Raw genomic sequence first — 72,089 nt, forward strand, 5'->3', positions numbered from 1 at the left:
TAGTGAACCAGATGGGCTTTTATGACAATCGACAATGATTTCAGGGTCATCATTAGACCTTTAATTCTGGCTTTTTATTGAATTCAAATTTCTCCATTGACCCTGATGGGATTTGAGCCCGGGTCACCCAGAGCATTATCCCTGGGTCTCTGGATTACTAGTCCAGTGACAATACTACTATGCATCTGCTGCCCTTCTGGTGGTAGAGGTTGTGGGTTTGGAAGGTTCTGTCAAAGCCTTGGGGAGTTGCTGCAGTAGGTCTTGTAGATGATATGTATTGCTACCACTATGTCGTGGTGGAGGGAATGAATGTTTAAGATGGTGGAATGGAGTGCCAATCAAACAGGCTGCTTTGTCCTGGACGGTATCAAGCTTCTTAAGTGTTGTTGGAGCTGCACTCAGCCGGAATTCCACTTGCCTGGATAATAAAAATACAGGAGGTTTATCACGCATGGAGTAAGTAGTATGGAGGCCAGCTCAATGGAGTACTGCTCGACAGATTACTGGACTTGGGAATTTGGTGGCTGAAGGAATTCAGCACAGTGAGGGAAGAGACATTGGTTTAGTCTTTTACAGAAGAGAGAGAGCGAGAGACACCACAACATGAGACCTCAAGCAGGAGGCATTAACTACATGAGCAGGTAAATGTTTCATTGATAGGTTTTATGATTCGTTTTTCCTCTAAACAGGGGCAGTAGTTTAAAGTGGTGCCGAAGAGACATTAGTACTGTACTAAACTTATAGCTTAACCAGTTAAACTTCTTTAACTATTATTGTTAAGTGGTATTTCTAAACTTGAAACACCAATCAGTGTTAGGTTAGTAAGTCAGATTTAGTCTGTGGTTAGGGAAGGGGAGGCTGTGACTACGAGTGAGGCAGGTACGGGGATCCAGAAGGTAGCACCCAAGGAACCTTAGCTCTTCCGCTTGTCCAACAGGTTTCACGTTCTTGCAGCCTGTGTGGACGAGAACAGTGACTGCAGGGAGAATGAGCACACAGCACTGTGGTATAGGAGGCCATTCAAATGGGGAGAGCATATATGAATATAGTAGTAGGGGACAGTATAGTTAGAGGGATAGGTGCTGTTCTCTGCAACTGAGAGAGAATCCTGAAGACTGTGCTGCCTGCCCAGTACCAGAATTAAGGACCTCTCCTCAGGACTGGAAAGGAATTCCCTCTCCAATGACTACTTTGGTGGTGGGAAGGACATTTAATCAGGCAAGAAGGTGGCAGGTGGTAGCCCTGCTAACTTCTCAATTCCACCCTGATTAAGTTCATGCTGGGAAAGTTTATGGACAGCTTTCCCTGCCCACCATCCTCCCCCCTTCCCATTAAGAGGACATACAATTTGACTAGGGTCCTGACAAATTGTATACCTAAGGATGTAGAGAGGGCTTTAAACTAAACTAAATAAAGGGAAAGATTTAGAAAGTTAATGAGAAAGAATGAGTGCAGCGTTGCAAAATGGGGAATGATAACCAGAGTGTAACAAGAAGGAACAAAGCATACAAACATAAGAGTATACCAGCAAACTGGATCAGAGTAGGGAAAAATGGTAAAAAGGACAAATAAAAGTTCTTTACCTGAATGCATGTAGCATTCATAGAAACTAGGAGCAGGAGTAGGTCATTTGGCTCTTCGAGCCTGCTCCGCCATTCAATAAGATCGTGGTTGATTCTCTATCTCAATGCCATATTCCCGCTTTCTCTTCATACCCCTTGATGCCCCTACTATCCAAAAAAAATATCAATTTCTTTCTTGAATATACTCAGTGACCTGGCCTCTGCAGCCTTCTGTGGTAGAGAATTCCACAGGTTGACCCCCCTCTGAGTGAAGAAATCTTTCCTCATCTCAGTCCTAAATGACCTGCCCCGTATCCTGAGACTGTGGCCCCTGGTTCCAGAGTCCCCAGCCAGGGGAAACATCCTCCCTGCATCCAGTCTGTCTAGCCCTGTTAGAATTTTATACGTTTCCATCAGATCTCCTCACGTTCTTCTAAACTCTAGCGAATACAGGCCCAGTCGAACCAATCTCTCACCATACAACAGTCCTACCATCCCCAGTATTAGCCTAGTGAACTTTCGCTGCAATCCCTCTATGGCAAATATATCCTTTCTTAGGTAGGAAGATGAAAACTGCACGCAATACTCCAGGTGTGGTCTCACCAAGGCCCTGTATAACTGCAGTAAGATACCCTACGTCTGAACTCAAATCCTCTTGCAATGAAGGCCAACATACCATTTGCCTTCCTAATTACTTGCTGCACCTGCCTATTTACTTTCATTGACTGGTGTGCAAGGACACCCAAATCCTTTTGTACATCCACATTTCCCAGTATAGCACCATTTACATAATACTCTGCCTTTCTGTTTTTCACACCGAAGCATATAACTTCACATTTATCCATGTTACACTGTATCTGCCATGTGTTTGCCCACACACATAACTTGTCTAAATCGCCCTGAAGCCACCTTGCATCCTCCTCACAACCACATCCAGTTTTGTGTCATCAGCAAACTTGGAAATATTGCATTTGGTTCCCTCATCCAAGTCATTTATATATATATATATATCGTGAATAGCTGAGGCCCAAGCACTGATCCCTGCGGGACACCACTAGTCACTGCCTGCCACTCAAGAAAAGATCCATTTATTCTGTTTCTGGTCTATTAACCAATTCTCAATCCCATGTGCTTTAATTTTACTCACTAGCCTCTTATGTGGGACCTTATCAAAAGCCTTCTTGAAATCCAAATACACCCCATACACTGGTTCTCCCTTTTCTATTCTACTAGTTACTGCCTCAAAAAAACTCCAATAGGTTAGTTAAACATGATTTCCCTTTCATGAAGCCCATGTTGACTTTGTATAATTTCGATAATGCTTTCCAAGTGTTCTGTAACCATGTCTTTTATAATAGACTCTAGTATTTTCCCCACTGCTAATGTTAGGCTAACTAGTCTGTAATTCTCTGTTTTTATTCTCTCCCTCCTTTTTTAAATAGTGGGGTTACATTTGCCACTCTCCAATCTGTAGGAACAGCTCCAGAGTCTGTAGAATTTTGGAAGATAACCACCAATGCATCCAATATTCCCAGGGCCACTTCCTTTTAGTACTCTGGGGCGTAGAATATCAGGCCCTGGGGATTTTTCAGCCTTTAACCCCATTAATTTCTCTAGCACCATTTTTTTACTATTACTGATTTTCTTCAATTCCTCCCTCTCACTAGCCCTTGGTTCCCTAATATTTCTGGTAAATTATTTGTGTCCTCTTTTGTGAAGACAGAACCAAAATATGTGTTCGATTCTTCTGCCATCTCTACTCCCCATTATAATTTCCCCCGTTTCTGACTGTAAGGGACCTACATTTGTCTTTGCTAATCTTTTTCTCTTCACATATTTACAGAAGCTTTTACGGTCAGATTTTTATGTTCCTTGTCATTTTACTCTCATACTCCATTTTGATCAATCTTTTTGTCCACTTTTGCTGAATTCTAAACTGTTCCCAATTCTCAAGCTTGCTGCTTTTTCTGGCAATTTTATATGTGTTCTCTTTGGATCTAATACTATCCCTAATTTATTTTGTAAGCTATGGTTGAGCCACCTTTCCTGTTTTATTTTTGCCCCAGACAGAAATGAATAATTGTTGTAATTCATGCATGCATTCCTTAAATATTAGCCATTGCCTATCCACTGTCAACCCTTTTAATAAGGTTCCCCAATCCATCATTGCCAACTCGCACTTCATAACCTTGTATTTCCCTTTATTTAGCTTCAGGACCCTGATTTTGGATTCAACTTCTTCACTCTCCATCCTAATGAACAATTCTATCATTTTATAGTCACTCTTCCCCAAGGGACCCCGCACAACAAGATTGTTAATTACTCCTTTCTCATTGCACAACACCCAGTCTGGGATAGCCTGCTCTCTAGTTGGTTCCTCCAGGAGTACACACTCCAGGAAATCCTCCTTCACAGTATTATTGCTAGTTTGGTTTGTCCAATTTATATGTAGATTAAAGTCACGCATGATTACAGTTGTACCCTCATTGCATGTGCCTCTAATTTCCTGCTTAATGCCTTCCCCTAATCTCCATGACTGTTTGGGGGCCTATAGACAACCCCCGCCAATGTTTTCTGCCCCTTGGTGTTTCTTATCTCCAGCCAAATAGATTCCACATCATGATTTTCCGAGCCAATATCCTTCCTCGCTATTGCATTGATTTCTCCTTTACTAACAATGCTACCCCACCTCCTTTCCCTATTTGTCTGTGCTTCTTAAATATTGAATACCCCTGGATGTTCAGTTCCCATCCTTGGTCACCCTGCAGCCATGTCTCCGTAATTACAACTATATCATAACCATTTATATCTATTTGTGCTGTTAATTCATCTAGCTTATTGTGAATGCTCCGCACATTAAGAGACGATGCCTTTAGATTTGTCTTTTTAACCTTGTTAGTCACCTTAGCTTTATTTTGTACTATGACCCCATTTGTTTTTCGCCCTTGTTTTTTCTGCCTTCCATTTTTGCTTCTTACTTTTCTCTCTTTTGTTTTTATCCTTGTTTCCCCCTCCACTGTCTCCTTGCTCAGGTTCCCATCCCCCTGCCATTCTAGTTTAAACCCTCCCTGACCGCATTAGTAAACACCCCCACCCCGATGACATTGGCCCCGACCTACCCAGATGCAACTCGTCCTGTTTGTACTGGTTCCACCTTCCCCAGAACCAGTCCCAATGTCCCATTTCTTCAGCGAAGTATTCATCTGATATATCCTGTTATTTCTATTCTCGCTAACATGTGGCACTGGTAGTAATCCTGAGGTAACTACCTTTGAGGTTCTGCTTTTTAATTTATGTCCTAACTCCCTATATTCAGCTTGTAGGACCTCATCCCTTTTTTTACCTATGTCAATAAGTACCACAACCACTGGTTGTTCACCCTACCCCTTCAGAATGCCCTGTAGCCTCTCTGAGACATCCTTGACCCTAGCACCAGAGAGGCAACATACCATCCTGGAGTCTCTTTTGTGGCCACAGAAATGCCTGTCTGTTCCCCTTACTATTGAATCCCCTATCACTATAGCCCTGCCACTCTTCTTCCTCCACTCTTGTGCAGCAGAGCCACCCATGGTGCCATGGACTAAGTTCCTGCTGCTTTCCCCTGAAAAGTCATCTCCCCCAACAGTATCCAAAATAATATATCTGTTAGAGAGGAGGACAGCCACAGGAGGCTCCTGTACCACCTGCTTTCCTCTACTCTGCCTGGTGGTCACCCACCCTTTCTGCCTGTACAGTCTTTACCTGCGATGTGACCACCTCACTGAACATGCTGTCCATGATAATCTCAGCATTGCGGATGCTTCTCAATTAATCCACCTGCAGCTCCAGCTCTGAAATGCAGTTAGCCAGTAGCTGTAGCTGGATACACTTCCTGCACACATGGTCGCCAGGGACACTGGAAGTGTCCATGACTTCCCACATAGCGCAGGAGGAGCATATCATGGGTGCGAGCTCTGCTGCCATGACTTCCCTTTAGATTAAGCTCGTTAGTTACTCCCTTTAAAGAATACTAATTATGCTAAGGGCCTTATTCCACTCCAAACACTCCCACTACACTCCAAAGTCCACACCTTATTTTGTTTAAACTAATGGACTGCAGCAATTTAATTAGTAGAAAAAGTAGATTTAGAAGTACTCACCTGACCCTATTTACCAATCATCTGCCTCCCCTGCATCACGTCACTTATTGAATCGTGACATCCTCGCACCACTTTCAGCCCCGTGTCTCCCCGGAACTCTCACTCTGTCCTCACGCCGCTTTCAGCCCTGAGTCTCCCTGGAACTCTCGCTCTGCCCTCACATCACTTTCAGCTCTGAGTCCAGCTCCCACTTTTTAAAAAATCTCTGCTTCTGCTCTTTTTAAATCTCCGCTCTGACTCTCAGCTCCCACTCTTTTTGATGGATGAATTCCTAGCACAAATAGAAATAAATGAGTATGGCATGATTGCCAATACAGAGATGTGGTTGCAAAGTATCTCAGGCTTGGAACTGAATATTTAAGAGTCTTTGACATTTCGGAAGGATAGGAAGAAAGAACAAGTTGCTGTGTTAGCTCTGTTAGTAAAGGATAGGATCAACATAGTAATGAGAAATGATCTTTGCTTGGAAAATCAAGATATAGAATCAGTTTTGGTGTAGATAAAAAAAGTAGCAGTGGAAAGAAGTCACTGTTGAAAGTAGTTTATACGCCCTCTAACAGTAGCTACACCATCGGATGGAGTACATATCAAAAATGATGGGGCTTGGCAAATCAAATTGGGAAAGGTAGCTTTGAGGGTATTTGGGACAATTCTAAGGAACAATATATTCTGAACCTTCCAGGGAATTGGCTATTTTAGACATGGTAGTGTCTAATGAGCTGGGATTATTTAATGATCTCATAGTACAGGATCTTCGAGACAAGAGTGATCAATATATCATAGAATTGCACATTCAGTTTGAGGGTGATAAACATTGGTCCAAAATTTGTGTCTTAAACTTCAAAAGGCAATTACAAAGGTGTGAAAACAGAGTTGGCTACAGTGGACTAGGAAATAGGTTAAAAGGTAAGACAGTAGATAAGCAGTGATAGACATTTAAGGAGATACTTTAAAACTCTCCACAAAGACATATTCCATTGACTCTGGGAAGTTTGCACTATTTGTGATGAAGGAAATTTTCAAATTGAAAGAAAGGAGGTGCAGTGCTGAGAGCTGCTAAGCCTGGTGAGTGAGGGAGTTTTAAGGGTTGATTTCTATCTAAAGTCTATTTTTTCCCTTTAATTTAGCGATCAACTAAAATTACTCCTTAAGTTAAGGGAAGCTATGTTTATTCCAGCCTTAAACAGGGATATAGCAGCTCTGAGAGCAGCTGCAGCTAACTAATTAAGTAGCTATCTTAAACTGGTTTTCAGAAGTATAAAAACACAGGTTCCTCAGTGCTGCTTTATTGTACAGAGGGTCAATTGGGGGTTGGGTGGGTGAGTGAGTGAAGTTTCAGCCTCCTACTTTGGTACAGGGAAGAAGCTGATTGGTGAGTAACTGGTAAGTTCTTCTACTTATTCTAATTGCAATACATAGTTTTTAAAGTTACAGTATGGCAGGTCACCTCAGCTGAGTGGAATGTACATCCTGAGGTATGTAGAAAGTCGTGGATGCACCATGTGTCCTAGATGAACACATTTGCAGGAAGTATCACTGGCTACAGAAGCTTGAACTCCCAGTTTCGGAACTCAAGCAGCAGCTGGAGTCACTGTGGTGCATCTGTGAGGCGGAGCACTAAGTGGACAGAATATTTAGGGAGGTGGTCACACTGCAGCTTAGGAGCGTGCAGGCAGAGAGGGATGGCAGTCTAAGAGAACCAGGCAGGTAGTGCAGGACTCTCCTGAATCTATCTTGTTTGCTAATTAGTTTTCCATTTTGGTGAGGGCAACAGCTCCTAAGGGGACTGTAGCCAGAGCCAAGTCTGTGGCACCATGGGTGGCTCAGCTGCACAGGAGTGGAGGAAGAAAAGTGGAAGAGTAATAGTGATGGAGGATTCGATAGTCAGGGGATCAGACAGGCATACCTGCGGCTGTAAGCGTGACTCCAGAATGGTATGTTGCCTCCCTAGTGCCAGGGTCAAGGATGTCACGGAGTGGCTGCAGGACATCCTTCTGGGGGGATGGTGAACAGCCAAAGGTTGTGGTCCACGTTGGTACCAATTACATAGATAGGAAGAGGGATGAGGTCCTGAAAGCAGATTTTAGGGAGCTAGGAAGGAAATTAAAAAGCAGGACCTCAAAAGCAGTAATCTCAGGATTACTCTCAGTCCCACATGACAATGAACATAGAAATAGGAAGATTGAGCGATTGAACATACAGCTGGAGAATTGGTGTAGGAGAGAGGATATCAGATTTCTGATGCACTGGGGCTGGTTCTGGGACAGGTGGTACCTGTACAAGATGGACGGGTTACACCTTAACAGGACCAGGACTAATATCCTTACAGTGAGATTTGCTAGTGCTATTGGGGAGGATTTAAGATAGCTTGTCAGGGGTGTGGGAATCTGAGGGATAGGTCAAATTTGAAGGAATTGAAGCTGGTAACAGGAAGTAGAAAAGTAGCAAGCAAAATTAGAAGGTGGGAAATGAAAACAGGCATTAACTAGGCTTAGAAATTAAAAAGACAAAGTTAAGGGCACTCTACCTGATTGCACACAGCATTCACAACAAAGTAGATGATTTAAAGGCACAAGTAGAGGTAAATGGGTATGATCTAATTGACCTTACGGAAACATGGCTACAGGGTGATCAAGACTTGGAATGGAATATTCAAGGATATTTGACATTTAGGAAGGACAGGCAAAAGGAAAAGGAGGTAATGTTGCGCTGATAATAAGGGATGGGATCAATAGGTTAGTAAGGGAGGATCTCAGATTGGAAGAACAAAATGTGGAATCTGGGTGGAGCTAAGAAATAGCAAGGGGCAGAAAACATTGGTAGGAGTTGTTTATAGGCCACCAAACAATAGTGGTAGTGTGGGGCATGGTATTAATCAAGAGATTAGAGAAGCATGTAGCATGGGTAATACAGTAATTATGGGTGATTTCAATAGAGTCATAGAGGTCTATAGCACAGAAAAAGGCCCTTTGGCCCATCGAGTCTGCGTCAGTCAAACAAGTACCTAACTATTCTAATCCCATGTTCCAGCACTAGGCCCATATCCTTGTATGCCATGGCATCACAAGTGCACATCCAAATACTTCTTAAATGTTATAAGGGTTTCTGACCCTGCCACCCTTTCAGGCAGTGAGTTCCAGATTCCCACCATCCTCTGGGTGAAAAAATTCTTCCTCACATCCCCTCTAAACCTCCTGCCCCTTACCTTAAATCTATGCCCCTTGGTTATTGATCCTTCCACCAAGGGGAAAAGTTTCTTCCTGTCTACCCTATCTATGCCCCTCATAATTTTATACACCTCAATCATGTCCCCCTTCAATCTCCTCTGCTCCAGGGAAAATAACCCCAGTCTATCCAATCTCTCCTCATAACTAAAACTCTCTAGCTTAGGCAACATTCTGGTAAATCTCCTCTGCACTTTCTCTAGTGCAATCACATCCTTCCTATAATGCGGATTCCAGAACTGCATGTAATACTCTAGCTGTGGCCTAACCAGTGTTTTATACAGTTCCAGCATAACCTCCCTGCTCTTATATTTTATGCCTCAGCTAATAAAGACAAGTATCCCATATGTCTTCTTAACCACCTTATCTACCTGTCCCGCTACCTTAAGGGACTGGTGGACGTGCACACCAAGGTCCCTCTGATCCTTGGTACTTCCCAGGGTCCTACCATTCATCGTGTATTCCCATGCCTTGTTTGTCCTGCCCAAGTGCATCAACTCACATTTATCTGAATTAAATTCCATTTGTCACTGATCAGCCCATGTGACCAGCCTGTATATAGCACCCTGTAATCTAAGGCTATCCTCCTCACTATTTACCACCCCACCAATTTTTGTGTCATCCGCAAACTTACTGATCAACCCTCCAACATTCAAGTCTAAATCGTTTATATATACCACAAACAGCAAGGGACCCAACACCAATCCCTGTGGAACCCCACTGGACACAGGCATCCAGTCTCAAAAACACCCCTTGACCATCACCCTCCTGCCACTCAGCCAATTCTGGATCCAATTTGCCAAATTCCCTTGGATCCCATGGCCTCTTACCTTTGTTATCAGTCTCCCATGCGGGACCTTGTCAAAAGCCTTGCTGAAATCCAAGTAGATTACATCAAATGCATTGCCCTCGTCTACACACTTGGTCACCTCTTCAAAACATCCAATCAAATTGGTCAGACATGACCTCCCCTTAACAAAACCATGCTGACTGTCCTTGATTAATCCCTGCCTCTCCAAGAGTCGATTAATTCTGTCCCACAGAATTGCTTCCAATAGTTTCCCCACCATTGAGTTAGACTGACTAGCCTGTAGTTCCCTGGTTTATCCCCCCTGCCCTCCAATGGTACCACATTGGCTGTCCTCCAGACCTCTGGCACCTCTCCTGTGGCCAGAGAGGTATTGAAAATTATTGCCAGCACCCCTGCTATCACCCCTTGCCTCACTCAATAGTCTGGGATACATTTCATTTGGGCCTGGAGATTTATCTACATTTAAGCCTGCTCTACCGCTTAGAACCTCCACCCTTTCTATGCTAATTTCTTTAATTATATCACAGTCCTTCTGCCTGATTTCCATACCCACGCCGTCCCTCTCACTTGTGAACACCCACACAAAGTATTCATTTAGAACCCTACCTATGTCTTCTGGCTCCACACACAAATTACCACTATGGTCCTTAAAGGGCCCTACTCTTTCCCTAGTTATTTTCTTACTCTTCATGTACTTGTAAAATAACTACAAGTACAATCTGCATATAGACTGGGTAAATGTAATGAGAATTAATGCTGTGTAGGATGAGTTTCTGCAGTGTGTTAGGAATGGTTTTCTAGAGCAGTATGTTGAGGAACCAACTAGAGACCTAGTATTATGCAATGAGAAGGGGCCAATTAATCTTGTTTTAAAAGAGACTTTAGGGATGAGTGACCATAATGTGAGAGAATTTCATTGTATGTTTGAAAGTGAGGTAGTTCAATCTGAAGCCAGGGTGTTAAATTTGAACAAAGGAGATTATGAAGGTATGAGGGGAAAATTGGCTGAGGTGGTTTGGGAAAATACATTAGAAGTTATGATGGTACACAGGCAATGGATAGTCTTTAAAGCATGCTTACATAGTTTACAGCATTAATACATTCCTTCAGGGCACAAAAACTCAAGAAGAAAGTCAGTCAACTGTGACTAACAAAGGAATTAAGATTAAAAGAAAAGGCCAAAAGGCTGCCAGAAATAGGAGTAAACCGGCAGATTGGGGGCATTTTAGAATACAGCAAAGGGCAACCAAGAAACTGATAAAGGGAGAATAGAATATGAATGTAAACCAGCAAAAAAACATTAAAAATGGACTGTAAAAGCTTCTTTAGGTATGTGAAAAGAAAACATTTGGCTAAGACAAATGTATGTCCATTACAGGAAGAGTCAGGAGAATTTATAATGGAGAATGGCGAAATGACAGAGAAGCTAAATGATTATTTTGTATCTGTCTTCACTGAGGAAGATGCAAGAAATCTCCCAGAATTAGAGATCCAAGAGACTAGGGAGAATGAGGAATTGAAGGAAATTAGTATTAGTAGGAAGGTTGTACTGGAGAAATTAATGGGACCGAAGGTTGATAAGTCCCCAGGTATTATCCCACATCCTAGAGTGTTGAAAGAGGTAGCTGTTAGTCTTATATCAGCAGTATGGAAAATGCTGGAATCCTGGAAAGGACATGATAAATGGACACTTAGATAATAATGATCTAATTGGGCATTGTCAACATGAATTTATGAATGGGGAATCATGGTTGATGAACCTGTTGGAGTTTTTTGAAGATATTACTAACAGAATTGATAAAGGGAAGTCAGCGGATGTAGTGTACTTGGATTTTCAGAAGGCTTTTGATAAAATCCCCCACAGGAGTTTTGTTAGCAAAATTAAAGCACATAGGATAAGAGGTAATATACTGGCATGGATTAAGGATTGGTTGACTGGCAGAAAACATAGTAGGTCATTCTCGCGTTGGCAGATTGTGGGTTGTGACTAGTGGGGTAACGCAAGAATCAGTACTTGTGCCCCAGTTGTTCACGATATAAATCAATAATTTGGCTGTGGGGACCAAATGTTTTCCAAGTTCATGGATGACACAAAGCTGGGTGGAAATGTGTGTTGTGAGGAAGGTGCAAAGAAGCTTCAAGGGGATTTGGACAGACTTAGTGAGTAGGCAAGAACATGGCTGGTGAAATATAATGCGGAAAAATGTAAAGTTATCCATTTTGGTAGGAGGAACATATGTGCAGAGTATTTCTTAGATGGTAAGAGATTAGAAAGTTTAGATGTATAACGGCCTGGGTGTCCTCATCAATAAGCCAACATTCAGGTGCAGCAAACAATTAGTCTTTATCACAGAACGATTTGAGCACAGGAGTAGCAAAGTCTCATTTCAAATGTGTAGAACCTTGGTTAGACAACACCTGGAGTACTGTGTGCAGTTTTGGTCCCCTTAACTTAGAAATTATATTACTGCCATAGAGGGAGTGAAACAAAGGTTCACCAGACTTGTTCCTCGGATGGCGGGACAGTCCTATGAAGAGAGACTGGAGAAACTGGGTCTGCATTCTCCAGAGTTTCGAAGAATGAGAGGTGATTTCATTGAAACCTACAAAAATACTTATAAGGATAGACAGGGTAGATGCAGGTCAGGTGCTTCCCATGGTTGGGGAATCTAGAACCAGGGGACAGAATTTCAGGGGGAAGCCACTTAGCGAGATGGGGAGAAACTTTTTTTCTCCAAGGGTTGTGAATCTTTGGAATTTTCTACCCCAGAGCGCTGTGGAAGCTCAGTCATTGAGTATGTTCAAAGTAGAGTCATTTCTAAATACCAATGACATAAAGGGGTATGGGAATAGTTTAGGAAAAAGGCATTGAAGTTGATGATCAGCCGTGATCGTATTGAATGGCGGAGCAGGCTCAATGGGCTGAATGTACTACACCTGCTCCTATGTTCCTAAGGCTGCAAAGATCAGTGGTAAGCCAGAAGATTGGGAAAATTTTAGAAACCAGCAAAGTATAACTCAAAAAAAAAATAAAGAGGAAGAAATTAGAGTATGAGAGTAAATGAGCAAGAAATATATAAACAGACAGTGAGATCTTCTACAAGTATATAATAAGGAAGAGTAGCTAAAGTAAGCATTCATCTCTTAGAGGATGAGACTGGAGAATTAATAATGGGAAACAAGAAAATGGCAGAGAATATTTTGTATCTGTCATCACACAAAAAGCATCCTAAGAATAGTTGAAAATCAAGGGGAAAACGAAGGAGGGGACATTAAAACAATCACTATCGCTGGAGACAAAGGACGAGGTAAACGAATGAGACTAAGAGATGACAAGTCCCCTCATGGCCTGTATACTAGGGTCTTAAAAGAAGTGGCTACAGAGGTAGTGGATGCATTGGCTGTAACATTCCAAAATTCCCTAGATTCTGGAAAGGTCCCAGTGGTTTGGAAAACCACAAATGTAACACATCAATTTAGAAAGGAGTGATACAGATAGCAGGAAACTATAGACCAGTTAGTCTAATGTCTGTCAATGGGAAAATGCTGGAATCCATTATTAAGGAAGTACTGGTAGGACATTTAGAAAATCATAATACAATCAAACAGAATCAACATGGTTTACAATTGTGAGCTTTATCAGATTATTATGTTTTCGAACTGTATCTTTTGGTTTGTATGATTACTATAGTTTGGAATTGGAGCTTTAAATGTACGGAAAATTAAAGGGGATGTCTGAACTGTGCTGGAAGTTTGCCCAACGATAAGCCTGGATGGTTTAATAGTTAGTGATCAAAAGGACTCAGACGGTGCAAGGTATTTAAGCTTGGAGACAGTGATAACAGTTTCTAACACTACAATGAGCAGACTCTGAGTCTTCCAATATCCAGAATGGTGTTATGGATATCAATTGCACACAGTTGTGCTGTAAATTATCCCTTTATTCCTCAGATAAAAGGAAGTTGGGATCAAAGTTAACTGATTAGCTTTGTATCTAAGTAGAAATGCTCATTTTTCCTATTGCCATGGAGCAGAAGATAGGGGAAGCCATTGTGAGATCAGGTTACAAGCTTTTCTATAAATCTTGAAATATCACAGACAGATAGTGCTTGTAGTTTTGTCTTGTGTGGTCTGCAACTAAATAAGGGATGAGAATAAGAGATAGTAAGAGCCAGGTGTACATATGAAGTAAAGAAAATGCTGACTATCATTCACCAAGCAGAACGTGGGTGGGAGCTCATACACAGATTGAAGATCACATTTGTGAGGAGTTAAAAGAGGCTGGGAGATTTGCCTAGATTGGAGCTAGAAAAAGAAATTTACAATGTAACCCTCACTGTGAGAAAGAATTCTGTAATTAGAAGTCACCCAGTTGGAAAGTAAAAAAAGAAGCAACCCATGGGACCCTAGGAGCAACTGTGAACAGTTTTCAGAGTGTAATGTACAACAAGTAATAAGGTATCGTTATATCTTTAGTTTAAAGTATAAGTTGCCTACAAAAGAAAATAGTTTTTAGGCAATACAGATTCTTTTTTTTAGTCATTCAATACAGTAAAATTTTTAAAACATGAAATCTTGACATGTCATTCTTTCAGCTCATAACTAGGAGTTATCAGTTTCTAAGAGATCATACCAATGGTGTTAGAGGGAAATCGTGTTTGACAAATTAGTGATCTTTGAGGATGTAACAAGCAGGATGAATAAAGGGGAACAAATAGATGTAGCGTACTTGGATTTCCTAAAGGCATTCGATATGGTGCCATATTAAAGGTTACTATACAAATAAGAGCTCATGGTGTTGTGGGTGATATATTAGCATGCATAGAAGATTGGCTAACTAACAGGAAACAGAATCTGGATAAATGGGTAATTTTCAGGTTGGCAAACTGTAACTAGTAGGGTGCCACAGGGATCAGTGCTGGGCAATTATTTACAATCTATTTGATGCTTTGGATGAAGGGGCTGAGTGTATTGTAGCCAAATTTGTAAGCAATACAAAGGCAGATAGGAAAGCAAGTTATGACAAGGAGACAGTTTGCAAAAAGATATAGATAGCTTAAGTCAGTGGGAAAAATGGAGTGTAATGTGGGAAAATGTGAAGGTATCTACTTTGTAAGGAAGAATAAAAAAGCAGAATATTATTTAATTGGAGATAGACTACAGCATGCTGCAGTACAGAGGGATCTGGGTGTCCTTGTACATGAACCACAAAAAACAAGCCTGTAGGTACAGCAAGTAATTAGGAAGGCAAATGGTATGTTGACCTTTATTGGAAGGGGGATAAAATATAAAAGTAGGAAGCCTTGCTACAACTGTACAAGTGATTGGTGAGACCACACCTGGAATACTGTAAACAGTTTTGATCTCCTTATTTAAGGAGGTATATACTTGCAGTTGGAGCCAGTTCAAAGAAGGTTCATTAGGTTGATTCCTAGAATGAAGGGGGTGAAGGAAAAGCTGAGCAGTTTGGGCCAATACTCATTGAAGTTTGGAAGATGAGAGGTAATATTATTGAAAAAAATAAGCAGGGCTTGACAGATGCTAGATGCTGAGAGGGTTCTTTCCCCTTGTGGGCGAATCTAGAATTAGGGGGCACAGTTTAAAAATAATGGGTCTCCCATGTAAGATGGAGGTGAAGAGGAATTTCTTCTCTTGAGGGTCGTTAATTTGTGGAATTAAATACCCTGGAGATCAATGGCGGTTATTCAATATATTCAAGGCTGAGTTAGTCAGGTTTTTGATCTACAAGGAAATCAAAGGTTATGGGGGAGGAAGAAATGTTGAATTAAAGACACAATTGGATCAGCCATGATCTATTAAATAGCAGAGCAGCTCTGAAGTGCCAAAAGGCCTACTTCTCCTATTTCTTATGTTCTCTTATCATAGGACAATCCTTTCATCCCAGGCACCAATCTGGTAGACCTTCGCTGTACCACCTCCAATGCAAGTATATCCTTCCTTAAATATGGAGACCAAAAACTGCATTGTGGGTGGAATCTTCTGTTCTCTCTACTGGTGAACTGAGAGTTGGAAAGGGCATTCATTTAAGTGTACTGGAACCCCTCTGCCTGTGCTAGAATTACGTTCTGGGCACGAACGCCCATGGTCAAAAATTGAGTTCCCCAAATGAGGCCCTTAAGTGGCCAATTAATGACCAGTTAAGGACCTAATTTGGCCGCTGCTGGTATTAACCCAGCTGCAGGTGACCTATCACCATGTGGCATGCACAGCGGCTAAAACTGCGCAGCCAGCTTGTCCCTCAATCCAAGACACTCAATGCCTGACTGGACAACGGGAAGGGGGTCTGCTGAAAACCAACCCCCTGCCCTTGTTGCTGACCCCCCTGCACCCCTCTCCCCATGACCCCCCACCCTGTGAAATCCAACCCCCCCCCCCCCGCATTACTTACCTGTGGCCTGGGTCGCTGCACGATCCTGGGACTCCAGTGCCTGCCTTTCCAACAGCAGCCATGGCCTCCCCAGTGGTGCTGCTGATCACTAGAGCTACAGACCTCTGATTGGCCGGCAGCTCTCAGTAGGTGAGACTTCCGTTCCTGGCGTCTTGATTCCAGGGGAAGGCCCGCCACTGCCTGATTGGCTTGTGGTTTGGCAGGTCTTCCCGAAAAGAGGCAGCACAGATCTCTCGCCGGCTCTCCAGTCAGCAGGCAAGACCCCCAATGCCTCAACAAGATTCCGCCCAGTAGTCCAGATGTGCTCTCATCAAAGCATTGTACAGTTGTAGTGAGATTTCCTTATTCTTGTATTCCAATTGCCTTGCAATAAAGGCCAACATGCCATTTGCATTCCTATTCTATGGAGAGAGAGAGATACAGAGATAACGTTTCGAGTCCGTATGACTCTTCTTCAGATTTAAAGGGAGATAGAGATGCGGTGAAATATATACTGATTAAGTGGGGTGGAATTGGTGAAGCTGGATAGAAGCCCAGCGATAGGTGGAGGCAAAGGAGAGATGGCAAAAGATGTCAAAAACAAAAGTTCAAAGAGTTGTTAATGGTGGTGGTACTGGCTAAGTGAGGTGCTAATGGTGACATTATGAAAGCAAAATGTGATAATGGCCGGACCAGGGTAAGCACGCTGGAAAGTGACAGATGACCCTGGTGGGGGTGGGATGGGAGGAGGGGACGGTGGTGGGAAGAAAGATCGAAAATAGGCTAAAAGCTGGGGATAAAACAATGTATGAAAATGGAAATATATTTTAAAAATAATAATGAAAATAAGTGAAAAACAAATTAATAAAAATGAATATGGGAAAAAAGAGGATGTAAAAGGAGGATGGGGATGGAGGAGAGAGTTCATGATCTGAATTTGTTGAATTCAATGTTAAGTCTGGAAGGCTGTAAAGTGCCTAATCGGAAGCTGAGGTGCTGTTCCTCCTGTTTGCATTGAGCTTCACTGGAACATTGCAGCAGGCCAAGGACGGACATGTGGGCATGAGAGCAGGGTGGAGTGTTGAAATGGCAAGCGACAGGAAGGTCTGGGTCATGCTTGCGGACAGACCAAAGGTGTTCCGCAAAGCGGTCACCCAGTCTGCGTTTGGTCTCTCCAATCTAGAGGAGACCGCATTGGAAGCAGTGAATGAAGTAGATCAAATTGAGGGAAGTGCACTTGAAAGGAGTGTTTGGGCCCTTGCACAGTGAGGAGGGGGAACGTAAAGGGGCAGCTGTTGCACCTTCTGCGATTGCATGGGATGGTGCCATGGCAGGGGGTTGAGGTGTTGGGGGCAATGGAGGAGTGGACCAGGGTGTCCCAGAGGATGTTATTTGTATTCCCTGATCGAGTACACCCAAGTCCCTCTGAACATCAACATTTACACATTTCATGCCTTTTAAAAAATATTCTGCTTTCCCATTCTTACTACCATAGAAACATAGAAAATAAGAGCAGGAGTAGGCCATTCGGCCCTTTGAGCCTGCTCCGCCATTCATTATGATCATGGCTGATCATCCAACTCAATAGCCTGTTCCCGCTTTCTCCTCATATCCTTTGATCCCTTTCACCGCAAGAGCTATATCTAACTCCTTCTTGAAAACATACAATGTTTTAGCCTCAACTACTTTGTGGTAGTGAATTCCATAGGCTCACCACTCTCTGGGTAAAGAAATTTCTCCTCATCTCAGTCCTAAATGGTCTACCCCATATCCTCAGACTGTGACCCCTGGTTCTGGATTCGAGAACATCCTTCCTGCATCTACCTTGTCTGGTCCTGTTAGAATTTTATAGGTTTTTCTGGGATCCCCTCTCATTCTTCTGAACTCCAGTGAATATAATCCTAAACGACTCAATCTCTCCTCATATGTCAGTCCCACCATCCCAGGAATCAGTCTGATAAACCTTCGCTGCGCTCCCTCTATAGCAAGAACATCTTTCGTCAGATAAGGAGACCAAAACTGCACACAATATTCCAGATGTGGTCTCACCAAGGCCCTGTATAATTTCAGCAAGACATCCCTGCTCCTGTACTTGAATCCTCTCGCTATGAAGGCCAACATACCATTTGCCTTTACCACCTGAGGGTTTACCAGGTGGTAAAGAAGGACTTGCATGCTTACCTTCAGCGACTGGTGTACGAGGACACCCAAGTCTCGTTGCACATTCCCCTCTCTCAATTTATAGCCATTCAGTTAATAATCTGCCTTCCTGTTTTTGCTACCAAAGTGGATAACCTCACATTTATCCACATTATACTGCATCTGCCATGCATTTGCCCACTCACTCAGCTTGTCCAAATCACATTGAAGCATCTCTGTATCCTTCTCATAGCTCACGCTCCCACCCAGCTTTGTGTCATCTACAAATCTGGAGATATAACATTTAGTTCCCTCATCTAAATCATTAATATATATTGTGAATAGCTGGGGTCCCAGCACTGATCCCTGCGGTACCCCACTAGTCACTACCTGCCATTCGGAAGAAGACCCGTTTATTCCTACTCTTTGTTTCCTGTCTGCCAACCAGTTTTCTATCCATCTCAGAACACTACACCCAGTCCCATGTGTTTTAATTTTACACACTAATCTCTTGTGTGGGACTTTGTCGAAAGCCTTCTGAAAGTCCGAATAAACCACATCTACTGGCTCCCCCTTATCAACTCTACTAGTTACATCTTCTCAAAATCCCAGTAGATTTGTCAAGCATGATTTCCCTTTCGTAAATCAATGCTGACTCTGTCCGATTCTGCCACTGTTTTCCACGTGCTCAGCTATTAAATCTTTTATAATGGGCTCTAGAGTTTTCCCCGCTACCCATGTCAGGCTGACTGGTCTATAATTCCCTGTTTTCTCTCTACCTCCCTTTTTAAATAATAGGGTTACATTAGCTACCTTCCAATCTGTAGGAACTGTTACAGAGTCTATAGAGTCTCGGAGGATGACCACCAATGCATCCACTATTTTTAGGGCCATTTCCTTAAGTACTCTGGGATGTAGATTATCAAGCCCTGGGGATTTATCGGCCTTCAATCCCATCAATTTCCCCAACACCATTTCTCTGCTAATACTGATTTCTTTCAGTTCCTCCCTCTCACTAACTCCTGTGTTCCCCAACATTTCTGGTATATTATTTGTGTCCTCCTTTGTGAAGACAGAACCAAAGTATGTATTTAGTTGGTCAGCCATTTCTTTGTTCCCCATTATAAATTCCTCTGTTTCTGACTGTAAGGGACCTACATTTGTCTTCACCAATCTTTTTCTCTTCACATACCTATGGAAACTTTTACAGTCGGTTTTTATGTTCCCCGGAAGCTTACTCTCGTACTCTATTTTCCCCTTCTTAATCAATCCCTTGGTCCTCCTTTGCTGAATTCCAAACTGCTCCCAATCCTCAAGTCTGCATTTTTTCTGGCCATTTTGTATGCCTCTTCCTTGGATCTAATACTATCTCTAATTTCCCTTGTAAGCCATGGTTTGGCCGCCTCTCCTGTTTTACTTTTACACTAGACAGGAATAAACAATTGTTGCAGTTCATCGATGTGCTCTTTGAATGTTTGCCATTGCCTTTCCACCTTCATTCCTTTAAGTAATGTTTCCCAATCCATCATAGCCAACTCGTGCCTGATACCATCGTAGTTTCCTTTATTAAGATTCAGGACCTTAGTCTCAGAATCAATTACATCACTCTCCATCTTGATGAAGAATTCTATTATATTATGGTTGCTCATCCCCAAGGGGCCTCACACAGCTAGATTGCCAATTATTCCTTTCTCATTATGCAATAACCAGTCTAGGATGGCCTGTTCTCTAGTTGGCTCCTCAACATATTGGTCCAGAAAACCATCCCGTATACACTCCAGGAACTCCTCCTCTACAGTATTGTTACTAATTTGATTTGCCCAATCTATATGCAGATTAAAGTCACCCATAATAACAGATGTTCCTTTATTGCATGTGTCTCTAATTTCCTGTTTAATACCATCCTCAACATCACCACTACAGTTTAGGGGTCTATATACAATCCCCACTAACGTTTTTTGCCCCTTAGTGTTTCTCAGCTCTACCCATACAGATTCCACATCGTCGGAGCTAATATCTTTCCTCACTATTGCGTTAATTTCCTCTTTAACCAGCAATGCAACTCCACCGCCTTTTCCTTTCTGTCTGTCCTTTCTAAATACTGAATACCCATGGATGTTCAGTTCCCATCCCTGGTCACCCTGCAGCCATGTCTCCATAATCCCGACTATATCATACCTGTTTACATCTATTTATGCAGTTAATTCATCCACTTTATTGCGACTGCTCCTCATGTTAAGGCACAAAGCCTTAAGGCTTGTCTTTTTAACATTACTTGTCCTATTCCCATTATTTTTCACTGAGACCCTGTTTGATTCTTGCCTTTGATTTCTCTGCCTATCACTTATCTTATTCCCTTTCTGTCTTTTGTTCTTTCTTTGATTCCCCTTCCTCTGACTCCTTGCATAGGTTCCCATCCCCCTGCCATTTTAGTTTAAACCCTCCCCAACCACTCTAGCAAATATTCCCCTTAAGACATCAGTCCTGGTCCTGCCCAGGTGTAACCTGTCCAGTTTGTACTGGTCCCACCTCCCCCAGAACCAGTCCCAATATCACCACAGTGCATAACCTCACAAATGTAACATCTTATTAATGCCTTTTGAGAATTCATGCATACAACATGTACAGCAGGTCCTAAGTAATATAAACTGACCTTTTCTATATCATATCAACCTTCACTAAAGCTGAAGGAAATAAAGAGCAAACTGTTTCCTTCTAAACTACTTATTAATTTTCCTTTAAAATGACAAAGCTATGAGATCAGATAAATCAAATATTTATGTCAAATAAATATCATAATTTATATAATTAATATAAATATTTATATGAATCAATTATTTAGCACACCTGTGCTTGTTTTTATGTACTTCCTCCAGTATCACCATCTGCATTGATTTTTTTTTCAGGGAAGCATCTTTGGTTCCTCTGGCCTCTCGAAATTGGACAAGCGACAGGCAGCGCCCTCCAGCGGGAGAGGCGGCAGCCTGCAAGCCGAGGGTGCGCGCGCAGCCCCGCCCGCCCGCCCGCACGCACCCCGGCGAAAGTGAAACTTGCGCGGAGCCGAGGCTGTTTCTGCTTCCTGCTGACAGCGAGAGAAATTCGGAGCCGACCGAGAGAGAAAGAGAGGGGCCATGGGCTGGGCCGAGAACTCGTTGCCGTTCCTGGTACCGGTTCTGGTCGCGCTGGTGACTCTGGCACCGCTTTCAGGTAAAGGACAGGACAGGACGGGACGGGCGGGGGCGGCGGCGGCAGGAAATGGGCGGAGCGCTAACCGGGCTGGGGTTCGGGAGCCGCAATCTCCCCCCAGGTGGGGCAGGGCGTTGAACTTGAACTCAGGTAGACTCCTGGGGGCTGGAGATGAACGACAGCAGCAGCCGTGTCGAAGCCGAGAGCAGCAGCTGATCAGCTCACTCAGGTGGTCAGGCGCCTGTCCCCTGGGTATCTTCCCACAGGGAGAGCCATTCGGCCCCTCGAGTCCTGGGAGTCCCGCTCTCCACCCATTCGCCCCATTTCCCACTTCAACTATTGAGCTCCACTTTCCCTTGCCGAAAGTTATTATTGAGCCGGCTTTAATGCAGTTTACAGTTTCAAAATAAGAAGTTTCCCGGAGGCAAAGAGGAGGATTTTTTTTTCTCTCTCTCTGAGGGTTGTTAATTTGGATTTCCCAAGAGTGCAGTTGGAGGCTGGGTCATTGAATACAAGACACATTTTTGATCTACAAGGGAGTCAAAGGCTATTTGGGGCGGGGAGCGGTGGGTGTGGTGCAGGCAGAAAATTGGAATTAAGTCAACAATCAGATCAGCCAAGATCTTTTTGGATGGTGGGTCTGGCTCGAGGGGATCAAATGGCCTACTCCTGCTCCTGTCCCATGTTCTTATCATGAAAACTGGAGGCATAATTTTTTTTTTTTATTAATTCATGAGATCTGAGTGTCAAGAGCAAGGTCAGCATTTATTGCGAGGTTGGAAATTAGGCTGCTCCATCTGTGTCAGAGTTTGAGGAGGCAAACAGCCAGAGTTCTTCAAAATAATTAGATCAGCTATGAAAAAAAATTGATATATGTAAATAAATTATCTCATTACATTTCAGATTTTGCACCTCAGTCAAAAAAATCCTGAATGGTTTTGAGTTGGGAAAGGGGGGCTTGAGCTGCCTTAATGTACCTTCAGTTATGTTATATCGCTGGTTCAGAAGGTTTCATCAATGATTGAGTGAGCCACACAGAACTGGAGGGTCCTAGGGTAGGTCCTCTGCATCATTAATTTATGTCAAGAGGAGTGCCAATAAGATGGTACTTCTAGCTTTAGCACTGGGAGTTAGAGAAGTTGAAGCCTTTTTTTATTCATTCATGGGATGTGGGTATCACTGGCTAGGCCAGCATTAATTGCCTGTCCCTAATTGCCCTTGAGAAGATGGTGGTGACCTGCCTTCTTGAAACACTGTAGTCCATGTGGTGTAGAATCACCCATATTGCTGTTATGGAGGGAGTTCCAGGATTTTAATCCATTGACAGTGAACAAACGGTGATATATTTCCCAGTCAGGATGGTGAGTGGCTTGGAGGGGAATTTCCAGTGGTGTGCCCATGTTTCTGCTGCCCTTGTTCTTGATGGTAGCAGTCGTGGGTTTGGAAGGTGCTCTCTAAAGAAGCTTGGTGAGTTTCTGCAGTGGATCTTGTAGATGGAACACACTGCTGCTACTGTGCATTGATGGTGGAGGGAGTGAACGTTTGTGCCAATCAAGCGGGCTGCTTTGTCCTGGATGGTGTCAAGCTTCTTGAGTGTTGTTGGAATTGCGCTCATCCAGGCGAGTGGAGAGTATTCCATTACACTCCTAACTTGTGCCTTGTAGATGGTGGACAGGCTTTGGGGAGTCAAGAGGTTATTGCCACAGGATTCTTAACGATTGCAGTCACAGTTTTTATATGGCTGGTCCATTTCAGTTTCTGGTCAATGGTAACCCCCAGGATGTTGATAGTGGGGGATTCAGTGATGGTAATATCATTGAATGTCAAGGGGTGATGGTTTGATTCTTGTTCAAGTTGGTCATTGCGTGGCACTTGTGTGGCGTGAACGTTACTTGCCACTTGTCAGCCCAAGCCTGGATATTGTCCAGGTCTTGCTGCATTTGGACATGGACTGCTTCAGTATCTGAGGAGTCACAAATGGTGCTGACCATTGTGCAATCATCAGCGAACATCCCCATTTCTGACCTTATGATGGAAGGAAGGTCGTTGATGAAGCAGCTGAAGGTGTTTGGGCCTCGGACACTACCCTGAGGAGCTCCTGCAGTGGTGTTCTGGAACTGAGCTGATTGACCTCCAACAACCACCTTCCCTCATGCTAGTAGGACTCCAACCAGTGAAGAGTTTTCCCCCTGATTCCTATTGACTCCAGTTTTGCTAGGGTTGCTTGATGCCGCAGTTGGTCAAATGCTGCTTTGATGTCAAGGGAAGTCACTCTCGTCTCACCTCTGGAGTTCAGCTCTTTTGGCCATGTTTGAACCAAATCTATAATGAAGTCAGGAGCTGAGTGACCCTGACAAAACCCAAACTGAGCGTCAGTGAGCAGTTTATTGCTAAGCAAGTTTTGCTTGATAGCACTGTTGACGACTCCTTCCATCACTTTATTGATGATCGAGAGTAAACTGTTGGGGTGGGTCATTGGCCAGGTTCTATTTGTCTGGTGCTTTGTGTACAGGACATACCTGGGCAATTTTCCACAATGGGTAGATGCCAGTGTTGTAGCTGTACTGAAACAGCTTGGTCAGGGGTGCAGCAAGTTCTGGAGCACAAGTTTTCAGCACTATTGCTGGAATATTGTCAGGGCCCATAGCCTTTGCTGTATCCAGTGTCTTCAGCCATTTCTTGATAGCACGTGGAGTGAATCGAATTGCCTGAAGGCTAGCATCTGTGATGCTCGGGACCTCCGGAGGAGGCCGAAATGGATCATGCACTTGGCACTCCTGGCTGGAGATTGTGGCAAATGCATCAGCCTTATCTTTTGCACTGATGTGCTGGAGTCCCCCATATTCGAGGATGGGGATATTTGTGGAGCCTGCTCCTCCATTGAATTGTTTAATTGTTCACTACCATTCATGACTGGATGTGGCAGGACTGCAGAGCTTAGATCTGATCCATTCGTTGTGGAATTGCTTAGCTCTATTGCTCTGCTGTTTCTGCTGTTTGGCACTCAAGGAGTCCTGAGTTGTAGTTTCACCAGGTTGATGCCTCATTTTTAGGTATGCCTGGTGCTGCTCTTGGCATGCCCTCCACTCTATTGAACCAGGGTTGATCCCCTAGCTTGGTGGTAATGGTAGAGTGGGGGATATGCTGGGCCATGCGGTTACAGATTGTGGTTGATTACCATTCTGCTGCTGTTGATGGCCCACAGTGCCTCTTGAATGCCCAATTTTAGCTGCTAGATCTGATCAAAGGTTATCCCATTTAGCACGGTGGTAGTGCCACACAACATGATGGAGGGTATCCTCAATGTGAAGATGGGGCTTTATCTCCACAAAGACTATATGGTGGCCACTCCTATATTAGTTGTCTAATGTTCTCAGCGCTGACTGGTGTTGCTGATGAATTACATGTGTGAATGTTGGGTAAAGAGAGGATCATGTTTAGTTTTGATGTCTGTGCTGGTGTTCACTGTAAAGACTTGCAGTTAAATAGTGATTATTCAATAGGTGAGTACCATAAAGCAGCTCATTCCTCTGGAAATGCAACCAAGCAAGGATTCACTTTTATGAGAAAAGAAAGGAGGGGAAAAACTTAGTGAGAAGATACCCAAAAGTTGCTCAACTAATTTTCAGCATATATGTCATCAATTTCGCTCAAAGTCCTTCAAAGCTCTGTCTCCCTCACAAAGAATTTTAACTCCTCTTCTGGGATTTAGCCTGACCCCCAGCTGGCAGCAACACATAACCAACCCAAGTTCCACAAGCTCACAATAAATGACATACATGTGCTGAACCACCTCAAATCTGCTTAGGATGGTCTGGGCGGTTAGGATCCACCAATGTTATCTTCAAGTAACAGAATCATCTGCAGTACTGTACATTTCCCTGGTCTGAGCTTCTGGATCTAGGCTCTGTTGTTTTCAGCCTGCGTGTATTGCACCAATTGGATCATCATCTGAGCTCAAATGGATCCTGTGTCCTTTTATATGTTTTCAACCAGTTTCAGTCACCCAGAAGTTTTGGTTTCCAATCTTAGTTTCCTTAGCACCCGGAAGGGTTAGTTTCCTTTTCATTTTCCCTTTTCAACTAGGGTCTGTCTCAAAAAATACAAGCTTTGGAACCATGGATTCCATCACATTTCACAGGAACGTTATCAAACTGAGCCACAGAGGAATGTTAGGACATTGCCTCTCTTTTCATCAATGTTGTGCACGAATTACAGTGCCACTGTGACGCCAGATACGTAGGCCAGACGTCCCAATGATTGGCTGATCAAATCAACGAACATGTTCCTGCAGTTGTTTATAATAGGCAGCGTACAGATCGTGCTCAACCAGCCAGTGCTTGCAGAACCCAAAACAAAATGTCGGCTGTTAGTTATGATTCTGTGATTGTTCAGCAAGTTCTGCCCAATCTGGAGTGTGTTAATAGCTATATAAACAACCAATTTAAGGTGATCAGTCAAGCTGACATGGCTCAATTACTCTTGCTAGAAGTGACATAAATTCATATGCAGGGACCTGTTCTCTGCAAATGAGGAACATGTTCAAGCCTTGTGCCTTTTTTGAATTACCCGGAAGCTTGGGAAGCCGATAGTTTCTTGTTGCTTTCTCCATGGCGGACTCGACTTGCCAACCAATCAGCATCCTTTTCTCCTGTGGTATAAATTGTTGTGATTATTTGAAATTTGACACTCTTGGGTTTGTTCTGATGAGTGCAAGATGAAAAGCTTTAGCAACATGTCTCTCTTTTTAGTAATATTTAAATTCTGTACTGCCAAGCAGCTGGTTGATAGTAGGACAGTTGACCAAAAGCTTGGTTAAAGAGGTATGTTTTAAGGACTGTCTAAAGGAGGAACCAGAAGTGGAGAGGTTTAGGGAGGAAAATTCAGAGCTTAAAACTTAGCCAGCTGAAGGCATGGCTGCTGATGGTGGAGTGATTAAAATTGGGGATGAGCAAGAGGTCAGAACTGGAGGAGTGGAGACATCTCAGAGGGTTTTAGGGCTGGAGAAGATTACAGACATAGGAAGACCCTGGTGGGATTTGAAAATAATGAGAACCCCTCGTCTTGTTGGACCAGTGTAGGAGGTCGGCAAGCACTGGGGTCAAGTTGGATAAAAGGTGAATGGGACTTGATGTCAGTAGGACATGGGCAGCAAAATTTAAAATGAGCTAAAGTTTATGGAGATTGGAAGGTGGGAGACTGACCAGGACAGCATTGGAATAGCTAGATGAGCAAATGAGGGAGAAAGGAATTGAAGGTTATGCTAATGGGGTTAGATGAAGAAGCATAGGAGGGGGCCAATGTAGAGCTGTTAAGCTGAAAGGTCTTTTTATGTTTTTTACATTCTGTATATTTTTTGTAAATTGAAATAAATGTAGACAGTCCTGTTTGGTGGACACTAACAAATAGCCTTATGTTCTTCTTAAATCTGCAGAAAGCAAGTTGGAGTTGAGCGTCAGTCAAAGTCCTGTGGAAGTAATTTATAATGAAAATGGACTTCTGCAATGTGCAATTGCTGAACTCACTGGGTCTACATTGAACTCAAAGAACTTGGGTGTTTTATGGTCTTTCACTAGTGGCACTAAAAAATCAAAGGCCTTTGTCTACACTTCTGGAGTAATAAGTGAAGCATGGAAAGAAGCTGAGCTTTTGGAAAGCTCCATTCTAAACGGAAACATGTCACTGTTGCTAAAACATGTCACGTTTAAACACACTGGACTGTATCAATGTGAGGTTTTCATTCCTCCAAATGATAAAGCCTCTAAGACGATAAAGCTTGAGGTTTTAGGTAAGCTGATTTATGTGCAATTACTGTAAATGATTTATACTTTGCAGTGTCACACAATATCATCAGTTTCATATTATAACAGTTTGTCTTTATATCTTTTAAAAACATAACCTTGCAGAGGGAATGCCCTTAAATATAAAAGCAAGCTACTGCAGATGCTGGAAATCTGAAATGACAATGCTGTAAACGCTCAGCTGGTCAGGCAGAATCTGTGGAGGGAGAAGCAGAGTTAAAGTTTCAGTTCAATGACCTTTCATCACAATGATTAAAAAAGAAATAGTTTGCACCTGATGTTTAATGCTTTCTGACCTAATTTGTGTACTTATATTAATGACCAATAGTATATGTGTTTAGAAGTTGCCATCTGAACGATCGATCCTCAGATGTTGAAACTGTTCATCTGCGTGATGCGCAGTAAAATCTTAACAGTTGACCACCGAAAAGACAAATCAAAGGTAGCTGATTCAGTAAGGTACTTCAGTTAGTGGGAAATAAAATACTTGGGTGAAGCTGACTATTAATTCTATGATCATGGGTGGAATTTTACGTCAGCGAGATTTTACAGTCCTGCCGAAGTCAGCGGACATTTGAACAGCTCGCCGCATTTCGGGTCCATAAAATTCCATCCAAAGAATGTAGCATTAAAATTAAAGTTTGGAAAACATTCTAACAGCTTTCCCCCTAAAAGATGTGAGAAGGAGGCTTTATGAGCAATTTTCCTTAACTTTCACTTGCACACCATGAAAATCTGTTCCTTCTGGCACACTATGGCTGATGCAATAATAAAAGTTAATAAATCCTGCCCATTTTTCAGACAGCCGTGCAGAGCTTACTATCTATCGCTTGTAGGAAATATTCCAGATTTACAGATTTCTATGTGCTTGATGTTTTCCAAATTCTAATAGTGGAATGAAGGAAACGTAAAACTAAATCACTTCAAGCTTTTACACAATATATTTATACAAATGCAGGAGTTTCACTTTTACAATTCAAACTCCTTGCGTATAGGGCATGCAATTAACTGTAGCTAACAGAACAAAGTAAGATCAATGTAAACATCAGAGCTTGGCCAGATTTATCCTCAGCCATGTTCCTTTATATATTTAACAGTAAAAAATACAAGATAATACTGATTGGTATCACACTATGCACTTTTTAAAGTACATTGTAAACCATTAATTAGTTGAATCAATAACAAGAATAAAAGTTAAAATTGAAAGTGTCCGCTCTGTCAGGCAGCTGTTCGAGAAAGAAATAAAACACAAGTGTACGCTTGTTTGAGGAAGTGACACTTGCCTCAAATAAGTACATTGTTGCCCAGGGATAAGCATGCTATATTACACTTAATTACAGTTAAATATGATTAATTATCTGCAAAAGCCATTTAATGGTTTTCACATGTGCAACTGAAATAGATTAAAAGCTTCCACATCAGTAGTCAGGCTTCTCTGAAATTTAAATGTAACTCTGTACCAATAAAGAAAAAACTTGCATTTTGTAGACCTTTTTTACTTCCTGAAGATGTCACATCCACCGAGTTACATTGAGCCTGCAGCATAGAAACACCTTTTGGTCTAACTGGTCATGAAACCTTTTTTGTTATGTTGAAGACATCTATCAGGTCACCCTCAGCTTCTCACTTCTAGAAAAAAGACCCCCAGCCTATTAAGTTTCTCCTGATAGTTATAACCTTACAGCTCTGGTATCATCCTTGTGAATCATTCTCTGATGCCTCTATATCCATTTTAAATATAGAAATCAGAACTGTGCACAGTACAGTGGGATATAATCAGGTTTCTATGCAAATTTAACTCTTTTTCAATTCTATCCTTCTAGACATGATGGGTTTGCCTTTTTTAATGGACTTATTAACTAGTGTTACTTCTAGTGATTAGTACATCTGAACCCCTAGATTCTCTTTCTCCTCTACCCTATTTCCACCTATTATCCAACCAGTTTGTGGCCTCCTTATTCTTCTTATTAAAATGCACTGCCTCACACTTATTGAAATTCTTTTGCCTGCACACTCATTCTGCAAGTTTAATTAATGTCATGTATTTTTGTCACTCCTTTGTGTTGATTACAACCTTTGGTTTGCTGCCTTCTCCAAATTTTGGAATTGTACTTCCAGTTCCAGAGTCCAATTTGTTAATATAAACGGTGAACAATAGCGGTCCCAGCACTGATCCCTGACGAACACCACTACCCACCTTTTGTCAATCTGATTAGCACCCCTAACTCTTACACTATGCTTTCTGTTTGGCTATCTACTCAGCCATGTGTTCAACTCTCTTTTTAAACATAGGAATCATTGGAGGATGCCCTCCAATTCTGTAGCACTATTCCATTTATGAATGATTTTTAATGTATATAATATATAGTAATCCAATGCATTACTTTTGAAGTATAGCCATAGTTATTAGTGACGCTAACATACCTGTTTATTTTGGCAGCACGTCCCACAGTAACTGTGGTTTCAGAAAAAATTGTGGAAGTTGGCACAGGTGGAGAGATGGTCTTGGGTTGTCAGTTAAGTGGATATTATCCTTGCGAGAGCAATGCTGAATGGTTTCAGTCAACCCCATCACTAGCAGAAACAAAACAATTAACTGACGTTTGCATCACTCCGCCAGTCAAAAACCCTGATGGAACATGTAATGTAACCACTGAAGTTAGATTGGAACCTCGTATAGAAGACATTGGCAGCACTTTCAAATGCTTTGTCTCACACAAGACGTTTACAGAGCCTTTCTTTGTTGAAGCTTTGGTGACTTTGAAAGGTCAGTTGTAGTGATTTTAGTTTTTTTTCAAATGCAAAGTATAAAACGTTTTGGTTAAGTTTATATTGAAAAACACTTCAGTGTTAACCAATGGACTGCAGTTTTAACTTCTTGGAGAAGCAATTAAATGTGAAATTTTTAGATGGATCAGATTGATACTGACAGCTAGTGAATTTTGAACTTTTTTGTGTTTATTAAAATGTATTTTTACGAAACATTTTAAATTGGTGTCAATATGAAAATCAATCAACAACTTTCTGTTGATGTGAACAAATTAGATTACATGTATATTATATCTTATTTTGCTATGGTTTTGAGCATGTTGTGGGAGGTTTATCAAATCCATAGGTTTGTATTATTAAGTATGAGATTTGTGTTCCACTTTTTCCATACCGAACATCTATTTCTGACTGCATGATTCTTGAGAAAGTTTAACTGTGGTTTGTTTAATTGATTTTAATTTTCCACTTCATTGCTTTAACAAATCTTTTGAGTGTAAAATTAGCCTATGGCCATTGTTCCCCATTATTACGATCCCAGCTGGTGTAACCACTAGACGAGCCAGATCTCAGGGTGGAACCCGGCTTGATAGATCCTAACCTCTATTTTTTGTTCAGATACATGGAGAATGGCTACTGAACAGAGTCACAGGAGTCAGCTGATAGCTTTTAACAAAAGAATAACATATTTATTGAACAAGTAAAAATGAACTATATTACAATACTCCTTCACCCAAAACTATACCTTCACAAATATATACAGATTTGTAAGGATAGCACAAGTTAACAAAAGTTATCTTATACTTTAATGTTCACGGTAAGTACACAGTGCGTGTAAACCAATAGGCAACCTGTGGTCAGACACACCACATTCTGAAACCAAGTGACAGATGCCACCCCAAACAGATGTTATGGATCTCTCCTCAACTCCCCCCCCCCCCCCCCCAAGACGCTTGTCACACCGTGAGCCAACTGGTCTCACTGAAACTCCACCTTTCACACAAGGGTTTCCAATTTCCACTCTGGAAGAACTCGCTCTGGAATCTTCTCCCAAACAACACCTCCTCTCAAACGCCTTCCACAAGGGTCCACCTCCAGGATTTAGAACTCTCCTTCCGATGTTCCTCTCCCCAGGATCGCCACGTGCATTCAAGTTTCCTTCCATGCACTCTCTTCTCATTGACTTAGCCATGTCAACAGAATACCACTGCTTCACATGCCCATAGTAAAGAGTTACAGACTTTCACCTGTCTCTTTGGATCTTCTGGCTTCTCACAAGCCGTTTTTGCTTTAAGTTTGCTTTCTGCAGCTTTTCTCCTCTTGAAGCTTGGAGCTTTCCTCTCTGCTCCTTACTTTCACTTCCAAGTAACAGGACCTTTCCCAGATTCCTGTCCTTGTCCTTTGACTAGACTGTCCTCTTGGCACCTTCCCACTCCTCTGGATTTGGGGACTTCCCTCTCTAGTTCCTGGATCCTGCTGCCTGTGTCCTGCTTCTCCTGGCAGCTGGTTTCAACTTTAGTTTGGGACTTGCTATCTCTCCCTTGCTATCTCTCCCTCTGCTGTCTGGAATCCTGGCTTCAACTGAACTGAAACTGCTTTGTTTTAGTTTTCTGTGTGCATGGGGCCTCCCTCTCTGAGCTCCGGTTACTAGGCAAAGGCACAGTTTTTTTTTCTACTCTTGTTTGTTTCAACTTCCTTTCAAGAGCCGTAAAACTCATTAGAATGCAAGCACGCAAACCAAGCCTTAGACCTGCTGTCTCCACTCGAAAATTAAACTAGATCCCTAGTTTCACCTTCTTAACCCACACATAGAAAAAAAAATTAAACTTAAAGATATACCTTATTCTTAACACAACCAAATACACATATAACTTTCTTAAACTACTTCTATTTCCTAACTCCATAGACTTGTTCCAATTGTAACTAAGATTTTTTACATAACATTATAAAGGATATACAGCACTGAAAGAGGCTATTCAGCCCAGCTCTTCTGCTGAAGTTTATAGCCATACTTTAGTTTCCTCTGCCTCACCTCAGCCTTTTAGCATATCTTTCTGTACCTTTTTCTCTCGTCTACTTGTCTAGTTTCCTTTTAAAAGCATCTAAGCTGTCTCAGTCACTTCCGCTGGCAGCGAATTTCTCATTCTAATCGCTCTCTTGAGTAAAGAAATTTCTCCTTATTCCCTCATTGGATTTATTAGTAACTATCTTGTATTTATGTCCTTAGATTTGAATTCTCCTGCAAGTGGAAATATTGTCTCCATTTCTACCTTGTCCAACCCATTTGTGATTTTAGAGACGTCTATTAGGTCACTCGTAAGTCTTTTTTCCAAAGATGAAGGCCCCAACCTATTCAATCTTTTCTCGATAGCTGTAATCTCTTAGTTCTAGTACCATCCTGGTAAACCTTTTTTTTTAAAACTTTCTCCCGCGTTTCTATGCCCTTTTTCTAGCAGGTGACCAGAACTTTGTACAGTACTCTTTATGTGCAACCTGACCAGGTTCCTATACAAGTTTAACAAATTTTGTACCTCTAGAAATAACTCCGAGTTTCCCTGGCATTTTTAATGGCTTTGAGTGATTTGTTCACCATTTCCCTAGATTCCTTTGCACGTTTACTCCATTCAGTTTTTATAACTTTAAAGTGTAGGTGATATTTCTGTTTTTCCCCTCAATTGTACCACACGTGTATTGATGCTGAAGTTTAAAAGCCACTTAACCAACTGGCCTGCAATTTTCTAAAGTCTTCTCTCATTATGTTGCATTCTTTTTCAGTGTTAGCTGTACCCACCCATTGGTTTGGTATCATTTGCAGATTTTGATCTTGAATTCCTTGTCCTGAGCCCAAAGCATGAATGTGAATTATGAATAGCAGTGGTCCCAGCACTTGTGGAACATTGCATTTGCGTTACATACAGCCAGTTTTCCAAGTAACACAACTGGCTTGCAAACAAGATGAGACATTCGGGTGTGAAAATAAATGCCTATTATTTGTGAGCACTGGCTGGCCCAGAGCTGTGCTACATATTTATCTGCTATATTTCACTCAATTATACAATATTTGCACTAATGAGGGACAATTAAAAACAGTCAAGTCTGAGAAATGTGCAACTTTTATTTTACAGAAGCAGAAATTCGTCAGTCGACTGGATCAGTAGTTGCAAGTGTGATTGTGAGCATCATTTTTTCAGTTGCCGTATTAGCACTAGGAATTTTCCTCTATATGCGGTTCCATTATAAAGGTAAAGCTGCTTTCTGGGTTGTTTGCTACTTCGGACAGTTTAGTGAATAAACTTTGTGTAAAATTACTCAAAGGAAACTTGGGTTATGGACTGGGGAGGGAGGCTGTGCATTGAAAACTCTTAGAGCTGCATAGTTGCTGTGATTGCAGCAAATTCTTGTACCTTCTGGTTAACTGATGATATGTCAAATTTACTACAATGTCGATTTTTTTTTTTGCTTCAGCTTGTAGCAGTTCCAATTAAATTGCTATTAAACAAAAATTATTAGTCTGTCAACAAGAGCATTTAATTGAATTGCAAACTGCGTATGAAAAGTTTAACCATGAAGTGTTCTGGATACTTTTCATAAATTTTCTGCCTGGCATCTTTGTTTTACTTCAAATATACTTGCAGGCACTTTGGCGCCTTGAAACCATTCCATAGGCTTGGAATGCAAATAGGTAATTATTTTTGCATTGCTGTAAAAAGAGACAAGCTGTCGAAGGTTTTCGCCTTGCACTCAGCAGGATAGAATTTCAAGAATACCAAATTTCAAAGGGAACAACAATTTATACTACATGCAGAGAGAGTGCTGATTGGTTGGCAAGTGCATGCTGATTGGTGAAAGTGTTGCCATGAAGAATGAAACAGGCAACAGTTATTCCCAAGCTTTCGTTTAAATTCAAACCAGTCAAGTGGACTCTGGTCATAGTATTTCCATGGGCAAGGCCCCAGGGAAATGTTGCTCCCCCCCACCGTTCACCCCTTCCAGGCTTTTCTTTAGTTGAAAAAGTTGCAATGTCTGGACATATTCTTTTTGTTTACAGAGGACAGGGCCCTGCGTGTGGATAGATGTAGCTTCTAGCAAGTGTAAGTGAGCCCCATTATAAGCCTTACTGATGATCTTGAACTGGTTGTTAGTGTAATTCTTAGCATGCTCGGGATTGTTAAATAAGTGCTGCCCAATTGCAGAATCGCATCTAATGTTGGACCCTATGTTCTGAGTTCTGCAAAAACTGACTGAGCGCAGTTAGTACTCTGCTTGTTGTGAACAGCCAAAAGGACATGCTATTTGATATGATCCATCAGCTATTGGGACCTAAGGCCTACATACATGGCATCACATCGGCATGGAAATTCATATGCCACATTACTCATTAATGTGGTAGGCAGAACATCTTTTTGGCATAATGGCAGCATTCTGTTAGTGGCAAGCACCACTCGTGTTGCTTCTGCATAGTAGCAGTGTGAAATGGCTAGCTTCACCTGTTGCTCAAATATTTGAGATACCTTACCCTTCCAGGATAATCCGGGGTAGACTGAGCACTTTTCAGGACTGAAAGTGCAGCCTTAGGCCCGTTCATGAGTTTGTGTGATTTAGAGCAAGCAACGATCTGATTAGGGTAGCCAATTTCCTGCAAGATGGCTTTGATGCGCCTTATTCCAGCATCAGGCTTTCATGAGCAAATGGCTTGGGGCCTTATTTATGAGGTTGCCGATAAGGCAAATCTTATGGCATGTAGAGCTGTAGGAGTCCCAAAGCGTTTATTGACCAATGAAGGTAGGCCTGTGGTAGACAGTAGTAGAGAATCCATTAGCATATTTGTCAACTAGCACATCGAGGAAAGGAAGCTCATTAGACTGCTCCACTTCAAAGGTGAAATTGAGTCCGGGATGGAACCCATTAATGCTTGTAAGGGAATTCTTACGTGCAGCTGCATATTCAAGCATAGCAAGCGTATGATCTACGTATCAGAAATGCGCGAGGGGTAGGAGGTTAGGAGTCATTCCAGTAAAGCTGCATTTCTCATGGAAACCGACAAAAATGTTAGCGAGAGCTGGGCCAAGAGGGTATTCCATGGCAACACTATCTGTTTGGTCACAAATGGTGTTAAAGCTGAACTCGACTGTGCAAGTTGGTCTAGATTGCCATGATATAGTGACATGGCACAAATGTCTATAGCTCCCTTGACTGGCACATTGGTGAATCGGCTAGCAATGTTGAATGAGCACATGGATATGACATTGCTATCAATGTGCAGGTCTGCTTGGAAGCAAGTTACAGAAATGCTTGTTAGACTTGCGTAAGGGTAACAAGCTGCCTGGTGGCGTATATGGTAGGATTCACCCCCAATGTTCACTGCGTCCACGTATGTATGGTTTGCCCAAGATGCACAAAAGTGCTGTCTCTTTAAGCCCTACCTCACCTATGACTGGTTCTGCACAACATGAATTGGCCAAATGGTTAAGTAAGTTGCTACAACCAGCTCTGAGTGAGTTTTCCACGCACAAGGTGAAGGAAGGATTCCTTCATCTTTGCAAAGATAATACAAGACCTGGTGAATGCAAGATGAAAAGCTTCAACAGCATGTCTTTTTTTTACAGCATGTCCTGTACTACTAAGCGTCATAATTATTATTTCTCATTTGTTTTTTAATGTTCTTTTCTATTTTGCAATTTTTTCTGCACTGCATTACCTAAGTCCTCTCCTGTCTGGAACCCTTTCCTGTTGCTTTATTTTTTCATCCGCCACGTCTCTAAGTTTCTAATATTATTTTGAACTGCACCATTGTTGACCCTATTTCAAACGTACGAATCAGGAACAGGAGCAGGCCCCTTGAGCCTGCTCTGCCACTCAACAAGATCATGGCTGATCTGATTTTAACCACATATTCTTGCCTACCCCCGATAACCTGTCACCCCCTTGCTTATCAAGACTCTGTCGACCTCTGCCTTAAAAATATTCAAGGACTCTGCCTCAACCACCTTTTGAAGAAGAGAATTCCAAAGTCTCTCAACCCTCTGAGAGGAAAATTTCTCCTTCATCTCTCCTAAAAGGGCGACCCCTTATTTTGAAACAGTGATCCCACATTCTAGATTCTCCCACTAGAGGAAATATCCTTTCCATATTCACCCTCTCAAGTACCTTCAGGATCTTATGTTCCATATTTTCAAAGAGCATTTAGTTTTTTTTTGCTTAACTCTATTTTGCACTTAGCCTGTCGATGTTTGTGCTCAGCTCTTTTCTGGATTAACCACCATCCAGTAAACTGATAAGTTACCATAGAAGATGTTCTGCATGCACTTGTAATGAAATTGTAACAGCAATCTTCATAAAAACAAAAACAGAAAATGCTGGAAAAACTCAGCATATCTGGCAACATCTGTGGAGAGAGAAACAGAGTTAGCGTTTCGAATCCGTATGACTTTTCTTCAGAGCTAAAGAGAAGTAGAAATGTAATGGATTTTATACTGTTTAAGAGGGGGTGGAGCAAAATAGAAGATCAGAGATAGTTGGGAGCTTAAAAAAATTTGACAAAGACATCATGGACACAGGACAAAAAGAGTGTTAATGATAGTGTTCAAGACTAAAGAAGGTGCTGATAGTAGCATATAGGTAAGATAGCAGAATGTGTTAATAGAAGAACGAGGGTCAGTGCTCTGTGAAAGCAAAACATAAGAACAAGTGCCAGATGGCCCTCTGCAGTGCGGGTGGAGGGGCGGGGGCGTGTTGCTGCGGGGTGGGATAGTTTGGAGCTGCTCATCTTCCGGTTAGGTACTTTACAGCCTTTCGGACTTAACATTGAGTCCAACAATTTCAGATCATGAACTCTCTCCTCCATCTTTACTACTTTTTTAATCCAATTATTTTTTTTATTTATATTAAAAAAACTTTTAATTTAATTTTTAATTCCTTTCTCCCCCAAAACCCCCAAACCTTGCACAGGGCCATCTGTCACTTGTTTTGATGTTTTGCTTTCATAGAGTGCTGACCCTTGTCCTACACATTCTGCTATCTTACCTTTATGCCACTATCAGCACCTTCTTTAGTCTTGAACACTGCCATTAACACTGTTTGTCCTGTATCCATGATATCTTTGTTAAATTTCTCCTTAGCTCCCACCTATCCCATAACTTCTATTTTGCTCCACCTCCTCTTAAACAGTATAAAATCCATCACGCTTCTACTTTTTAGCTATGAAGAAGAGTCAGACGGACTAGAAACAGAGTTAACGTTTCACTCTCCACAGATGTTGCTAGACCTGCTGAGTTTTTCCAGCATTTTCTGTTTCTATTTCAGATTTGCAGCATCCGCAGTATTTTGCTTTTTTTTTCTTCATAATGTTTGCAATATTGCTGTGTCTCGTGCCCAGAGAAAAGCTTCCTCCTCCAATAATTAGGCTATTCAAGTACATGCCAAATCAAGTGAACCTAAATATGCATGCAATTCCTTTTAAATTTAGAGTCGAAAACAGGGTTTACATAATATTGACGCAACTCCCCTGTCTGACTGAGTAATTCCATGGGGGATCTGCTGATGTTTCATAATATTTAAGGTGCTGTATAGCTAAACTTGATGGTGGACATTAAATATGAGAATTAAATCAAATGATTGCATTTCGCAATCAATGAAGAATAGTTTATCCCATCTGATCTTTACAGGAAGCGCCAAAGGTCATGTGGAATGATCCAACATGAAATTTCTTTATTTCTTTGTTCCTAGTTGCCCCAAAAGTGTCGCAAATTCAAAGACCTGCCCAAGTTATACACCAAGAACTTGCAGAGTTTACATGTCAAGTATCTGGATATCGACCTAATGTTATTACTGTCGGTTGGTATTTGAAGAGGTACAATGACACTGAAGAGAAGTTGATTTCTGAATGGCAAGAGGACTACCCATTCCACATATCTTTCATAATGGGCAAGAAAATAGAAAGGGCTGGAAAAAAGAATGAAACTGGCATTGAATGGAAAGTCAAGGCAGCCAGTATCCAGAAAAATGATGATGGAACCTTCAGCATTTCCAGCATTCTTGAGGTTTATCCTGACATCAATGTGGATAATGAAGCAGAAATCATCTGTAAAGTGATGCATCCATCCAACAGTGAAGGCATCTCCAGAAAGATCTGTTTAAAAATTGATGGAAGTAAGCTTTTTATGAGTCAATCAAAGGTCACTATTCCTTTAGGTAGAATATCTGGACGCTGTGTTTGGATTGATCAGGTCTCCAGTCGCCACTGTTGTCTTGGGATTGCAACGTTTAATGTAATCACATGACATGTATCCTAGCACTGACAATCTTGAGTTTTCAAATTAGTGCTTTATGGTATTTCCTGCAACTTTTATGGATGCCTATTTTGAACAGTATAATATATCCAAGAGGCATTCACAAATTGATACTTCTGTGGTTGAATATTGTCACAAGATATCAGTGAGTTATGTGAGAGTGGGCCTCTTGACAAAGTTTGTTGTCCTCTCCTAGGTGACTGGGTTAAAATTCTGTTTGTTGTAGTAAAATCCCCTGTCTAGAATTCCATCTGAGCGCTTTTAATTGATGATAGTTACTGATTAAGCAAAAAAAGCTGCATGAAATTGAAAGGGAAAATAGAGGTGCTGAAACGTTCAATATAGCATCAATAGATGAGAATATATCTGGAACCAAAACTGTAGGCTGTGAGAGGATGCAAAGGAAGTGGGGAAAGCTACAACAATCCAGCAGAGAACCTAATGCAGTTCAAAGGAAAACTTTTATGCAACAGTTGCCACATACATGGTATAAAACAAGGTTCCCTTCATAGCTCATAGTGTGTTTTCTTTTGACTTGCCAAAACACAGTTCTGTAGATTTTTTTTCCATCAATAACATTATGAATTGCTTTTTCTATTAATGCCACAAATTAAGATAGAAGTGTTTTACCTGTGTAATTGTATTTATTAGAAGGAAATAGTATAGACTTCAACATTATATCATAACCATTTTCCAGCTTTTTTGACCTTTTTACTCTCTTCACCTCACTTTATATATTTTGATTTTCTTTAGCATTCTTAGTTCTTGTTTTAACATATTACTCTTATTTAAGTTTCAGTTTAGCTTTTATCTCCACTCTTTTCTTTGATGCATTTTTTTGTGCCTAATAAAAATACCTTTTCTACACCCTTTATCTAACATTTGAAAATTTTCACTGCTGATCCATGGCCCTGTTTACTAACTTTAAATCACACCATAGAATTGACCAGTCATTCTTGTGTGTCTCTGAAATGTTGACATATTCCCTCTAGTATCTATCTCTACTATTTGATGGCCTACAACAATACAAGATTAAAACATCTCTCTTCCTTAACTTTATCCATGTAGATTCTGTCCTAACCTAAGCCTTTAAAATATCCTTACATTTTAACACTGGGATAGAATACTTTAATACTACACACCCACCTCCTTTTTTTGCTTCTGCATCTCCCCTGAAGAAGTTTAATCAGGAATATTAAGTTCCCAGTTTGTCCAAACCTTAATTTATTTATTGATTGTAGCTGCTGCTACATATCCTTAAAGCTACCAGTGAATCCAGTTTGTTTTGAATGCTTTGACCATTCACCTACATACCAATCAACCCTGAGACCAATTTTTTTTTTTGGTTTATTGACCTTTTTTCCTCTAATTTTCTCATTTAAGTTTTTGTTATCTTTTATTTATTTTGCAATTATTTTTGCTTCCCATTAACATCAAAGCCCCTTTCTCTCCCTTTCTTGTCCAACATTTTCCCACCATATCAGCTATGCTTTCTGCTTCTACTCCAACAGTTTTATTCATTCTGTTGTCCCTCTGTAGTCTTGAACCTAATTTTTTTTCCACACCCCAACATACTTGTTATATTCTTTCTACTGACCTATTCACCCTCTTCACAAGGATGTCGGTGACATGTTGGATTGGATGAGGGCTATTTGGCTTCAGTTTGGCCTCATTCTGTGGCTTTGGTGCTTGAATTGGACATAATGTCCATTTTCAAACCTATCAGCTTTGGGTTTAGCCATAAATTAAAAGTTGTTTTTATTGGTAGATTAGGAAAGAAATGGTTGTTGGGGTGTCTTGTGTTGAGAAATATGAGGCTATTTATCTGATTTCATCAGCTGAAGGTGATTTTAGGCAAATAATGCAACTGAGTTATTGGAAGTGGCTCCTTTTGTCTGCCTCTCCCTTCTCTCCCCCTATTCCACCAGGCTTACAATCTCCTATTCCTGTCACTGCCAGAGGTGGGGTTGTGACCCATAAGTAGCTGAAAAAAATGGCAATTTTTCCCCACTGACGAAGGAAAGAGCCTAGAATTTTGGAGCATTAGGGCTTGGATGTAACTCCTAGGTTCAGAAGTGGCATTCCAGCGTGTCCAGATCTCTTGTGAGCGTCCTACTTGCTTCCTTTAGTGTTGATGTCTGCATCAGCAGTGCTATGTCATTGACATAGATGAACTCTTTTCCCCCAAAAAGCTGTTGAAGCTAGGTCAATTGAAGATTTCAAAATTGAGATTGATAGATTTTTGTTGGGCAGGTGTGTTGAAAGAAAGGGCTTGCATTTTTATATAGTGCCTTTTACAATATCGGGACATGCCAAAGCTCTTTATATCCAATGAAGCATTTTTGAAGTATGATCCCTGTTGTAGGAAATGCGTTGTGGAGCCAAGACAAACAGCTGGAGTTAAGATAAAGATAAGGTCTAGCTGAATGGCGGAATGACCTTTTACTGCTGTTCCCATGTTCCTAACTCCGTCCTGAGTGACATTTTTTTGCTACACTTATCCTGAATTTGGAACGACATTGTTTAAATTTTGGGAAATTGGTACGATTGAAGGAAAAATGAGAGTTGCAGCATGGGTTAGGATGAAGTAAGTGGAACAAGGAACAGACCACTTGCATGATTTCCAAAGAGAACTGAAAAGGCTTAAGATTAGTGGACACAAGATTGTTTGCTTAATGCGTATAAGGATAGTGGCCTTTACTTTTGTGAGTAATGTGTGATAAAAAGATAAAGCAATAACATTTATCTTTGGAAATTGTGTGTCATTAAAACTGAATGTTTTGTGTTTTTTTTCCTCTTCAGTTCCTCCTAAATTGGCTGACATAATTAAACCCCCAGTTGTGCATCATAACAATTCTGTGATGCTGACTTGTCCAATAAATTTCTTCAAGCCGCGTCCTCTAAAGGTCACATGGCACAAAATAATAGCTGGAAAGAAAAACCCTTTGCTGAAGTACTCCAATGAAGCTGAAAATAATTTATATCCAGGCAAATATTCCCATTGTATGAGTGAGTTTAGTTTTCCTGACTGTACTCACAGTGTCTGCAGTATGCTGCTCTTTAATGCAACAATCCAAGAAGATGATAACAGTCAATATCTTTGTGAAGTTGGACACATTGGTTTGAAAAATCCAGCAGAGAAACATGTTCAACTGAACGTAAAAGGTAACACAGACGCAATTTTTGTTTTGTTCAGTCTCTTTTAAAATGTGTTGGTGTCTTCTTTCCTGTGATTACATTGCTATGAAGAATTTCAGTACAAGGGAATAGAACAAACATCTATCCCAGGCACCTGTTGTCAGGATGAAGTGCTTCCAAGTGTTTAATTGTATGGATGTGACCAGCTATTGCAAATTTGATAATTTCTTAAATTAGTTATCCCTGTGGCCTTTCTGGGTGGAATTATTCAATTTACAGTCTGTTTTATTCCTTGAACCCCAGACCATTAAGTATAATGTTGAGCTGACTCCAACTTTGCTCATGTAGGATTCTTATAGGCCTGTTTTCATCCTATTTTCTTTGAACGTATTTTTAAATCCAGGTACCAGAGGCGAAAGAATAATATGCAAAGTCATGGCACCACCCTATTCCAGCTCTTCAGATTGCCTATATCTTCCATAAATTTCTGTAAATCGAAGTTTATTAAACACAATGATCTAAATTCCATAAAGAATTACGCTTGTGAATATAACGTCTAGAGTACTTTAGAAAATAGGGGCAGGAGTAGGTCCTTTGGCCCTTTGAGCCTGCTCCACCATTCAATGTGATCATGGCTGATCATCTTTCTCAATGCCATACTCCCGCTCTCTCCCCATACCCCTTGATGCCTTTAGAGTCTAGAAATCTATTTCTTTCTTAAATATGTTCAGTGACTTGGCCTCCACAGCTTTCTGTGGTAAAGAATTCCACAGGTTCACCACCTGCTGAGTGAAGAAGTTTCTCCTCATCTTTGTCCTTAATGGCCTACCCCCTATCCTAAGACTGTGACCCCTTGTTCTAGACCCTCCAGCCAGAGGACACATCATCCCTGCATCCAGTCTGTCCAGCCCTGTCAGAATTTTATATGTTTCATTGAGATCCCCTCTCATTCTTCTAAACTCCAGTGAATACAGGCCTAATTGGCCCAACCTTTCCTCGTAAGATGATCCTGACATCCCAGGAATCAGTCTTGGGAACATTTATACATTATCTAAGGAAACAGACTAAACTTATTGTTGTGGTGTGAAGCGTTCAGCTTATGCTTTCCCATGATGTTCCAGAGAGTCTCTAGACCAGATGCACCCACATTTTTATTAAATGGATGATGTTGATGAGATGAAGCTGGTAAGTAAGAGTTTTGTACAGGGTGAAACCCAAGTATTTTAGGTGGAGGTCATAAGTAGGTCACCTTTGCCTGACACAACTGTTCTCTGAATTGGGATGGAGATGCTAGGTTCAGAAGTGGCATTCCAGCGTGTCCAGGTCTCTTGTGAGCATCCTACTTGTTTCTTTTAGTGCTGACGGCTGCACCAGCAGTGCACTATCATTGGCATAGATGAACATCAGGAATTTGGTGCAGGCCATGTTGCTCTATAGATGTGATAGATGGTCCTGCAGTTGCAGACGATGATCTTGGATGTGCCAGGGACACTTAATTTCACTCTAACTGGCACCTGGTGCTTTTTTAAAAAAATTAATTCATGGGATGTTGGCTTTGCTGGCTGGGCCAGCATTTATTGCACATCCCTAGTTGCCCTTGAGAAGATGGTGGTGAGCTGCCTTCTTGAACTGCTGCAGTCCATGTGGTGTAGGTACACCAACAGTGCTGTTAGGAATGGAGTTCCAGGATTTTGACCCAGCAACAGTGAAGGAACGGCGATATGTTTCCAAGTCAGGATGGTGAGTGACTTGGAGGGGAACTTCCAGGTGGTGGTGTTCCCATCTATCTGCTGCACTTGTCCTTCTAGATGGTAGTGGCCGTGGGTTTGGAAGGTGCTGCCTATGGCGCCTTGGTGAATTCCTGCAGTGCATCTTGTAGATGGTACACACTGCTGTCACTGTGCATCAGTGGTGGAGGGAGTAAATGTTTGTGGATGTGTTGCCAATCAAGCAGGCTGCTTTGTCCTGGATGGTGTCAAGTTTCTTGAGTGTTGTTAGAGTTGCACTCATCCAGGCAAGTAGGGAGTATTCCATCACGCTCCTGACTTGTGCCTTGTAGATGGGTGGACAGACTTTGGGGAGTCAGGAAGTGAGTTACACATCGCACGATTCCTAGTCTCTGACCTGCTCTTGTAGCCACAGTATTTATATGGCTAGTGAGTTCAGTTTCTGGCCAATGGTAACCCCCCAGGATGTTGATAGTGGGGGATTGAGTGATGGTAATGCTACTGAACGTCAAGGGGTGATGGTTAGATTCTCTCTTGTTGGAGATGGTCATTGCCTGACACTTCTGTGGCGCGAATGTTACTTGCCACTTGTCAGCCCAAGCCTGGATGTTGTCCAGGTCTTGCTGCATTTGGACATGGACTGCTTCAGTATCTGAGGAGTCGCTGAATATTGTGCTATCATCAGCGAATATCCCTACTTCTAACCTTATAATGGGAGATCATTGATGAAGCAGCTGAAGTTGGTTGGGCCAAGGACACCACCCTGAGGAACTCCTGCAGTGATGTCCTGGAGCTAAGATGACTGACCTCCCACAACCATTTTCCTTTGTGCTAGGTATGACTCCAACAAGCGGAGTGTTTTCCCCCTGATTCCCATTGACTGCTGTTTTGCTAAGGCCCCACGATGCCATATTGGATCAGATGCAGCCTTGATGCCAAGGGCAATCACTCTCTCCTCACCTCGGGAGTTCAACTCTTTTGTCCATGTTTGAACCAAGGCTGTAATGAGGCCAGGACCTGAGTGGCCCTGGCAAAACCCAAACTGGGCATAAGTGAGCAGGTTATTGCTAAGCAAGTACTGCTTGATAGCACTGTTGATGACCCCTTCCATTACAATGTGCTGCCCACATTACCCTGCCTCTCATTCATAAGTGCTGGAGAAACCACAAAGAAAGCCCTTAAAATCGCGCTGATCTTCCTGTGATACTGCAGCTAATATTCATGTACTACCCAGATGGACAGAATCGTGGATGCATGCAACATAAAGAACCAACATCTTATCTCTGAACCAACAGCAGGGGTCACTGGCTTTGATGTCCCTCAACAACAGTGGATGGCACACAACCCAATCCGCAGTGTGTGCTCGATGAGGGACAACCCAGGTGCGATTGTGACCATCAGTCCCTGACCATGTAACATATCGCATCAACCTTTTTGCTAATATATGTTGCAGGAGGCACCTTATTTCTTCACTCAGAAGCCTTCGAATGGATAATAGTAAAACTAGACATCCCATCATAAGCTGGCCTTGTCGTACAAGAATAGTAATAGTGAGAAAATGGAAAGTTGTTGTGAAGAAAAAGCTCATTCACCTGGAGCTGACTTCCTTATCAGGGTATCCTGCATCGAGTTGATTCTACACCTTAACTTAGAATGCTAAATGTTCCTGACACACAATTAGTGGAAAAATGGCGCTATTGAAGTACCTGCTCCCTTCATCTTGAGTCCATACCTAAAATAAAATCTTCTCTTTTTACAGATGCTAATGGACCTGCTGTTTATTTCTAGCGTCTTCTACTTTTAATTCCAATATGCCATCTCTTCTTTTTCATTTTGTTGTAATTTATTCTACTGACATCACAAAAAACACACTGTCAGGTCATTATCGCATTGATACTTGTGCAAACTTGCTGTGCACAAATCGGTTGCTACGTGTTTCCTACGTTACAGTAATTGGCCGTAAAGCATTTTGGGAACTTTTTTCTTTCCTTTTCTATTGTGATTTATAGCTAATTGTCTCCTTCCTCACATCACTGCCCCCCCACCCCCCAGCCCCCCCACAACAGGTGAATCCCAGATTGTGAATTGCCTAAAGATACTTGTAACAGTCATGACATTTGAATCCTTTTTCTATGCATGCTGTCACTGTTACATATTTTATCTAAATTTACCATTTCCTGTTCCAACATTTTGGCTTAGCTGGTAGTTGAATGTTGTATATTCAAACCCCATTCCAGGCTGACTCTTCAGTACGATAAAGAATGAGTGCTGCACTGCAGGGGCATCATCCTTTGAATAGGATGTTAAATTGAGGCCCCGTATTCCTCTTGAGGCGGATGTTAAAGATCCTACTATTTGACTTTAAAGCAGAAAGGTGGTGTTCTGGTCATTATTGAAAATGAGAGTGTTTATCACAAATATAAAAGAGATATGTATGTAAATGTATGTATGTACTAATGTTCTACTGTTCTATATTTTACAGCTTTTCCTTCTCTTAATGCCATCTTCAGTGAACCAGTGAACCCTGTAATTGGAAAAGAATTGATTCTGACCTGCAAAGTGCATTCATTTTATCCTAAAAATATTACTGTTCAATGGTTGAAAAATGAAGACATCATTATGGATGCAGAAACACCTGAAATAGTTCAAAATTCCGAAAATGAGTTGTATGAACTTACCAGTTCATGCATATTTACACCAATGGTATCAGATCTACAGAGTAAATATAAATGCCAGGTTCAACATGAGAGTCTTATGTATCCAAGGTTTGCAGAATATATTCCTGAAAATTTAGGTATGTTTATTCTTAGTTTAAAAGCATTTCTGCAATATAAAAATTGGGATTTTTATTTATAAATATATTGCATTCTAATTTCGTAAAATTTATTCAGTGAAATTAATGATGTCATTGCCCACCTTTCAGCAGGATGCTTTAATTTAGTTGTCTGTGTGCAAAATAGTATTACAGGAATTTGAAAGCGGTCTAATGGTACAGAATGGTTTAATGAACCTCAAAGTATTCCAAATAAGTTTGTAAGAGAACTTCACTACTAAAAGCAGTTTTTCAGAGGGGATTTCAGCTGAGACACAAGTTATGCTGGTAGCCATATTACTCTATGTTAAAATCAACTCCCTGACATCAAAATGAAATTAAATTTTAATGTTAGTCATGCATTGATGGCACATTATGCTCCCCAGACCACATTTTTATAAATTTTAAACATTGAAGTGCTATAATTAAAAATAATGCAGGGGAAAAGGGACAAAATTGGGTTACATTGTTACTAGGCATATTAAAAGTAGATCTGGTATTGGTGAAATGGCAAGGGCCTTAAAATACCTTATTTCTCAAAAAGATGAACAGTGTTCAGGAAATAATGCTTGACCAGATATTAAGTTCTATATGAAGTATTATCACCGGAAGGCATTTTTTTCTTTGCCATGGAATTATGGATTGAAATGTATCAGCAGTAAAATGATTGCATTGTCTACATTCCCAGTGTTTGAAATTATATAAAACACAATTACTCTGTTTTTGAAAAGCTTGCAAATGCAGATAATGTGCCAAATCCTGGTGACAATCTTACGATAGTTCAACTTATACTCTCAATTGAAGCTACAATTTTCCTGATCTGTATTATCTCCTAAAATGTAATTGTTAGTTGGGAAGTAGGACTGAGTAACTATTTCGGTGGAGTTTTGTAATGATAAACTAGCATGGCGAATAACATTAATCTAAAATACTAAGACTTGTTTGCATCTGTAGGGCTATATAAGTGTAGGAATGTCTGCTGCTTTCCAATTACAAACCTTGAGTAAATTCAAAATAGTTTGTTACACAATTTTTGCTACTTCTATTCGTAACAAAAATTGGAAAGATGTACTTCAGCTTTTGTTAATGTTTTTCTTTTTATTTCAGTATCTTTCCCTAAAGTATCTGAAATTACCTGCGATCCTGCCATCCCTGAACTAGAGAAAGAATTGACTTTAACCTGTAGAATAAGTGACTTTTATCCAGAGAATATTCAAATTGAATGGTTCAGAAATGATGTGAGAATGAACAATGATGGAAAACAGGGAAGAATTATGGAAAGATCATTGTGTGAAAATGATCTGCACAGCAAAATCACTACAATAACCTTGACTCCAAGTACTGATGATCATCAGGCTGAGTATAGAATTGAAATTTGTCATTCAAAATCTTCAACAAAACCTTTTAAGCAATGTTACGAGCTACTTCTTAAAGGTGAGTTAAAATTTTCTGTTTGAAGAAGATGAAATGAGTTATATTGGCAACTTTTCAAAGACCATTATCAAAAGGCTATCTTGAATTGATTGCAGGACTTGTGCTTGCTCTGTGAAAGGTTAATAGAAATGTATTTGAAATGCTAAAAAATCTTAATTGTGCAATTATATATTTCTTTCCATTTTCTTTGTTCTGAATAAGGATAGCTCAATTTACCATGGGCATTTGCCGCTTAATTGATATTATTGAAAACTATCCAAATTGTACAACAATTTGTCAACGTTTGTACCATTTTCAGCTTCACCTTGGCCTGTGGAGGCTGAGGAAAATGTGTACAGCAATGAAAGGTCTGCTTACTGCATATTGATATGTTTAACTTTTGAATGTTGTTCCGACCAGATTAGCAGGGGTGAACTGACTCCTCGCTTTATCCCATTCCTGAGTTGGTTATAATGAGTTTGAATTTAAAAGGAAGATAATGTTGCCATTCGATATATATTTAACTGTGTATAGCTCGGTGCAAGAAATAAGCCAGCCTGGTCCCTTAAATTAACAAGTAAAAAGTTAGTTTTATTGCTAAAATTCGCTCGGGTAAAGATGCAGAAATTAACAAAAGGTTTAAAACGTACAAATATGTTCAACTACACACCAATGCAAAAACAACACACACACAATCCCACCCAAGTGTGTACAAAAAGAGATAAAACTCTGTAAAGAATCAGATCTAAAGAAAATAACTTGGCCAAGTAACAAGTAAAGTTTAAAAAAAAATTGTTTGTGGATGGTCCAGAGGGTTGTTTACAGCTGAAGGGTTCCTTTCCACAGTGGAGCAGCCGCCTGTAATCATGGCTGGTTGATTTTGAATTCTCCTTTAAGACCTCTTAGCTTGCAGCAATGAGGCCTTCTGATGGGTTTTTCAAATCACAAACAGCTCAGCTTTGATGAGAGTGGTTTCAGAAGAAAGAGTTTTTATTCATTCACGAGATGTGGGCTTTGTTGGCAGGGCCAGCATTTATTGCCCATCCCTCGTTGCCCTTGAGAAGGTGCTGGTGAGCTCCCTTCCTGAACTGCTGCAGTCCAGGTGATGTAGGTACACCCACAGTGCTGTTAGGAAAGGAGTTCCATGGTTTTGACCCAGCGACAGTGAAGGAATGGCAATATATTTCCAAGTCAGGATGGTGAGGTGGCTTGGAGGGGAACTTCCAGGTGATGATGTTCCCATCTATCTGCTGCCCTTGTCCTTCTAGATGGTAGTGGTCATGGGTTTAGAAGGTGCTGTTGAAGGAACCTTGGTGAATTCCTGTAGTGCATCTTGTAGATGGTACACACTGCTGCTACTGTGCATCATTGGTGGAGGCAGTGAATGTTTGTGGATGTGTTGCCAATCAAGCAGACTGCTTTGTCCTGGACAGTGTCAAACTTCTTGAGTCTTGTGGGAGCTGCACTCATCCAGGCAAGTGGGGAGTATTCCATCATGCTCCTGACTTGTGCCTTGTAGATGGTGTACAGGGCATACCCAGGATGGTGATGGTGGTGTCTGGGACATTATCTGTAAGGTAGGATTCCATGAGGGTGACTATGTCAGACTGTTGCTTGACTAGTCTGTGAGACAGCTCTCCCAATTTCGGCATTAGCCCCCAGATGTTAGTAAGGAAGACTTTGCAGGGTTGACAGGTTGAGATTGCCTTTGTCATTTCCAGTGCCTAGGTCAATGCTGGGTGGTCTATCCAGTTTCATTCCTTTTTTGTGACCGTAGCGGTTTGTTACAACTGAGTGGCTTGCTAGGCCATTTCAGAAGGCATTTAAGAGTCAACCAGGCTAAGGCTATTGGCGCTGTGGCAGTCTCTCTGACTATCCTAAATCCAATAAAAAATTTTCACTCAAGAGCTAGATCATGTGACCCCTCTGAGAACTCCGTAGATTCTGTGGCTCTGAAGGCAACTTGTGTCCTTCACTAATGCTACATCGTAGCTGCCGTATCTGATTTCGTATCAAAAATAGTATCCTTTTCAAAAAAATTCAATCCATGTCTAGCTGATCGTATTATAAAGTAATATATGTCCAGCTGATGACATTATAGATTAATATTTTATATAACACACCTTCATAACAATATGATCATACAAACATACGAGGTGTAGGTGTAAGCCACTCAGCCCCTTGAGCCTGCTCTGCCATTCAATAAGATCGTGGCTGATCTAATTTTAACCTTAACCTCAACCTCACATTCTTGCTTACCCCCAATAACCTTTCACCCCCTCGTTTGTCAAGAATCTATCTACCTCTGCCTTAAAGATATTCAAAGGCTCTGCCTCAATCACCTTTTGTGGAAGAGAATTCCAAAGTCTCTCAACCGTCTGAGAGGGGCCATTTTTCCTCGTCTCTCTTAAATGGGCGACCCCTCATTTTTAAACTTTGGCCCCTAGCTCTAGATTCCCCTCTCCACATCCACCCTGTCAAGCGCCTCCAGTGGATTCAAGCCTAGCCTGTCCAGCCTTTTCTCATAAGACAATCCACCCATTTCAATATTAATGAAGGAAAATCTAACCACATCCTCTTGATATTCAGTGGCATCATCATCATTGAGTCCCCACCATCAATATCCTGGAGTCACTAATGGCCAGAAATTCTATTGGGCCAGTCACATAAATGTCTCAGCCACTAGAGTAGGTCAGAGGCTGGACGTTCTGTGGTAAGTGGCTCACCTGACTCCCCAGATCCTCTCCACCACCTCCAAGGCACAAGTCTGGAGCGTGATTGAATAATGTCTATGTATTTCTTTGAGTGCACTGCAGCAACACTGAAGAATCTCAACTCCAACTAAAATAAGATAGGCTGATTGATACCCTGTCTAGCATAAGTATCCACTCAGTCTACCTCAGGTGTGCTGTGGCTGCAATATGTACTAGGTACACATTGCAGTGCAACAAGTTGCCAAGACTTCTTGAGCTGAACCTCCCAAACCTATGATTTTCACCAGCTAGAAGGACGAGGGCAGCAGGTGCATGGAATGCCATTGCCACTAAGCTTCCGTCCAAGTCAGTTATCCTTCATTATCATGCCAATTACAGCTGGGCCAAATTCCTGAAATTCCCTACCTGACAACACTTATGCTACAGCTTATCACCACTTTGAGGTGAGTAACAAATGGCAGCCTTGTCAGCAAAACTCATATCCAAAAAATTGAATTAAAAAGTTGTCTTGGCAGATAGGATGTGGCTTAGTTTGGCTTTTTGTATCAATTAAATATATTATTTTCTATATGTTTATAGGCTCACCCAAATTTTCAGAGTTCAGAATGGAGCCAGCGAACCCTTTGTATGGCGAGAATTTATCTGTGTCGACTTCAGTGTATGGAATTTCCCATAAAAATATTACAGTTGAATGGTATAAAGCATCTGAGCACATGAAACATGGAATCACAAATTCAGAACCCATGCTTACCAATGAAAACACTTACACGATAAACAGTTGTCTGAAATTTACAGTGACTGCAGAAGACTTTGAAAGAGAGTTACACTTTCAGTACAAAGACAATTCAAAAACTGATAGACCTGTATTCAAAAGACTTATTCAACTGCCTCTCAAAGGTGAGTGTATCTTCTGCTTTATATATGTTTTGAAAAGCTAGTATTGATAATTGATGTTAAAATATACATATGATACACCATTGAAGATAATCACCTTGTTTTGTAAAATGACAAAGGAACAGTTTTTGCTGTTCACCTTGCATATAGTTTCTCTCAAACTTTTAGTGGGTTTGTCAGTAGAGATTTCCTTTCTTCCAACATCGTTTGAAATGGGCTCTATCTGCAGGGAATCTGTGAGCAGGCCAAATAGCACGGAGACTATCCAACTAATCAGATTGAAGAATCCTCACTGACACACACATAGCAAACCAGGAAGTAAAATCAAAAGGAAAAATAATTCACATTAAAAGCGTACAGGAAGCAAAATTAAGGTATGGGATTAATGGAAATACATAAAATGTGCAAAACAGAAAAACAGGATAAAAATATTTTAAACTTTTGTATTTCTTCTGAGGGAATGAGACTCCACACTTGTCAAAATAAATTTTTCAGGGCTGTTAAAAACTCAGTTACTCCTGACTGAGCAAGTCAACTTTTTAATCAATTTTTAAAGTGAGAATAGTGGGCAATTAGCTTCCATTAGATTCCATTAGAATTCGATTCCATTGACGAAGTCTGTACCAGTGCAGCCTAAGGAGGGGCAGGATATCCCTAATAGCATCATTTGTTTGTACAAGTAGATTGTAAACATAATACACCACTTTTTGGAACTTAAAATAAATATTCAACTTGAGCAGTCACTGAAAAAGCTTTTGAACCCTTGAGACCATTAAAATAAGTTTTTTTCAAGAGTCTGATTGTAGTTGATATTTTTGAGAATTACATTTTGTTTCTGCATTTTTTCACAGCTGTGCCTCCCAAAGTATCAGAAATCAAGTGTAGCCCTGCTCACCCCAAAAATGGTGAAAAAGCAACTCTTACTTGCAATGTTGAGCATTTTTGCCCAATGGATGTACATGTTATTTGGAGCAAGGGATGGACAGAATACAAGGATAAACAAAGCGTCGAAACACCCAAAATTGATCACAAAGGACTTTACTCTACAGTGACAAAGTTGTCTATTGTCGCAAATGAAGGCACAGCAGAGTACACTTGTGAAGTTCGGCACGCAAAAACCAATGATATTATAGAGAAGATGTACATTCTGCAGATTTAGGTATGTTCTGCAATTTCAGTGCGCTTTAATAATTTGCCTTTAATACTAGCCATTTTTGAACAATTGAACATGATAAATCCAACTAATGGAGGCGGAGGGCAGCACTCTATTTACCTTAGAAGCTCGTTAAGACATTCTTATGTTTATTTAGTGCTTTTAAACTAAAACTTTTGTTACTGTGGTCTTCATCCAATCAAAAAAGCTCCTCTATTACAAAGTGTAATATGATTAACAGATACAGCAGCTTTTTTATTTGTGCGTCATGGCATTAAATGCATAAAAGTTGCAGTTTGAGGATAGAATTATGGTACAGCGCATACTCTATGGAAAATTTTGTTCTAGTCCACCTCCACTAAGATGCTGATATTGGCCAGCAGTGGGAAAGCCAGTTGTTTCTCATAAGAAATAAAGCAGTTTTGAGGGAGAATCATCACTGGGCTGCGTTGGCATTCTTCTGAAGCCCAACTCAAATAATATAGCACTAACTTTCTTTAGGAAACGCACAATCTGAGGATTTTAAAAAAGCCTTAAAAAGGAATGGTGTCAGTACTACCATTTTGTCATAAACTATGCATTCACTGTAACAGTGAAAACTCTGCTCCATGAATGTTTTCAAATTGAGTTGCTAAGTTGTCATAATCTTATGAGAATGTGGTTTGATATTAACAGTTCATTAAACCAGTTTTATTTTACTGACGTACAAATCCTCACTTTTGAGGCATGGTTTTATTTTGTAAATAAGAATACGCTGAAAGCTTGGTCTCTTCAGTGGGCTCTTGTCAAGCAATTTCAATTAGTGCAACAGCGTATTTGGAACACTCCAGGAAATAGCATGTCACACATAAATCCATATATTGCAGCTGCTCGACGACCAACTCTTGCAATGCATTTTCTATTCTTTAGTAACTAATGACTGTCTCTTCATCCAATCTTTTGTCAGTCATGAGTTAGTTGGTAGCAGTCTTTCACCTGAGTCAGAAGGTTGTGGGTTTGAGTCCCACTCCAGGACTTGAGTACAATAATTTAGATTCATCCTATTGAGGGATTGCTACACTGTCAGTGCTGCTGTCTTTTGGATGTGACTCTAAATCAAGGCCACACCCGTGCTCTCAGTTGGACATAAAAGATTCCATGGCACTATTTCGAAGAAGAGCAAGGGAATTATCCCCGGTGCCTTGGCCAATATTTATCCCTCCGTCAACATCACCGAGAAACAGACAATCTGGTCATTATGATGTCACTGTCTGTTGGAATTCATGCAAATTAGCTGCCATGTCTTCTACATTACAACCCTAACTGCACTTCAAATGTACTTAATTGGCTGTAAAGCGCTTTGAAACATCCGGTGGTAATGAAAGGCACTATATAAATGTACGTTTTTTTCTTTAAATCAGTTTTGATTCTCTAAGACATTATATGAGAAATGACCGATGCCAAGAAGTTTTACACATTGGATGAAATACAAAACCTAATTTTGTTGACCCAAATAAGAACTCCTTGTAGGAATGTATTTCCTCTCCCCTCTCCGACACCATTCCCTAAAAACAAATTGTATATAAGGTAAACTACAGCAGTTGGTTAGCTAAGGGTAGGTTTTTTTCTTTCAAACTTAAGCATTGTATTCATTATTCTAAAATATGTTCCAATTCTTAATTCATTTATTCTACATACATCTATAAATTGGCCCATTATCCTGACAATCCCCTCTTGTAAATTAACAACACAGAATCATAAATTGGTATTTTTGATTTTCTTCATGTATGAGAAAGGCACATTGAGCTGCTCCCCAAGTGTTTCTGTTTTTCTGTAACATTGTGATGGCTTACTGGCACTCTGTACCTGTGATTTATGTCCCCTTCCTGCTATTAAATAGATAACTAGATGAGGAAGATTGCAAATAAGTTTTCCCCTAATTCAAACTTACAAAGTCTCTGTCTGGTCTAATATATTGGCACCTGGTGTTGAACTTGGGTACAGAGAATGAAGAAAACTGTACTGATGGTGGTAACTTAATTTTCAAATCCTTGTAAACAAATGAACTTGAACCAGGGAAAGAATTCTATCCCCAGAATGTGGATTTAAAACTTTTTCTTAGCTGTACTGATTGGAACAAGAGCAGACCATCCAATCCCTTGAGCCTGTCTGCAATTTAATAAGATTATGGTTGATCTATATTCTAACTCCATTTATATGACTGCTATTGCTGCAGTTATTATAACTGAAGCAGCGTACCATCAGGAACTAGTGGGGTTTGGTAAACACAATAGGAACATGAATACAATGATTTTGTTTTCTTAAATATTTTAAATTTTTGAACATTGAGTTCAAATTATAGTTTATATGCTACTTTGTATTTGGATATAACTCCAACAAAGCTAAACAGTTGATAAGGGAATATGGAACAAGAAAATAAATGGTTTCTAATATGTGACAGATCATTACTTCATTATAATCCAAACTTCTGGATTAATGTTGTGGACAATCTCTTGCCTCCAAAAATTTCATATATTTTTGCAGTTTGATTATTGCAATATTGAATCCTATTTTTTTTACTATTCGTGAAAGTTGAAAAGTTACTCCAATGTGTTTTATATCTATGTAAAATACTAACCCAAATCAATTTTATTTTTCCAGATTCTCTATCCTACATAAACAAGAGAAAGACACACTCTGTAGTGAAATGAACTGCTTGCATTTGCATTGAGGTGTGCATATTAAGAATGTCCACTTTTATTAAAGTACCTTAGAGCACCCATGAAACCCAGTTCAACAGGGATTCTGTAAATGTCATAATGCAAACTATGAAATTGAATTTAACAAAACCAATAATTTGTGTCTCGCACCAGAAGAAACATGACTATAGAGGCTGCTGGACTTTGAGGGAACCAGCCTTGCCTATGTGTGACTGCAATCCCACAACAGATGACTTATTTCTAGTAACATACTAACGACTTCAGGTCTCAGAAGATCTTTGGTCTCTCTAATCACCTAGTATTGCTTTGGTGCATTTAGTGCCTTCTGAAGTGGCCTGGCAAGCTGACCAAAATAGGAATTGATGTTAAATGTGGCCTGACTAGCCTAACCCACAACTTTTTAAGGAAGTGTGACTTGGTCGGTTATTTCTTCTTAAGCAGATAAACCCAGAAATTTCCATGAATGTATTTAATCCTGGAACATTTTCTGTTATGGAATTAATGCTTGCAACTCAAGAACTCAGATTGCTTCAGGACTGAGAATGATGTTCTAATGTTAATGTTAAACAACCGTTTCAGAAACCTCTGTTATCCAGACTCTGAAATGTTCAGTGCCTTTGTTTGCCTTACCTGCATTCAATAGTTCTGGCACCAAATGCAACTTGCATTCTTAAGTTGCCTACTTTTATTGAGGAAAGGGTGTACAGGCTGGGTCTCTTATCTCCTGGAAAGAGAAGGCTGAGGGATGACCCAATAAAGGCATTTAAAATTGTGAAAGGTTTGACCATAGAGGGGCTGAGTTTTCGTTTGATTGAGTTGTCGAGACTAGAAGCAGGCGAGGCATGTGCCTGAGAGGCATGCTGGCATTTTCCAACTCCCAGCGATTTTGGAAGAGGTGATGACTCCTGTATGTCGGCCCAACATTGGTTGGTAATGAGTTAGCCCTTTGAGGGTTTAATTAAGGGCACTTTCCCCACCCCATTGTGTCAAGAGGCCATCTGTAACACCATGGCAGCCTCCCAGCAGCAGGGTGGATAGACATCAGAGCTGGAGGCTCCAGGCTGTTTGGAAGGCGCGCTCTGTAAATTGACCACATTATAGAATGTCACAACACAAATGGGCCATTCAGGCTGATCAAGGTATGTGATATATGCCCTGAATTATGACTGTGATGTGAGATAGCCAAGTTGTTCTAATCTGATTTATGGCCAAGAGGATCTGAACTAAATTAACCATAAAACTGCTTTGAAAGTGCTCCTGAATACTAATGAACTGTTGAAAACATGCAGGCATTTTTAATCAACCTAGATCCATGATTTTCCCTTCTTGAGTAAGTTTTCCTAGAATCCCGATTATTTTTTTAACGGCCAAAGAAGTTTATTTTTTGAAATGAAAGTAATTCATTTTTTATCATGTTAACAATAAATAACAATGTTTGAAAACAAATGTTTAATTATTGGTAAGTACATTTTTAGACAGCCGAAGAAATGGCATTTTATATACAATTGTACTCAAAGTATGAGGAAACCCCTTTATCTTTACTATTTTATAATTGTGATGCTTTATATTGAAAAGTTTGTACTCAGTCAAGGACCCAGTCAACCTCGGATTACCCTGGAAGGATGAGGTGTCTCAAAAAGTTGAGCAACAGGTGAAGCTGGCTGTTTCACGCTGCCACTATGCAGTAGCAACATGAGTGGTATTTGCCACTAACAGGATGCTGCCTTCAAGCCATAAAGACATTCTGCCTATCACACAAATGAGTAATGTGGTATATGAAGTGCAGTGCCAGTGTGATGCTAGGTATGTAGGCTGTACGTCCCAAAGATTGGCGGATCGTATCAAACTGCATGTCCCAGCCGCTGTTTGCAATGAGCAAGCTACAGACCGTACCCAACCAGCCCATGCTTGCAAAACTCAAACCACAGTGCCCAAGACTAGATTCTGCGATTGAACAACATTTGCTAAATAATCCTCAGTGTGCTAAGATTTATGTTCACAGCCAATTTAAGATTTTCAGTTGGGCTCACAGTGTGGCATGTTTGCGTGTACTAGAAGCTACATAGGGCCCTGTTCTTTGCAGGCAGAAAGAACATGTATACATATTGTGCCTGTTTCAGCTAAACAAAATAAGTGAGAGCTATTCGCTGACTCATTCCTTGGGGCAATGCCTTGACCAGTCAGGATCAAACCATAATGGTTTAAATTTCAAACGCTGCTTGGCAGTTAACTGTCATTCACCAGCACTGGTGCATTCTCCATGGCAATGCCCCCACTAATCAGAGTTCACTTGCCAACTAATCAGTATAAATTGCTGTTTTCCCCTTATATTGGTATTTTTGTGAAGTGACCTGACGAGTGCAAGACGAAAAGTTCGACATGTCTCTCTTTTTCAGTAAGACTCAAGTTCTGTACTATCAAATGACTACGCCTTATATTTTTCTACCTGCCACTTTGGAACAATGACAATCGCATTAATTTTTAACAAAGCTTGTTGACTTGTTTTGAAACTTTCAACAGTCATAATTCCTATGTCTGTCATGTCTCAGGTAGAAGTGTTAAAGCTGTTCACAAATGTGCAGTGAGGTGTGAGTTATGTCCTTACATTGTTAAAATAAACTCAAATATATTAAATATTGTGTATAAATGTAAAATAATGGCATATGTCCAAATTAATGTTTTGTGCTCTTATGAAGTTGTTTGTTATATGCAATCTCTGGTAAATGTTCTGATTTAAGGAATATGTATGTGCACGATTCCATAATTGATGACTCTCAGTTTCTCAAACGACAACTGTAAAAGGCATGCTTAACATGTATAAGTTGATATTGATAATCATAAGGAGCACTGGAAAGAATTAACAGTATTATTTTGCATTGTCACCCAAGAATATTTGCTCCTGCAATTAAATCATTTTTTTATATTTGACCCTGATTCTAGAAGATAGAGCCAAGCGTGCATTGCAAGCTAAACTTTAGCAACAGATAACTAAGCATTACTGTTTCAGTAATTGATCTCCAAGGTCCGATTATGGAGTGTTCAAACTTTAAACCCTCTGGAATGACCTTCAGCATTTGAATCAATAAGACTGCTGTAACAGGTTTTATGACTTTATAGCTTTTGCACCAATCGGAAACAGTTTTAAAGCAAAACCAGCAGTATAATCCCAGACCCTGGTCACCCTTGACTACTCTAAAGGCAACAAATGTGAAGCTACTTTAAGGTGATCATCCCTAAGTGCACTAGTTTCACATACTGCCATGTGACTGAATTTGGTTTTGAACATAAAAAGTTCAAAGTACATTTCAAACAGCTGTTTGCTTTTTATGTTATCAGAGTTAAATCCCCAAACCAGGGCGCCACGTTGGGAAAAAAAAACTAGTGTTCTCAAGCTGGCATAGTTGGCCTTGGTGCTCACATTGTTTCAACATTGATACAAACTGTCAGCTGCAACATTGCACAAACTGGTTTTAATTCACATCTTGGGGGAGCTGGTGGCATATTGGTATTGTCACTGGACTGGTAACCCAGAGACCAGGGAAATACTCTGGGGACCTGGGTTCATTGGTCGGCAGATGGTGGGATACAGTAGGACAGTGATATACAGCAGAGTGGGGGTTGCCCTCAACATTGACTCTGGACCCCATGAAGTCTCATGGTATCAGGTCATAGACAAGGAAACCTCCTGATTTCCACGTACAGTGGCCCCCCCCCCCCCCCCCCCCCCCCCAAGCTGATGAATCAGCACTCCTCCATGTTGAACACCACTTGGCAAGGGTGCAAAATGTACTCTGGGTGGGGGGCTTCAAATGTACATCACCAAGAATGGCTTGGTAGCACTACCGCAGACCGAGCTGGCCAGGTGCTAAAATATATAGCTGCTAGATTGGGTCTGCTGCCCGTGGTGAGGGAACCAACAAGAGGGAAATACATAATTGACCTCATTGAGACGAAGTTCCATCTCCACATTGAAGATACCATCAATCGTGCTGTGTGGCACTACCACTGTGTTAAATGGGATAGATTTTGAACAGATCTAGATCTAGAGCATACGCTCTACTAGCCTGGATGAGTGCAGCTCCCACAATGTTCTAAGCTCGACACCATCCAGTACAAAGCAACCTGCTTGACTGACACCCCTTCCACAAACATTCACTCCTTCCGCCATCGAAGCAAAGTAGCAGCAGTGTGTACCATCTACAAAATGCATTGCCGGGACTCACCAAGGTTCCTTTGACGGCACCTTCCAAACCCACGGCCATTACCATCTAGAAGGACAAGGGCAGCAGGTACATGGGAACACCACGATCTGGAGGTTCCCCTCCAAGCCACACACCATCCTGACTTGGAAATATATTGCCATTCCTTTACTTTCGCTGGGTCAAAATCCTGGAACTCCCTAACAGCACTGTGGGTGTAACTACACCACATGTACTGCAGCAGTTCAAGACAGCAGCTCACCACCACCTGAAGGGCAACTAGTGATGGGCAATAAATGCTGGCCCAGCCAGCGATCCCATGAATGAATAAATAAAAACTTCAATTCTGTTTTTGTTCTTACTTTTTCTTTTAAAACGTGCAAGTTCACTTTGGTTTGAAACAGTATATTTCCTTAAGAGTAAAAGATGATCAACATTTTAAAATTTTAAGTAATATAATTTGTACTAATATATTTCTTATATTAATTTATGGCATAAATTTTAACCTGCAGATAACATTAGAAATGTTACACCAAAAACTGAAGTCTGATAAATGTCAGTTTGGGATTTTTATTAGATTTTGTTAAATGCGAAACAGAAAAAATTAGTTTGTGTTCAAGAATTTCTGGAGTTTTATTTATGTTGCATGACAATTCTTAGGATATAAAATAATGTAATAACTTAACTCATTATATTCTGCAAGACCTCCCACTGAACAAAAACACAAATGGGTAGGGTTCTCCATAATTATTTCAGGCCCAAAAGTACAGGGCTTTGATTCTGGTTGCAAATTCAACTGTGAAAATTTGAGAAGAAAAGTTTAACTCTTGAGATAAGTTTAAGTATTACGATCCCCAGCTGAGGTTACCACTGGACAAGCCTGATCCCAGGGTGGAACCCAGCTTGATAGATCCTAACTTTTATTTGTTTGTTTAGGTACACGGTGAGGGGCTACTGAACAGAGTCACTGGAGTCAGCTAATGAAGTTTTAAAAACATAAAACTTTTATTAAACAAGAAAAGATGATCTATTACAATACTCCTTCACCCACAACTATACCTTTACAGATATAAACAGACTTGTAAAGTTATCATAACTTACAAAAACTATCTTATACTCTAATGTCCACAGTAAGTACGCAGTCCATGTAAACCAATAGGCACCTTGTCAGATACGTCACCGTCTGAAACCAAGTGACAAATGCTATGGATCTCTCCTCAACTCTCACCAGACGCTTGTCACACCATGAGCCAACCAGTCTCACTGAACTCCATCTTTCACACAAGGGCTTCCAATCTTGACTTTCCAAGAACTCACCTTGGAATCTTCTCCCAAACTGATGCTTTCTCTCGGACACCTTCTGCAAGGGTTCACCTCCAGGGTTTTGAACTCTTCTTCCGATGTTCCTCTTCCCCGGGTCACCACATGCATTCAAGCTTTCTTCCACACACTGTCACCGACTAACTGTCAACAGTACACCACTGCTTCACATGCCCATGGCAAAGGGTACAGACCTTCAGTTGCTTCTTTGGACCTTCTGACTTCTCACAAGCCTTTATCTCTTTAAGCTTGAAGCCTTTCTCTCTGCTCCTTACTTGCACTTCCACAGAACAGGACCTTTTCTAGGTTCCTGTCCATCCTTTGACTAGAAGGTCTGCTTGAGTCTTTCTCCTGTTCCACTCCCCTGGATTCTTGGAGACATTCTTCTTTAGCTTGCGGCTGGCTATCTGTCCCCTTTACTCCAGTCTCTCCCTGGAAGCTACTTTCAACCAACTTTAGCTTAGGACTGGCTACCTGCCCCTTCTAGGCTGCTTCTGCTTGACAGCTGTCTTCAAAACAACTGAACTCAAGCAGCTGCTAAATGAAACTGCTGTTTCTAGTTTCTTCTGTGCATGTCTGTGGGAGGGACCTGCCTCTCTGGACCCCTTCTTGCCAGGCAACAGCCCAGTTTTTCTACTTGTGTTTGCTTAACTTCTCTTACAGTCGTAAACTCATTAGAAATGCAGGCACTTTTGAAAGTGAAACTAAAACTCAACTTGACCTTTTCTTAACACACAATACAGAAATACAAATCAAACTTAAACATTAAAGCTAAAACTCATTCCTAACACCCATAAATACTAACATTAACTTACTTAAACTATCCCTATCTCCTAACAATATGGTTGTGAGAGTTTAGCAGAGGTTGTGAGGGTTTAACACTCACCCTGATCCTAAACATAATACTCTTAATACCCTATCCTAATTATAACCCTAATGCACTGACCCTAACCCCCAAACCCCTAAGCCTTAGCACTAACCATATCCTTGACTTTAACCCTAGTATTAGCCCTAACATTACCCCTAGCTCCTAATTCTGACCTTGAATCTCTTATCCTAACTCCTATCCCTAATGCAGTAAATAAAATTTTAAATTTAGCATTAGAAAAGCAGCAGTACTGTTAAATTAGCTGAGATGGGCTCCTGATAAGCACAATGCACGATGGTAGAAGTGTATACCATCAATAAGATGCACTGCAGCAACTCACTAAGTCTCCTTCGACAGCACCTTAATTATATTCAAACCTCAATTTATTTCGAGGTTTTAATTTTTACATTTACATATGTATAGATACCATACAGATCCACCGGATGGCAGTTTTGTAATACTAAAAGGGCAGGTTTTTTAATAGAGGCACAATGCATAAGCAACACTTTCAAATGGACCATAATACATTCAACACTTAATAGTTTGAGCATGGGTTTTGAATTCTCCATGGAGCACATCCAACATAGGAGGAGTTAGCTTTTAGACCATAAGACATAGGAACAGAAGTAGGCCATTTGGCCTTTCGAGTCTGCTCCGCCATTCAATGAGATCATGGCTGATCTGATAATACTCAACTCCACTTTCCTGCCTTTTCCCCATTACCCTTGATTCCCTTACTGATTAAAAAACTGTCTATCTCAGCCTTGAATATACTTAATGACCCAGTCTCTACAACCCTCTGTGGTAAAGAATTCCACAGATTGACTACACTCTGAGAGATGAAATTTCTCCTTATCTCTGTTTTAAGTGGGCGCCCCCTTACTCTGAGATTATGCCCTCTGGTCCTACACTCTCCCACATGGGGAAACTACCTCTCAGCATCTACCCTGTCAAGCCCCCTAAGAATCTTATATGTTTCAATAAGGTCGCCTCTCATTCTTCTAAACTCCTATGAGTACAGGCCCAACTGACTCAACCTCTCCTCATAAGAAAATATTTCCATCCCCGGGATGAACCTAGTGAACCTTCTCTGGACTGCCTCCAATGCCACTATATCTTTCCTTAGATAAGGGGACCAAATCTGTTCACAGTATTCTATGTGTGGTCTAACTAGTACCTTGTATAGTTTTAGCAAGACTTCCCTATTTTTATACTCCATTCCTTTTGGAATAAAAGCCAACATTCCATTTGCCTTACTTATTACCAGCTGAACTTGTATGCTAGCTTTTTGGGATTCATGCACAAGGACCCCCAAATCCCTCTGTGCTGCAGCTTTCTTCAGTCTTTCTCCATTTAAATAATATTCAGCTCCTCTATTCTTCCTGCCAAAGTGCATAACTTCACACTTTCCCACATTATATTCCATCTGCCACATTTTTGCCCACTCACTTAACCTGTCTATGTCTCTCTGTAGACTCACCACTTACCTTCCCACATATTTTTGTGTCATCCACAAACTTGATGATAGTACATTCATTTCCCTCATTCAAGTCAGTAATATATATTGTAAATAATTGTGGACCCAGCACTGATCCCTGTGGCACTCCACTAGTTACGGGTTGCCATCCTGAAAATGCCCCAGTGTCCCAACTCTCTGTCATCTATTAGTTAGCCAGTCCTTTATCCATGCTAATATACTACCCTCAACACCATGGGCTCTTATCTTATTAAGCAGCCTTATGTGTGGTACCTTTTGGAAATCCAAATAAATTACATTTACTGGTTCCCCTTTATTCATCCTGCTTGTTACCTCCTCAAAGAATTCTAATAAATTTGTCAGGCATGATTTCCCCTTTATGAAGCCATACTGACTCTGCTTGATTAGATTATGTATTTCTAAATGCTCCGCTATTACATCCTTTATAATAGACTCCTACATTTTACCAATGACAGATGTTAAGCCAACTGGCCTATAGTTACCTGTGTTTGGCCTCCTTCACTTTTTGAATAAGGGTGTTACATTGGCAGTTTTCCAATCCTCTGAAACTTTTCCAGAATCTAAGGGTTCTTGGAAGATTATGATCAATGCATCCACTATCTCTGCAGCTATTTCCTTTAATATCCTAGGATGCAACCCATCAGGTACAGGTGACATATCGGCCTTTAGCCCCATTCGTTTCCCGAGTAGTTTGTCTCGAGTGATAGTTACTGTATTTATTTCCTCCCCCCCTTTTGCCTAAAGATTATTTAGTATTTTTGGAATGCTATTAGTGTCTTCGTGGAAGACATTAATAGCATTCCAAAAATACTAAATAATCTTTAGGCAAAAGTGAAGACTGATGCAAAGTATTTATTCAACTCCTCTGCCAATTCCTGGTTCCCCATTAATACTTCCCCAGCCTCATTCTCTCAGGGGCCTATGTTCACTTTAGCCTCCCTCTTCCTTTTTATGTATTTAAAGAAGCTCTTACTGTTCGTTTTTATATCACTTGCTAGTCTATCCTCAAAGTTTATTTCCTCTCTCTTCATTTTGTTTTTGGTCATCTTCTGTTGGTTTTTAAAACCCTCCCAGTCCTCTGGCTTACCACTAATCTTTGCCACATTATATGTTTTTTCTTTCATTTTGAACTATCCTTAACTTCCTTGGTTAACCATGGATGGTTTATCCCCTTCCTACAATCCTTCTTCCTCACTGGGATATATCTTTGTTGTAAGTCATGAACTATTTTCTGAAACATCTGCCATTGTCCATCTTTCCTGCTAAACTCCTTCCCCAGTCCACTCCAGCCAACTCTACTCTCATTCCTTTGTAATTACCCTTATTTAAGTTTAGCACAGATGTTTCCAAACTAACTGAATGTTGAATTTCATCATGTTATGGTCAATGTTTCCTAGGGGATCTTTTACTCTGAGATAATTTATTAAACCTGCCTCATTACACATAACCAGATCCAAAATAGCCCGATTCCTGGTTGGATCCACAACATATTATTCTAGGAAACTGTCCCGAATACACTCTATGAATTCTTGCTCGTGGTTACCTCTGCCAATTTGATTTTCCCAATCTACATGGAGATTAAAGTCACCCATGACTAATATACTACCTTTTTTACAGGCCCTCATTATTTCCTGATTAATTCTCTGTCCGACAGCATAACTACTGTTAGGGGACCTATAGACTAATCCCTCCAGTGCCTTCTTCCCCTTGTTATTTCTTACCTCCACCCATATGGATTCCATATCTTCCGATGCAAGATCATTTCTTACTATTGCACTTATTCCACCTCGTACTAACAAAGCTACCCCACCACCCTTTCCTTCCTGCCTTTCGAAAAGACACATACTCCTGAATATTTACTTCCCAGCTTTGATCTCCCTGTAACCAAGTATCTGTAATGGCTATAAATTCACACTTATTAATCTCTATTTGTGCCGTTAATTCATTTATTTTGTTCCAAATACTACATGCATTTAAGTAAAGAGCCATTAATTGTGCCTTTTTACCATTTTTTCCCCCTTTGACCCTATTTGCTGCTTATTTTTAATGTTTGTAACTCTGTCTTTTCCTGTCACACTCTGGGCATCATTACCCAAGTAGCTGCCCTGCAATGCCGTCATATCCTTTTGCTTTGTAAGCCTACGTATCCCCTCTCCAGAACTGCAACCCCCCCCGCCCCCCCCCCTCCCCCCTATTTAGTTTAAAGCCCTCTCTACAGCCCTAGTTATTCGATTCACCAGGACACTGGTCCCAGCATGGATCAATTGAAGCCCATCCCACCGGAACAGCTCCCTTCTACCCCAGTACTGATGCCCTAGGATCTTCAAGCATTTTCCATGAGGATCATGTGCCATTCTCCCTGAAGAAGCTGTAACTAGCAGTGAAATACTGGGATTTGATTCAGAGCTAGAATAATGGGCAAACCTAGGAATTTTTTTGAGCAGGCTGGAAGGAACAGGAGATTGGAGCAGCTTCGAACCTACTCAAGAATCAGCTCCCTGGTATGTTTGTAGTTGCTAGTGGATACCCCACAGTAACATAAACACTGCGACTACAAGAGCAGGTCTGAGGCTGGGAATTCTGACCCCCCAATCTCCTGACTCCCCAAAGCCTGTTCACCATTTACAAGGCACAAGTCAGGAGTGTGATTGTGGTAATCTGATGTGGAATAGACCTTTAAGAAGAATGTTATAATGGAAGGTCACATGATCTTAGTATCCAATAGCAGAATAGCATGTGCTACCTCAGTAGTCAGTCATCAGTAGTCTTTAGTTAGAGTCTGTGATGTAAAGACAAGGTTTGAGTTCATAGCACACAAGTGTAGCAACTGAGTTCCTTTGTAAATAAATAGAATGTGTTCTATCTAAGAACAGTCTGCTGATTTCTGACTATGGTACCAACTTGGCCATCCCAAAACAAGTGTGCAACCCGGATCCATAAGTGCAAACAAACTTGTGACTAGGATCCAACAGTGATGGAATGCTCTCTATTTGCCTGGATGAGTGCAGCTCCAACTACACTCAAGGAGCTCAACAGGACAAAGCAGCCCACTTGATAAGCACTCCATCCACCGCCTTAAATATTCACTCCCTCCACCACCAATGCACAGCAGCAGCAGTATATACCATCTACAAGATGCATTGCAGCAATTCACCAAGGCACCTTCCAAATCCACAATGTCTACCATCTAGAAGGACAAGGGCAGCAGATGCATGGGAACACCACCACCTGCAAGTTCCCCTCCAAGCCACATAACATCCTGACTTGGAACTAAAAAGCTGGTCCTTTACTGTTGCCTGGTCAAAATCTTGAAACTGTCTTTCTAACAGCACTGTGGGTGTATCTATACCAGATTCACAGCAGCGAGTCAAGAAGGTGATTCACCACCATTCCTCACGGACAATGAGGGATGAATGACAAATGTGGCCTTGCCAGTGTTGCTTACATCCCATCAAAGAATAAAATAAACCTAAAGCATAACCCAACAATAACCCTGATTCTGCGTCCCTAACCTGAACCCTAACCCTAAACCTAAACTCAAATATCCCTTCATCTGGGTGGACGAAGGTACATGAAACTAAATACTAAAACAATTGAAGAAGTGAGCTCATCAACAAAAATTGAATATCTGGGATGAGCTACATTAGCTGTATAGTGACAGTATAATTCTAAGATGGATAAAGAATATAAAAGAGCAGACTGCCCATTTCAGCAGAAAATGAAATAAATACTTTGACTCTTCTAAGAATTTAGTAACACCTTAGCTGGAGATGGATAGTGGCAAACTATCCTGGACAAAAGGCAAAGGGAACCATGAGCCAACTAAAAGTGGCAGATTCCATAGATTATTAATTTCAAGTGCAGTATCAATAAACAAGATGATACGATTTGCTTCTCACTGCATACCCTAATCCCAACTATTATCCCAACACAGTGCAGCCCTACCCATAACCCTAAACCAAATGACCCTAACCCTAATCTTAATCCTAAACCTAAAGATGTTAATCCTAACCTTAATAATGGCTAGTCCAACATGGAATACTATCCCAGAACCCTAACTCCAAACTCTAGAGTTGAACTCTAACGCCAATGTCTGATTATTGAAATTGAAACTCAAAAACTAAGGGTGGAATTTTCCCAGAATTGAACTCAGTTTCCATTTCATTTGCCCGCTCGCCGTCACCCCGCTGTTGCATCATGCTGGCCGCCATCTTTAAAAGGCAGACGCCAGCTGACCACCGCTGCCCGAGACACATGGCCAGCAAAGAAAAAAGGACTGCAGCACCACCGCCGCCCCCCCCCCCCAACCCCGACCCCCTCTGCTTCAACGATGGGTCCCTCGAGCGACTGTTGGATGCCATGGAGGCCTGCTGGGATGTGTTCTACCCCCACTCTGGCCACAGTATAGACAGCAAATTCACCAACCCGGCTTGGGAGGCGATGGCAGCGGTGGTCAGCGCGAACACCCTGCAGAGGAGGACAGCCACCCTGTGCTGCAAAAGGATGAATGATCTCTTCCATTCCGCCAGGGTAAGTCACTCTTTTCATCACTCCCAACTCATACACTCACAAACCCATCACACATCCACAGGGCCCTCACTCACTGCCAGAGCAAGGGACATCACCATTCACTCTTTCACACACACTGTCATTGTCCTCATCCAGTCCATGGGACCACTCACCACCCACACAGGCCAGGCATACTTATCACATGATGCACTCTCCCCATCTCTATCCATGCAGGACAAACTGGCTCACAACAGGAGGGAAAGGTCGCAGACAGGTGGAGGGATGCTGGAGATCAAAGTTTTGACAGAAAACAGAGCCATCCAGCTGGCTGGTGATGACCGGGACCAGTCCTGTGCTGACGGTGAGGTCGGCGCTGCTCTACCAAGTGAGGATCCAGCAGTGCAACAACCATCAGACAACCATGCTGTGAGTGATGTGTCCTCTTTCACAGGCCACTGCCATGCACTAATTATCTCCTCTTGCTTTCGCAGGCACATCTGGGAAACAGCAGACGGAGTCCATGACCCAGGGCCTCCAGTCAAGCTCCGAAGAAACCTCTGAAGAGGAATCTGAAGGCACTCTCCCTGATGTCCCATCACAGTGCTCACCCACACCCTCCACCAGTGCAGAGACACACACCTCGGTGGGACCTAGCTTTAGTGTAGCCTCGGGATCACAATCTGGTGAGCACATCACACTTTCTGACCACAGAAGGCGGAGGCAGGGACTTCCCGGTCCCCAGCACTCAGAGGACTGCTGGAGGCCAGAACGTTGCTGAGTCTGAGTCAGATGATGAGCCTCTGGACTCGGTCATGTCACAGTTGCTGGAGTTGCAAAGCTGCAAAGGCAAGCCAGGGAATATCAGGAAGGGATGCACGCTGCACTCCTCAGATTGTAAGGCATGATGGAGGAACCTGTCCGCTTTAGTCTGATGTGATAGCATCGGCATTGCGACACACTGAGGTCAACACTGGCAGGATAGCGGCCACCTTGGTCCAGGGCATTACTCCTGCACTGCTGTGCGGGCTTAACTCCATCGCTGATGCCATAGTTGGCCTCGAACAGTGTGTACATGCGAGGGGTGCTAGGCAGCTCGATCTCACTCCAGCTACCACTTCCGCTCACGGAGTCAGCCAGGGGCCTTCAGGCACCCATAGGGAGGAGGATCAGCAGGTGCACACTCTGGGGCCATCCACCCAGGTGACCCTGGGAGTGATCGGCCCATCAAGGCCCCCTCTTCCTGTGACCTCCACAGATCCAGCTTCACAGGCTGAGGAGGGTGCCACTGCCACACAGCAGGACCCTGGAAGCAGGTCGGATCCCACCAAGTCTCAGCCCTCCAGAGGCTGCCTGCCAATGTCATCACAGACAGGATGTCACAGTCAGCAGGCTGCCTCCACCTCTGCTGTGGATGTCCAGGGAGCACCAAGACGTAGCGACAGGGTTAGAAAAGTTAGATAAAAGTAGTTGCACAGTCTGGGCATGGGTCTTGATCACTTGTACATACTGTTCACTTTTGTCAATAAACTCCTAAGAATGTCTCTATACCTGTGGCTCCTTGTTCTGTTGAGCAGTGTTTGTGTCACTCAGATGTGAAACCTTTCTGCACAAGATAAAAGGCAGGTGTCTCAGTCCAGGACCTCTTCCCTTTCCTCTGTGCGGCCTTCAGACCACAGTGATGGTTTAGCCTCACACTCCCTGGAAACATTACTGATGCCAGCATCTCGGTGGTGCTGCCATTGCTGCAAGAATGTAGTGGGCAGGCGCTGTTATGACTGATGCGGTTGGTAAAGCAGAGTTATTTAAAATTCCCAGAGGGAATTTTTAAACAACTGTCATAACCTATAATTCTAAGTGTTATGTTTGAGATGCGACTCTAAATTCAGGAATCAGACCACCAGTTCTTGAGGTTTTTTCATTAAACTAAATGAAACATTTTATTAATTTACAAGGGTTAAAATGTATGTATGCATGGCTACAAATTACTACTATTATAACTTCTAACAAATTCCCAAACTAATCTCCATTAAGGCAACAGCAAACCATAGACTTAACCAAACACCAGGCAAAGCATTTTCACCTTGCGAGTTCAAAATGAGGTTCTTTCACTTTGGTTGCTGTGGAGCCAGTTGGAGGCTTCCAGCTGCCTTTTGATCTCACATTGCCTCTGCTCTGCACACCCGAAAACTACTGAAGTTATACCTATCACCACTGATTGAATTCAAATTCTCATTGTCTCACCAGCCTCTTTGAACTTCACCTTTTAACAATGAAACCCGTTTCATAGTAACAATTTTAATGGTAATATAAACATATTGCTTGGTAGCTGCTAGAAAGGCATCAGTTTTCACTCCACTTCTTGAATGCTCTATTCAAAAAATGCAAATGAACGCTATCTCTCTTACATATCAAAACTAGTACATGTCAAAGCATCCAGACTAGCTGGCTTTAATCCAATTAAGAACACCTGCAGACTAAACCTCTATTTTAAAAGAAAAATATTTTCCAAGATATTATGGCCTCATGATAGCGCCACAACGTCTCATTCTCTCCGTCTGCCCTCAGCACCTTTGAGGTGAGGCTGACCCCAATCACACCAGGGGCAGGATATTCTGCCTGTCGGGCGGGACGGTCGGGAGTGGGCGGACGTGGAGCCAATCGCAGCCAGCACATGAGCAGGGACATGTTTATGAAATGAGTAAAAACTGTTTATTAATTTAATAAAACCTTCATGAAACCACATCCTGCCCATGGATGAGATTTCATGAAAAACGCGAAGGCCGCTTCTGCTCTTCGCCTGCCCGTGCGCCCGCCGAATGGAAGATTAGAATGATGTGCGGTGACATCGGGACGCCACGCTCGACATTACCGCACGTCATTTTATGCATCAGTGTGCGGGCCCCACCCCCACACGCTGAAGAGAAAATTCTGCCCCAGCATCTGCGACCACTGGTGCTGTGCACCAGCTCCTGAAGGGCTGAGGTGCTGAAGGCAGACACAGCATCAGATGCGTCTAGAGTTTCATGGCTGCATCTCTGAGATGGCCCTGATCATGGAGTGCAAGTGAGCTGCCCTCAGCCTGACACGAGTCAGACATTCTCAGAGGCTACATGAAGATGAATGGAGTGTCCTCACTGCATGTTGCCATCATCCTCCTGCAATCGAGCAACTATTGGGGGCCTCCACTGCATCTCCATAACAGGAGCATTTTCACAGAGGGTATTAGTGCTGAGATAAGCCAGACGGTAGTCCAATGTTCACAACTGCGATGTGAGGATCTATGGGGACACCTCACTGCAGGTTGTCATCATCCTCCACAAACCTGGCAGCTATGAAGACCTCCCGAGTGTGTTTGCCTCGTTTAGCCAGTGCGAAAGCCTCATCCCCGTCATCATCAGCACAGAGGACCCCTCACCCTCGTCCCTGTCAGCGTCCTGCTCATCAGAGGAGACATGCAGCTCCTTCATCTCTCCTTAGCTAGATCCTCACCCCGTTGCAGCGCCAGGTTGTAAAGGGCGTAGCAGACAACAACGATGCGTGACACCCTCTGTGGACTGTATTGCAGGGCTCCACCAGAATGGTCTAGGCACCGGAACCTCATCTTCAGCATCCCGATGGTCTGCTCCACCAAGTTGTGAGCTGCAGCATGAGCCTCATTATAGCGTCGCTCTGCTGCAGTCTGAGGCCGCCGCACGGGTGTCATCAGCCACGGCCTCTGCAGGTAGCCCTTGTCCCCAAGGAGCCAACCCTGCAGCTTCTGTGGACCCTGGAAGACTGCAGGGATCTGCGAGCGACTCAGGATGTAGGCGTTGTGCACACTCCCTGGAAACCGTGTGCACACCTGCAGGATGCGTTTCTGGTGGTCGTATACCAGCTGCACGTTCAGTGAGTGGAAGCCCTTGTGGTTGATGAAGTCCACTGAGTGTAACGATGGAGACCTGAGCGTCACATGAGTGCAGTCAATTGCACCCTGCAGGAGCCCCTGCTGCCCCTTCTTAATGAGGGTGTTGCTCCTGCCTTTGTGCGGCCAGGAGCCTCAGTCGCTTTCTCCTCCATCTTCTACGGTCTCTGTAGACCATCAGGCACACAGGCAGGTCACCAGGATCCATGATCCTGACGTGGTCCTCCTGCAGCATGAAAGAGAGAGAGAGACGTGGTTATCATGGCCGTACTTTCCTGGCCCGGCACCTTTCCTGGCCCTGTGTGACCGCCCCTTAACGCTTCCCGAGGCTGTCCAGCACTTGCCCCCGGACATCCCCCTCCGCCTCAGCAGTTGCCTCCGAGGCTGGCCAGCAATTGCCCCCGGACACCACCCCCCTCAGCAGTTGCCTCCAGGGCCAGGCATCCGTTGCCCCCACCTCCCAGCGCTCTTGAGGCCTGTAAACAACGGGTGAGCTGTGGAGAACACTGCTGCTCATTCACTCAGTTCCCTCAACGTGAAGGCTGCCAAGTACATGCTGTTGTGAAACACGTGCTTTCCCGCTGACGTGGACGGACGATACGGTGGGGTTCCAAGAGCCTGGCACGGCGGCTTTTTAATTATATGCTAATATATTACAACTAGCTCCCTGCTGACCAGTGGCGGGCTGTCTCCCTGTCTTCTGTGGTCGTTTTCAGAGCAGGTGGGGTTGTGGAGGTCAGCCTCAGTGCTGAGCTCTGCGGCTGTCGTTGTGGCTGTCAGCTTGGTCCAGTGTGACCCCACCGGCAGGTGACGGTGGCAGGGTTGGTGTGTGTACGGGTTCTTCGAGGCTCTGGAGCAGTTTACAGTGGGTTTGAAGGAGTGGAGCTTAGTGCTGCGGGGGTGGGAAGAAGGGGAACTGCAGGGGAAGAGCATCCTGGGG

The 72,089-nt window shown here is 41.8% G+C and overlaps 1 protein-coding gene across 1 annotated transcript; it reads left to right on the forward strand.

Moving 5' to 3' along the window:
- Positions 1 to 21,312: 21,312 nt before the first annotated feature.
- LOC144684902 (uncharacterized) lies at positions 21,313 to 56,300 on the forward strand. Its single transcript, XM_078549303.1, has 11 exons — positions 21,313 to 21,470; positions 26,884 to 27,237; positions 29,691 to 30,017; positions 33,142 to 33,258; positions 37,742 to 38,164; positions 41,107 to 41,469; positions 45,652 to 45,963; positions 47,089 to 47,415; positions 50,688 to 51,005; positions 51,854 to 52,161; positions 54,796 to 56,300. Exons 1-10 carry the CDS (start codon positions 21,395 to 21,397, stop codon positions 52,159 to 52,161), a joined length of 2,925 nt encoding a protein of 974 aa, XP_078405429.1. The 5' UTR covers positions 21,313 to 21,394; the 3' UTR covers positions 54,796 to 56,300.
- Positions 56,301 to 72,089: the final 15,789 nt, after the last annotated feature.

This window comes from Cetorhinus maximus, chromosome 9 (assembly GCF_964194155.1).
Source record: "Cetorhinus maximus chromosome 9, sCetMax3.hap1.1, whole genome shotgun sequence".
NCBI classification, from domain to species: Eukaryota; Metazoa; Chordata; class Chondrichthyes; order Lamniformes; family Cetorhinidae; genus Cetorhinus; species Cetorhinus maximus.

What these genes read in the sequence shown, in the direction of transcription:
- LOC144684902 (XM_078549303.1), top strand. Translation starts at nt 21,395, where the DNA reads ATGGGCTGGGCCGAGAACTCGTTGCCGTTCCTGGTACCGGTTCTGGTC. An exon ending in TATGCGGTTCCATTATAAAG is followed by an intron (nt 33,259 to 37,741) that starts GTAAAGCTGCTT and finishes CTTTGTTCCTAG; the next exon opens with TTGCCCCAAAAGTGTCGCAA. An exon ending in CTGTTTAAAAATTGATGGAA is followed by an intron (nt 38,165 to 41,106) that starts GTAAGCTTTTTA and finishes TTTCCTCTTCAG; the next exon opens with TTCCTCCTAAATTGGCTGAC.